The following is a 72,089-nucleotide window of genomic DNA, read 5'->3' as shown; positions in this document are numbered from 1 at the left end:
GCTTCTGAAACAGAGGTGAGCATTTATCAGAGAGTGTTTGTAGGATTGATACCTGCATGGTGAAAGGGAGGGAAGCAGACTGGTGGAGAGGAGTGGGCTGAGCTGCAGTCACAAGGCCTCTGCCAACCCTGCAGGGAACTTGAAGGCTGGGATGGCCCTTCCGGATTGGCCACAGAGCAGGCCTTTATAGTCCTGCATCAACCTATCATTGTGTTTGGGCTGCCCCAGGAAACGAGCAAGTGGCTGTCTTCAGAAGAGACAGTTCTGAGTGCTGGCAACGAAACCTTCCCAGCAGTGGGGCTTAAATTCTTCACACGTGTCTAGGCAGATCTGGACAGAACAGCACAAAGTCCACAGCAGAAGTACTACCACTTCTCACCACCTCCACCACAATCACCTCTGCCTGGCCAACATCTGGTCTTTCCTGGACGATTGCAATAGCAGCCCCCTGGACAGTCTCCTGCCTTCAGGCTTTGCCACGGACAGTTTGCCTCAAAACACAAATGAGACTGTATCACTCCTTCACTGAAAAACCTCCAGTGAATTTGCATCTCACACACAGCAAAACCCAAATCTTTAGCACAGTCTATAAACCCTATTTGACTTGGCCTCCTCATTCTTATTTTATTCTCATTTAAAAATACAAGGTACATATTTTAAGTGTACGGTTTGATGGGTTTTGACAAATGCGCATACCCATGTAACCACCCCGATTAAGATATCAAAAAATTCCCTTCACTACAAAAAGCTCTCTTGTATATTTTTGCAGTTGCCTGTCCTTCCATCCACCTTCAATTTTGCAGAGGTAACCACTGCATTCTTATTTTAAAGGTCTTGCCTCGGCTTAAAACAGCAATAAATAGAGTTGGGTAAGGATGTCTCATTTTTCTAGGAACAAAATACATAATTTGCCTCTCTCATCGAATCAGCTAGAAGGAGGCAGAGAGGACAAGGCACTAATATTCAGAATCACTTCCTTCCAAAAAGAATGCATGTTAAACTTCTGTCACCCCTAACGCCAGTATTTTACCTAAGGTGGTGTTACAGTCATAATTAGCATTTTGCAATGGTTACCAAAAACTCCGCTCTCTTTTCCTGTGGTGAGCATATATGCTCACACTTGTGCACAATAAGCATCTCCTGCTTTGAGTTTGCTTTGCTCTTAGGAATGAAAATGTAAAACAATCAAATGTATTCTTTTAATGGCAATCACACTGCTACAAGTAAACAAAATGGATACCACCGCCCTTAATTTAAACAGTAAGAATCACTTTAGAATGCATGACACTCATCCAGTGCAAAAACTTGTGGCTTTAAGTAGGTGCAGATGTTTAATGGGGTTTACTGTAGTTCTTACTGGTAATCTCTCAGCATATACGAAAATGCATTATTTCCTGAGATTGATTTTGGCAAAGAAATGTCCCTTTAGCTTTTGGTGTTTCTATGAGGTGAGTTACAACCTAAAACTCAGTGAGAAATTTCAAATACTTCAACCTTATTCATCTGGATGTTTCTCCACTATAGCCAATTGTGCTAAAATAGCTTTGATTGCAACCAACAGTATGCATTTGTCAACCTTGATGGCATTCACCAAAGATCTCCAAAGTAGTTTGGATAATTTGGGGAGAAGAACAACAAAGTGGAGGACGATAGAACTGTTGGTGGTGGTTCTGGGTGCTGGAGCACCATGTTAGATGAGTCACTGAGGTTGGACTGAGATAAAATAGGGGAGGGGTTTGAGTCCTGGACTGTTTGTTTATGAATTGGAAAGCAGTAGTTGATTCTTCCTGGCAGGCAGCATCTGAAGTCACTCCTTTCAGAACTGCTGACATGACTGTTCCATTTTGATGCCCCCTTTCATGGAGAATTCTGGAAAGTTAAGTAATGTCCTATTATTTATAGGCAAAGTTGTGACAGTTCCTCAGAGGAGATAAACCATGTATAACTATGTAAAGGCAAACTGATATAAACAATGAAATTCATTATGTTTGAATATTCAAACAGTTCCCCACCAATACACAGTTCAAATTAGCCCCTGATAACAACATGATTGGGAAAGGTGGCATGTTTGCAACTCTCAGGCTTACTAATGCACTCCTTAAACCATCACTCAGGAAAGAAGTATATACTCAATTTCTCCCTAGGAGCATACTAGGACTCAGAGTATTTTTCAGTATTGTCCAAGGGCATGGTCCTGAGAACAAAGACTAAACTAATCAAGATGCTTATATTTAAATATGGTTATTATGCAAGTTGACTCCATGACCATTACTGTAGTTCCTCAGAAGTGAGACTGTCAAATTTATATTTAACTATAGAATATTCACTTAGAGTTTGGGTATGAGTGTCAGGAGAGCAAACTGAAATACAAACTCTGCAGATTTAAAAAGGTTTTGTTAAATCTTTGTCTGGTTTTATTTCATAAAGATCAGATCATAAAATAGTACTTACATTTTCAGCATTAGGAAGTTTCACAATTTCCACGTTAAAAAGTACAGAAGGAAAATATAGGATATTATGTAGCTATATACTTCCTGCAATATAGTGTATCATTTAGCTTTTGCTGCAGAGCCACCCCAAAATGTAGTCACTTAGCCACTTTGTTAGTTGACAATACTGCTGGGTGGGTCTTTCTCTGGTTCAGGCCAGGCTTCTGATCTCATCTGGGTTCACTCGCGTGTCTGCAGTCATTTGGTGGGTCATCTGGTGCTGGCTGGTGTCAGATGACCTCATTCACAGGTCTGGAGGCTGCATGCAATATTCAGCTGGGGCAAAGGGAGTATCTTGGTTATCTGATTCTGATCTTCCAATAACTAGCCCAGGCCTATTCATATGGTGGCACTGGCAAATGTTCCAAGAACCAGCATGCAAATAGACTTTAAGTCTCATTTTCAAGTTCCATTGGCCAAAAAAATATGGTTAAACCCAGAGTGAGTGTTAAGTGGAGACCCCAAAAGGTCATGGATACAGAAAGAAGTAAAAAATTGAGAACTATTATTTTACTAATCTATCACATGTAAAAAGGTGAATTCAATTTTAATAAAATATGGAGAAACATGGAATTGAAAGATTGAACCATTAGTTTGAAGAGTTTATGATTTAAATGATAGACTTGTCTCCTAAGGGTACAGCTTCTTTGAACAATGCCATGATTTTTTCTCGTATTTTCTGTTTTGTTAGGGGTTCCATCCTTCCCTGTTCTGTTTCCTTCCATGTAAGAAGAGCTTGACGAGGATGATCCAGTGAGCAGTCCCCTACTCACTGCTCCTCAGGAGAAAAGGAATGAAAAGTTCAAAAAAGAATATATAGGCTAGTACTTCTCTTACCCATGGAGGTGAATCTGACTGAAGACAACACATGTTCTTGGTCATAAATAAAAGTGAAAACCGGCCTGCATGACTGAGTAGGTAAGTTTGTTTAATTCTGCAATTTAATGTTATGAAGGTCTGTCAATAGACAGAATCATCCTCCAATATCAGCTTTATAGGTAATTAAGATGATATTTTTATCTTCCATCTGCCTTAATCTTTTGTCTTGTTTCTCATTTGAGTCACAGCTTGGGCCCTTTCAAATTTTAAGACTGGTTGTGGGACATATAAAATTAATCCTGCCTGGCTCAGAAAAGTCAGTAACATATGGAACACAACTTGAAAACATACTTACTACCTTCCAGATTCTTGAATGCAGTGTCTCATACGTCCACTGCCTTAGAATCATCCAAAGCATTTGTTTAAAATTCAGATTTCTGGGCCCCACCAACAACCTACTGAATTTCTAATTTCTAGAAAACTGAACATCTTTAACAAGTCCCAAGGAGGTTATTTATTTTGACTTGCTTCTTAATGACATAACAAATAAAAATACATTATTTTCAAAGTATCACTGCCTTCTTCTTCGGATATCCATATATTGCATTTTCTACCTAGTCTGCCATCCAAGGTAAAGGCCATTTTTACTTCAACATGTATCCTTGCAGATCTTTTTCTTAGATTTGCATACAGTATGTGTACTTCAGAGATTATTTTACATGTGTTTCTATGAGTTACCTCGATGACGATGTGGCTTTCTGTAAATGAATTATTATCACTCAACAATATATTTCATGGATCTTTCCATTACATATTACATTATATCTATCATTGTATACTACACATTACATAAACATCATATGTATATATACATTATGCAATATACATACTATACATTATGCATAAGTCTAGCTTCTTAATGAAACATAGTATTCCAGATTATGCATGAACATTTTTAATAATCCCCTACTGATTGACAGATTATTTTCAATTGTTTGTTATTTTAAACAACATTGCAATGAATACTCACATGTAGGACTGATTATGCACATATGTATTACCCTGTTCTCACACTGCTATGAAGAAATCCCCAAGACTGGGTAATTTATAAAAGAAAGAGGTTTAACTGACTCACAGTTCCGCATTGCTGGAGGGGGGCCTCAGGAAACTTACAATCATGGTGGAAGGCAAAGGAGAAGCAGGTACCTTCTTCACCGGGCAGCAGGATGAAGTGAGTACGAGCAGGTAAACACCAGATGCCTATAAAACCATCAGGTCTCATGAGAACTCACTCACTATCAGAAGAACAGCATGGGGGAAACCACCCCCATGATCCAATTACCTCCACCTGGTCCCACCCTTGACACATGGGCAAATGAGGATTTCAATTCGTGGTGAGATTTGGGTGGGGACACAGAGCCAAACCATATTAACACATAAAGCATTTCTCTAGGCTAATAAGTAGTGGAATTGCTGGGCTGCTGGGGTGTTGTATGTTTTAAATGTTTGCTGTTGGTGGTTGTGGTGGTGGGTTTTTGTTTTGTTTTGTTTTGTTGTTTTATTTTTGTTTGGTTTGTTTTGTTTTTTTGAGATAGGGTCTCACTCTGTCACCCAGGCTTGAGTGCAGTGGCACCATCTTGGCTCACTACAACCTCTACCTCCAAGGCTTAAGGGATCCTCCCACTTCAGCCTCCCAAGTAGCTGGGACTGCAGGCACTTGCTACCATGCCTGGCTAATTTTTGTATTTTCTGTAGAGATGGTGTTTCACTATGTTGCCCAGGCTGGTCTAGAACTCCTGGGCTCAAGTGATCCATCCACCTTGGCCTCCCAAAGTACTGGGACTATAGGTGTGAGCCACTGCCTTAAATGTTAATGCATACTGCCAAATTGCTTTGTGAAGTAAGTGTGCTAGTGTATACTTCCCAGTAATTTATTAAAATACTCGCTTCCCCAATTTACATTATCAAACTTGAAAAATATTTCATTTTCATTTTAGTTTGCATTTCTTTTATTTGTTATAAAGTTATCTTTTTATAAATTCATTGCAATTTATGTTTCCTCCTTTGTGAATTTTCCATTTATGACCTTCACCCATTTTTATTTTAGGCTACTTGTCTTTTGTTTCTAGCCCTTTCCACCTTTTAAATACACATTTTTTAATGGAATAATTTTGGATTTACAAAAAAGTTGCAGTGGTAGTGCAGACAATTTCTATGTCCCCCTTAGTCAGTTTCCCCCACTGTCAGCATCTCACGTCACTATGGTACATGTATCAAAACTAAGGAATCAACACTGGCACATTACTTTAAACTCCAGGTGTTAAGTGGAATTCACCAGTTTTTCACTAGCATAGTTTATTTATTCCAGGACCCCATCAGAATACCACATTGGATTTGGTCACCAGGTCTCCTTAGTCTTCTCTGGTCCATGACAGCTTCTCAGTCTTTTCCCACTTTTTATGCCCTTGGCAGTTTGGGAAGTATTGGTTAGGAATTTTGTGAATGTTCCTATTTTTTCTCAGGATTGGATTGGTGTTAAGTGTTTCACAGAGCTAACATGTCCCCCTTTTCACATCATATCGAGGGGGTCATGATATCAACATGACTTATGACTGTTCATGTTAAACTCAGTCACCTACCACTGTAAAGTTACTTTCTCCTTTTTCCGTATTATTTTCTTTGGAAGCAAGTCACTCAAGGCGAGGGGAGGAAGGTGGGAGTGGGACTGGTAGTGGCCAAGCTCCACCTTCTAGGTGGGTACTATCTACTAAAGTATTTGAAATTCTTCTGCAAAAAGACTTGTTTCTTCTCTTCTATTTATTTGTTAAATCATTTCTCTATATCAGTGTGGGCTTGTGTATATTTATTTTATAATTTAAGCTATAACCCTGTACCATGTTATTTATTTTATTACTCAAATTATTCCAGCTTTGGCCACTGTAAGCTCTTTCGAGTTGGTTTCTCTGTCCTTTAGACATACCATCATTGTTTTTGTTTGTTTGTTTGTTTGTTTGTTTTTTGAACATTTCCTTACTTTGAGATACTACCAGATGCCCTTGGCTGAATTTGTATTTTCCTTTTTTGCTTTTATGTTTGATGAAATTTTATGTATTTAGCTAATTTTTTTAATATTGTATAGATATTTGCAAGTGTTTTCTCAGTTTCTTGGCTTGTCATGTAGTTTTGATATTATCACAATTATGCAAATTTTTCTTAAATTTTTTTGTTTCTTTTTACATTTTTATTCATTTGATCATAGAAACATGTTCATGTTTCCTTCTAATAAACATAATCTTGCTTTTACTTTTACATGTTCTAATCTATCTAGAATTTATTTTTGCAAATGCTATGATGTAAAGATACAGCTTTATCTTTTTCCCACACAGATAGACAATTATCTTTACACCATTCCCCATTGTTTTAAAATGTCAGTGTTAAGACTTTCTTTTCTTCTCCATTAATCTATTTGTCTTGTCTAATCCCTCATCAATACCACACAGTTTCAATTACTAGAGCTTTAAATGATGCTTTTATTTCTGTGTGAGCATGAGTTTTCTTATTTACACTAGCTTCAAGAAACCCAGTAGTCTAATTATTGTTGACATTTTGGACCAGATAATTTATAGTGGGGGCTGTCCTGTACATTCTAGGATGTTTAGCAGCATCCCTGTCCCCTAGTCACTAGATGCCAGTATCTCCCACCTCCCAACAAACAAAAAGATCTCCAGTCATTGCCAAATGTTTTCTAGGGGGCAAACTTGCTCCTGGTTGAGAACCACTGGCCCAATACAATGAACAAATTCTAGTGTATATGGAATGATAGACTCTTACAAATCTTACTGTATTTGATTTTCCGTTCCAGCATTATTTTGCTTAGGATAATGGCCTCCAGCTACACCTATGTTGTGCCAAACAACATGATTTTGTTATTTTTTATGACTGCATAGTATTCCACAGTGTGTATATACCACATTTTCTTTATCCAGTCCACCATTGTTGGGCATCTGGGTTGATTTCATGTCTTTGCTCTTGTGAACAGTGCTGCAATGAACATATGAGTGCATGAGTCTTTTTGGCAGAATGATTTATTTTCTTTTGGATATATACCCATTAACAGAATTGCTAGGTAAAATGGTAGTCACTCATAAGTGGGAGCTAGACATTGGATACTTATGGACATAAAGATGGCAACAATAGATACTGGACACTCCTAAACGGGGTTAGGGAGAGAGGGGAGCAAGGGTTGAAAAACTCTTAGGTGCTATGCTCACTACCTGGGTGACAGGAGCAATCATACCATGAACCTCAGCATCAAGCAATATACCCATGTAACAAACCTGCATGTGTAACCCCTGAATATAAAATAAAAGTTGAAATTACTTTAAAAAAATTCTTGGTGAAGGAAGGGAGAATTTAATTTGTATTTTAGTTTGAACCTGACTTTTATGCTGTCATAGCTTTTCTATATTCACCTAGGCTACCACTCCATACACAAAATGATAAAATTACCAAAAAAATCCTACTGTAATTTATGATGAGTGTAGACATTCTGGTACATGAAAGAATTGACCTCTCTGCCTCCCTGACTTGGGCTTAGATACATGTCTTACTTGGCCACAGAAATGGGAGCAAACATGATATGTGTTTGCATTTAGCATTAAAAGCCAGTGTTCACGTATCCTTGTTCTTCTTCCTCCCTTGCTGTGGAAACATTGGAAACTTGTGTTAAAATGCCCAAGTATCCCACAGTGATCTAGTTGAGCAGAGTCCCTACTAAGCCAAGTTGACAGTGTAGTAGAAACTACAAAACAAACTTAATATTTTAAGCCAATGAAATTTTTGAATTTTTGTTATCATGCATCATTTGGTCTATCTTGACTTATATATTTCAGTTTACACAATAAGAGAAATATAGTGCTGCCTCTGCACACTAGCTTAATTAGAAAATTATTTATTTCCTCTCTGTGTCTTCTGTTCCCTGATGCCTCGGTGCTGGGAGAAAATGTGAGCACAAAAGCTATCTAGGCAAATGAGGTTGGCAGAGCTTTTGTTTTTTTGTTAGTGCTTCCAGGTGCCAATTAAGGAATTGGGAACCAAAAACTCTGGTGATGTTGAGACAGGGTTCCATCCGGATCTCGATGAGAGGCAAAAAACACACAGTTGCTTGTTTCACTTCTGTAAAGACACTCTCTATAACAGAATATCCTTATAGAGATACTTTATACCCACAAAATTCCTGAAAACAACAAAGCAGTGGAAAAGGAAAACAGACTAAGGCCTTCACAGTGTTAAAGGAAAAAAACCCCAGAAAGCTGCATTTCAATAAAATTCAGTGTAAACTTGGGCTTGCTTTTACCAGTATTTGTTTTAATCAGCACTTCTAAAATCATTTGGTAATTTAGTCACAAGATTGATCAAATCCGAGGTCTTGCTTCATTGCCATTATTCTCAAAGTCTAGGTAATAAATAATGTTCAACAAAACTGTCCCATGACCTTTTCGGGATATTTTTCGGTAGAGGTGTACAGCATTTCATCATGTTCTTGGCACAGCCCTTCCTCCTCTAGTCACCAAAGGCATGTGTAATGTTCTGTACTTTCGGCAAATCGTTCCCAATGCCAGTGAGACAAATTCTAAGGAATACTCTGTGGAGAGTTTGGATTCTTCAAAGAGTCTCCAGCTCTCCACACACCCTTTGGAGTCAACTCCCTGGGACGGAAACTATCTCTCTAATTTTCTAAATTGGTAGGTGTGCACCATTACTCACCAAGGAAATTTATTGCCTAAGAAAGAGAGAACAAATGGAATTGGCTCATGCCAGGTGTAACTCCAGCAGGTGTACAGCTTTCCTGCCTGGCTACATCAACCTAGCTCCCTTTAGTTCTTTGCCACCCATTTCCCAGAGATTCCTTATTTATGCCACAACCATTAGCAACACAGTTCCAGGGAGCCCTACTAGGCAATGTCATTCCCACTTTAAGTGCTTTCAGTAAACAAGTGAACTCAGTTCTACAGTGGGAGGGTTAATGGGTGAAGGAAAAGGCCAGCTGCTTGAACGTCAGCATTGGCACTTATCACCAACGTTGAATAGGTCCTTCATGTATCAAAATATTGACAGTGTTTATACCCAGGAGCAAGACAATGTCTTTGAATTTGTTCCATGAACCTGGGCAGCAAAAATGATTTTAATAATTGGAAAAAGTCCCTCCAGACTCACCCCACATAAGAGTGTCTAGCACATTAGTTGGTTCTCAATAACCTTGAAGTGAAAATGCTCAGAGTACACCAGCGCACCATTATCTTTAACTGCCAAAACAGAGACCTGATGGTTTTACAAAAGTATCTGCACTGAGTACACGACCAGTCAAAGTTCTACTAACCTATGCTTTTCTGGAGGGTGTCAATACCATTGTTTAAAATAACCCTTCTGTTGCTCTTCCAGATGACAGCATGGAATGTCTTCAAAAGGAAGTATAGAAATGTGACTCTGCATACTTTTATTACAGTAATTATGATAATAGCAAATTTATAGTGTGTTTAGTATGTGCCAAACACTGTATCCTAAATGCTTTCCTGGATTAACAACTGTAGGTTTCATGAAAGCAGAACATAGCATTGTATGCCCAACGCTGGAGGCACATACAGTGCTTCATATTTGGAAGTGTTTTCTAAGCACTTGTTGAATGAATGAATGAATAATTACAGCATTTCATTTAATTCTCATAGTGTCACTGATGAGATGATGAGGAAACTAATTTCAAAGGTCACACATTTCTAATAGATGGAGAAGGAGGATTTGAACTCAGATTGTCCATTCATAAAGCCTGTACCCTTGACCCCTATGGTGTTCATTTACTCTTTCAATTTTAACCTGTAAAATTACAGGAAAATTCGGAGATGGCAGTTTCACAAAGACTCACTGTATCCTAGCTCCCCCAGCACTGCCCCATATTCCACTAATTACAGAGGGGCCAGTACAAGTCTAGTTCTCCTGCCTATTCAGGAAAGAAACGTAAGTGCAGGGTAAATAAAGAGTGTCATGTCTGGGGAACTAGGATGTGGGAGATGAGAAAATTATAGACACCTTATGCAACATCGAGATTTTCTTGCTGTATCACACCAATTATACAGGTCCTTCAGTTCACATAAAGAGCTCATGTAATCACTGACACTTACAACTGACCTCTTCTCGGAAGATGATAAAGATTTCATTTTACAGGGTTTTTTAGATAATTACAACAGGTGAAAACTTCTGCATTCCTTTTTCATTATGTCTTTGGCACTTCTGGGAATAGGAAAGGCACTGAGTTGCTTACATACCTGACCGGTGCTATGCAATTCTGAGCCAGCCAGGGTAGCTGCTCTTGGATTAAGCAGTAGAAAAGAATGCCTTCATTGTCAAGTGAGAAGGAAAGCCTGCAGCTGCCCTGCTGAAAGGTAAATAGGAAGGGAGATTCTCTTCACATAAAAACCAATTCTAATGCACCCTACGTTCCTTGGACCATCACATCAAACCACACGTGGCATGAAAAAGTGCAGATTTCAATTTAGGTAATGTACACGCCGCTGAAGGTCAGCGGAGGACCATGACCCGGCCAATCCATCTTCAGTAGATTAATGTCCGGGTTAGGCAGGTATGTCATAAAACATGGCCAATGCAGAGAGATGCTCAGGGCTGGCCTCCTTCTTCCCTAATGCATTGTGATGCTTGCCTGTAAGAAAGCTTTGGTACTTGTAGGGCTATTGCTTTTAAATGTTCCCTCTGACCCAGATAATGTCAAAATGTCTGAATGCATGTGATCCTCTTTTTCCAAAAGAGCTTCTCTAATGTAATGCAAATGCACGTTGTAGGGGAAATTCCAGCTGAGAAAATGAGGCCTTATATTTCTAAAACCATATACATGTCAATAGCCCATTATTCTCCTCTTTTAAATGTAATTGCAACCCAGCCTTGAATGAATTCCTGAAATAATAAAATACATTGAGTAGTAGCATTGGCTCTTGCAGTTATTTTATGCCTGCTCTTCCTCCCTTCTGTCCCTCCCTAGCCCCAAAAAGCAAGTAGAGGTTGCAGAGAAGGGAGAGGAGGAGAGATAAAAGTGAAAATCAGATCCTTTGTCTTGAATGTATTATCAGAACACTATGTGCAAAGAAAATATGCAGCATTACAACATCAGTACCTCTAAACCATTTTTATAAATGTATCGTGCATGGTCCAATTTTGCATGACAAATTATTTCCAGGCAATTAAGAATACTTACAATTGTTTTCTTTAGTAAGAACTTTCTTCTATTCCAAATTTTGTTTAAAGTTAATGTTTCCTGTAAAGCAATCATTTTGAAAGAACCCTTCAAAATCACTTTCTCTCTTAGTCATGTGGGCTGTCCTGCCTCCTCTTGATATATTTAACATGTGTATAGTACAACCTTTATTGCCAGACTAGTGAATTTAAAGGGCTCATTATTTCATTCATTTCTACTTCTGACACTCCACTTCTCCGCCCTTTATTTCTACCTCTTATCCTCTCCTTTTCTCAGGAATTCTCTAAAAAATACTTCTTATGGTTAAAGGTAACATTAATATATTTTATAGCTGGGAGATGCATAGTGATCTTCTTAAGATTTTTCTCCCTTTGGAAGGTAATTGAGACCATGTCTCTTTTAATAAGTAAAATTAAGATGTCCCAACTTCCTGGAACACAGGTGTGAAACTTACCAAAGAGGTTTCAAACACAGCAAATGAAAACACGTTAGAGAACTAAATCAAATGTTATTCAGCACATTCTACACTTTTGCCAGAATTTTGATCCCTCAAAATATCAGACTGACGTGAAGTTCTTGAACTCACTTGTTCCTGTATTTGTGAGTTGGGTTAATTTTTACAAAAGGAAGATTGCTCTGTTTCAAATTCTTCCTATGATTTCCTGCAAGAAAAAAAAATCTTTAGGTAATCATTGTGGTTCTTTGGTCCAAAGGACCTCAAATCTTCCTAATAATGTTCTTTAAGTCTCTGAGTTCCATGATAAAGCACTGTGTCATTCCCTGGAAGGATGCATACTCAACCAAATTGCATAAAATCTAAAACATTTATTATTTTCAGAACAAGAAGACCAGAGGAGGTGATTGCCGGGTTGCTCTTGGGACTCAATGATATCAATAAGGGCCGGTCTCTTTCCAAGCTTCTCCTCTGCATGTCTCCAGTGGGGTGTTGAAATCTCCCCTGATGGTCTCAAAATGACTGCCAAAGTACTAATCATCAAAGCTTCATGAAACCACATCCCCAGTTGGAGGGGAGGTGGGTGGGAAGTAATCGCAGAAAAAAAGGCTTACTTCTTCATACTTCTGCTCATACCCCACTGACCAGAACTGGCTCTTCTATCCACGCCCATACCGATAACTAGTGGAGGAAAACAGGTTACCTGTGATTTACTTGTGACAATCAGGAATCACCTCCTGGGACTGAGCAAGTTGCCACTTAACAAAACTGGAGTTTCCTCAAATAAAGAAGAAAGGTGGGTGCAATGATGACAGACAGACACACGCTAGTGTTTTTCCTACTAATGTAAAAAAGAAATGAAGTGCTTCCTTATTAGTCCTTTTGTTTCCTTCCAGTAAGTCATTCTGATTCTTACCAGGAAGCTTATTACCCTTCCAGGTATATATTTATAATTTTAATCAGATATAAAACACCACAGAAGGTAGTCTGGCTATCAGGTATTTCAATCTGCAGTCAGAATCAACTTTCTGCTGCACTGGAAAATGTATGTGTATATATATATAATTTTTGCAATGAGGAAGGCACTAGTTTGTTTTCTCTGGACAAGCCTGACATTACAAAATACAAATTGCTTTGAAAAGCTAGTTTTTATGTTGGTTGTACAGAACTTTATATGTTTCAACAGAAATTATCAAAGATTATAGTTGGTTTTCTAGCCAGCCCCCCAAACTCTGTACCTCCCAGGAGGTCCCTGGAGTGTACTGCTGACTGCACGTCTGCACTCACTTCTTAATTGTTTCCTGAACAATAGTCACAAGTTAAGCAGCTGTAAGTCGTGGGTCACCTGTATAAGTACTTGGAATTTACCCCCAATCTCTGGTGTTATGCCAAACAATTTGTGTCCTAAAGCAATCAAATCAGTCCTTTGCTATAATTGAAACTTGTTTCTTTGATGTCTCAATGAGCTCATCCTTAAATATTTGAAAGCGATGCAGTGCCCTTCCTCAATTGTCACTTGGCATACAGCCATGTGGATTTGCTGCTTCTGATCGTGTAATCCACATAATCAAAAGTTTTTCCACCTCGAGAGGCAGCCCATTCCATGTTCATATTCCATGCTGATTGCATCAGTTGAGGAACAATTGATGCCATGTGGCATCCCTTGCTTCCATAGCAGCCATTAGGTGATCAAAAATATGAATTTTATTTCTTTTGGGTCTGTCTTATTTAAATAGTTTCAAAAATAACAACTGGAAGGCTGAAGGATATTTACAAGTTTCTTTTTTTAAAAAAGGGGATCATTTTAAATATGAGAATCATTTAGAAGCATTTGGTTACCAGTAATAGGCACCTGAAAACCAGTGGTCCCGACATATTAGGGGTTATTTTTCTCTATCATAAGAGAGGTCTGAAGGTAGCCCAGGATTAGTATCACAGGCATTCAATAAATGTAATAGTTTCGTTTTCCCTGCTTCTGCTTCAATAACACCAATTCTGAACCCTGACACACGGTTAGAGGTGGGATGTGATAAGAGTGGAGACTGAGGATGTGCTAACAAAAAGAAAAGGAGTCAAAGAAGAGGGAAATCCCTATGGGGACAGCAGGAAGAAACAGGCATTCCCTGGTAGTTGGAGTACGTAAAAATACATGGTTAACAAATATGGTAAAGTTTGCTTACAGTGGAATTCTTAAGCATTATTTACTAAGGTGTCATGAAAAACCTTGGAGCTTTCAGCTTTCTTTAATTTATATTACAGATTGTATTCATATAAATTCTACCTCTTATCTGTTTCTTATCAAGCTGAATTTCTATCAATGTTTGTAACCCTGAGGATAGACAAAACTAAAATTAGCTCCACATCAGTCTGAAGGGGGAAATTGTTTGTAGATAAAAACAGTCTCTTTAAGTCTATGGTAGTTGATTAGTTCCTGCAGTAGAGAAAATTAAATTTTGTGGTTGAGACCCAGCGTGCTTGGATGGTTTAATAATACTATGGCCATGGTCCAATGGCTGACAACCAAGAACTTAGGTACGCTCTGTACTTTAGTCCCTCGTGCAACACCTGAAATTCCTGGGGCGAATCAAACAGCAAATTAAAGCTCAGACAACCTTCACCTGCAAACCATGCACAGTATAAGGAATTCATTTTAATGTTTTCTGGCTGAAGTCATAGGGGATAAGATAACAAAAGAATGGCCACGAAGGAATCCTGGTAAGTTCTTAAGGCATCTTAGTTTGTGAAACATTTCCCCCCTTTCCAGGTTCTTGTAACTTTAACTGTGCTTAGAAGTTAGTGAGTTTCTCCTCCTCCAAATTTCAGGCCGTACAAGGGCAAAACTGAACGTTGAAAAGGCAAAAAAAAAAAAAAAAAAAAAAAAAAGGTCTTACGAATGGGCATACATCTTGAAGGGTACTGCTGTTTGGAGAAGCAGCACGAGGAATTTAACTTTGTGTCTGTGGAGGCCTTCCAGTTCCAGTCCTATGCTGAGAGTATATTGCAATGGACAATTCCGTGACTCCCTGACTCCAAATAGTGTCAAGTTGATGAAACAGAACCAAGTAGGCAAAAGCACCACTTGCAAACATATCTTGGATTTTTTTAAAGATTAAATCTGACCTTTTTTATGGGTTCTAAAATATGTAGTTCAATGATGTGAATTTGTATTCCCAAAAACATTCTAGAAGAAAAGTTTTGATATTTTAATTTATTTATGATCCATGTGGTTTGTGGGTTGGAGACAGAGATTGAAAATAATAAGCTAAAAAAACAGAGATAGAGTATGTGACTATGTACTAGTTTTCAATTATTGATACATATTTCACAAAGTGGGTGGCTTACAACTCAAATGTATCATTTTCTCATTGTGAAGGTCAGAAGTCCTCAAATCAAGGTGTTGGCGGGGTTGCATTTCTTCTAGAGACTCTAGAGTGGATCTTCATCCTTGCCTTTCCCAGCTTCTACAGGCTGTCTGCATTCCTTGATTTATGGTCCCTTCCTCCATCTTCAAAGCACATTACTCCAACTTCTGGTGCACATCTCTCTTCTCTCTGATCTTCACGTTCCTGCCTGCCTCTTATCTCTACGCTTGTGATTACCTGGATAATCCAAAAATAATATTTCCATCACAAGATCCTTAATCATACCAGCAAAATCTCCCCTTCCTCCTTTATTTATTTATTTATTTTTCTCGTGAGATAACATATTGACATTTTCTGGGCCTCAGAATATAAAAATCTTTGGAGACCATAATTCAGGCCACAGGATGTTTAAAACTAACCTCTTTAATTCAATTGCTGATTCCTTGTTGTGTGATATAAATGGCTTTTCAACAAAGGATGGGGAGTGTGCTGTCTCTTTACTACTGTGAGAATTATTTTCTAAAATTTGAGATGAGAGTGGTTTTACTTCTCGTTTAAAAAATGTCAGGAGCTTCCCCTGATGTCAAATAACATGCAAATGCATGCTCAGGTAACCATCCATACAAAGTATATCCTATGTGGATTCAAGTCACTTTACAATATTTTTCCATTTAAATCATTCACTCATCCGATGGTGTGTTTTCTTACCCAAGATCTTTTACTTAAGCTGCTCCCTCAGCTGATTCTTCTAATATGTGGTCAACACCCAACCCATTTTATACCATCTATTTCATATTCCACCACCTTCATAAAGCATTCCCAGATACTTTATTTTATTTTATTTTATTTTTTGAGACAGAGTCTCACTCTGTTGCCCAGGCTGGAGTGCAGTGACACAATCTCAGCTCACTGAAACGTCTGCCTCCTGAGTTCAAGAGATTCTCATGCCTCAGCCTCCCGAGTAGCTGGGCTTACAGGCGTGGGCCACTACACCAAGCTAATTTTTGTATTTTTAGTAGAGTTTGGGTTTCACTATGTTGGCCTGGCTGGTCTCGAACTCCCAACCTCAGATGATCTGCCCACCTTGGCTTCCCAAAGTGTGAGCCACTGCACCCAGCCATCCAGATACTTAAATTTGGAGTTATCATTATTCAAATAACTAACAAAATACAAATAATGTTATAGTTACAAAAGAGAATCATGTTTCTCCATCTCTGTAAAGTGGGAATCTAAGTTCTTTCATTGCCAGATGAAGAAACTTAGTCTCAAAGAAGTTAGGTTACTCCGTGAAATCCATGACCGCTGTCCAGATACATGCTTATTTTCGGTTTGGTATCTAAAACATATCTAGTACTGACTCTAGACCACTCTGTAGATATCTCTCTCTCTTTGTTCTTTCCCTCCAAACTTTGTTTTAGTTTGATGGTATTTGTCACAGGCTGTTTGGTATCATAGCTACGTTTGTACTAATCTGTAGGCTTTGAGAACAGAAACTGTGTCTCTCATTTCAGTATTCCATTTAGGACCCAGGAAAAAGAATTCACATGCGTTGATTGCTTATTGTATACTGAGCACTTTTCTCATTTATATTATTTGTATCTCACAATTATTTTGTGAAGGCAGCATTGTTCATTTCATTTAATAGATGAGGCCATTGGAATTTAGGAAAATTTCATAAATGTCTTTGGATACACAGCAAGTATGTATGATACTCAAGCCTGTATTCTTCCTATATGCCTTGCTGCATACACACTCAATAAATTTTTGTTGACGTGAAACAAATATCACCTTAGTGTAACTATTGTGAAATATGTTTCCCTTAGGGAGATGGTAAGACAACTGTGGAATTTGCCTTTAGGTAGAGCTCCAGGAATACATTCTGAATGCCAAAAACCATGGGAAGAGGAAGAAGAAAGAGTTTTGTGAGTTCACCTTACATTCTGAGGCCATAAAAATACCCTCCCCTGTCAGAAAACTGACACTTAAAGCCAAAGTTTGTTTAAAAGGCATGATTTTACCCTTTGGTAAATAAAACGTACCTTACATTCAGTCAGCCAGGAGAGATGATTTAAGTTTTATTTCTGGATAATAATTGAGTAACACTTCGGAATGTGATTCCCTGCCAAGTGGATGCTGTTGGTTTCACACAGCTGTAGTCAGAGATGGCAAGAGCTATTTACTGGGAAAATGATAATGCAATTGGATGTTGTACTGAACCCAAGGGTGAGATAATTTCTGTTGTGCTGTATCACAGGCCTGCAGTTAGTCTGTTTGGACAGCCTGTTGGTAGGGCCTATGTGGTTGATGCTATTTCACAGGACTTAGTTATAGAAAAGGAAGGTTTACCTTCATTTTAAATTAATGCAAATGGTGCAGATTCAGCCCCAGTCAACTGGTATTTTCCAGATTCATAGTTTACTTTTCAAGTATATAGAATATGTTCTTCCCCTTGGATTTATTTAACTGAAATGTTTGCACTTGACTCAGTAATCTCACTCTTGGGAATGCACACTAAGGAAATGATTTAAAATAAGAAAAGAAGCAGTAGGCATATCTTTGCAACATTATTTATAATCATGAAACATTGGAAAAAACCGAAATGTCCAGCAATCAATGAATGACTAACAAATTTTTGCACATCCTCTTAAGGGAATCATTATGCTGTAATCAAATTATAATTATAAAGATCATTCAATAAACAAATACAGAAAACCAAGTAGCAACATGGGAAATGTCCATAATGCACAAGTAAGTGAAGAAGTAGAATGCAAACCTAGCTAAGGTCGCCATTTTATAGTTTAGGATTCAACTTACGTACCCTTGTCAAGTCCCTCTAGCCAGGTATGTCATAAAGTTTAGGCAAGTCCACCAAGTCCTCAACCGTCTCCCAAACATTACCAGAAATTTCCATATGCTCTCTGGGGGCTGAGAGATGGGAAAAATCTGGTCTACTTGAGTCATTTCTCCATGTGCTGCCTGTTGCTGGAAGTTTCTAGCTGCAGAATATAATATGGTCTTTTCCTGCTATGCCCAAAGAAAAGTAGCTGAGGGCAAGTCAGCTCCAGTAACTTGTAGAGGGACCAAAATGATGTTTGCTCACCAGTGACACCTGGCAATGGGAACTCTCTAGCAAAACAGAGAGGACCTTGGTCTCCAAATTCTTTTCATTACCTTACCAGCTATCCCACAGCATATGAAGATGCTCCGGAGTAGAGGAGCTGTGAACATTTCCAGTGTTGGTTGCTTTATGAGCCAACATTGGTGGAGAAAGGGGTCAAAGTGGAATTGTGGCTCTCTTGGGGAAAAGCTCATTGGAAATCATATAACTAAATTTTCTCCAGGAGAAAAAGGAGGCTGTGGGAACTAGTGCTGCTTCCGGAGCAGAGCTGACTGGAAAATGCCAAACACCAAAGGGACTCTGATGGGATATCTTGGTGGCAGTGAGGTAAGTATTGTTCTCAGGATATAGCTATATTCCCCCTGTTCTGGTCTTTACCATGAAGGCCAGATTGGAGCCCTTTTGTAGTAGCAAGTTCTTCAATCGAAGACTATTCTCTGATGTCATGCTCACTTAAGAGAACCCATTCATTAGTAGCCTGAGACCCCAAATATACTAGTTCCTTGTACATCTAACTCTTTATTTAACCATATTCACAATCCCATTGTAGGGTACAAGACAAGATCAGAACTAGTTCTTTCCTGATATATAACCAATGTCCCCCCTTTTCTCCTCACCTTTACTCAGGCCAGGCATAGTCATTTGGTTTCTATTCTATTATACTTCCTTCTGTCCTTACCCACGTAGAAATAAGATTTTAGGCATTTACAGTCATTAGGCCTTGGTTGTATCTAACCTAACCCACAACCTCCATCCAAATCTCAGAAAAAAGGAGTTAATTTATCTGTTTCTCCTGTCTCCTCAAATCTCTGAATATCATATGCAGGTTTGTCTAACCATTTCCCAGAATTGTCATCCAACAGAAGGGGCTTGTTTTGATTAAACAAAAAGATCCTCTTACTCCTTTTGTTCAATAAAAAGAGGAACCTGGAAGGTTTGCTACAAGATATCCCTGAGGAGGAGGAGGAAAAGTACATGGAAAACAGGAAGAGGAAAGAAAGGGAAAAGATGGTAAAGGGAGTAGGGGGAGTAAAAGGAGAAAAGGGAGAAAGAAAAGGAGGATGAAGAGAAAAAGAAGAAAATGGAAGAACGAGGAGGAAAAAAAGGTCCTGGATGTAATAATTATGATAATAACTGGAAAACTACTATTTGTATGAAAGAGAATATGGAAAAAGGATGGTAGATGTGTTAGAACTTTGGGATAGATCTTGTTTTTCTTAATTTCTTTTTTTAATTTTTTAAAATTCGTGTAATGCAGTTGAGAAGCACTGCTTGGTGAAATAAATTTGAATTCATCTGCTGGTGGGCTCAAAATGTTACATAGGAAACTTTTGACTGAGAGAATAAAAATCTATATTCCAACCCAGCGCTGCTGTTTAATTATGTGATAGACAAGTCGTTTAATCTCTCTGTGCCCAAGCTCATCATTTATAAAAAATGAGATGATCTCTAACAGAAATTGATGTCACATTTTCACCAGTGACTGCTCTAGATATGGGTGATATCAGTTTATGCTTCAGAGTAAACAGAGGAATAGGTTGCAAATTTGGTTAGTAGACCATTCGATTCGTTGAAATGGAGATGTAATCAAAAACAAAAGTTTAGTTATTCCAAGATGCTGAAAAAGAAAGTGATTGCCAAAGAGATGCTAAATAAGGATGTGGTGTATAGAGAATAAAAGACCAAGCAGATATAATGAATATTACAGAATTAAAGGCTAGAGAAACTAAGAAACCAACTTCCACACCCCATTCAGTGTTTAAGTCACCACAGTAGCATCCTTATCATGCAGTTATTTTGAGCAGTGATTTACAAATATTATTCTGAGGAGATTTAGGGGCTCCTCCAACATGCTCCAGAAGTCCATTAAAAGAAGCAAAAGAGGATAAAGAGAAGAAAAAAACACAAAGAAAAGGAGAAGAAGGACTCCTGCTACACAAATTATGAACTACTTCAAAGAAGGAAAAAGGGAAATTCTTCAACTAGAGCAACTCCATTCTCAGCCTTGTTACTTGTGGGTAATCTGCAATATATATATATATATATATTTTTGATCGGGACAAAAAAAGAGTTCCATTACTTTAAAATAGTTTTAAGAAAACCTATGGTCTGGATTATGTGTGTTTGTTTATTAGGCATTATTTGTTTATGCCTTTATTAAGTTTTGGCATCCGAAACAGAACAGAATAGTATGATGTAGCCCATTAAAAGAATAGTGGCCCTTATGGTTAATACCCTTCAATACTGAACTCATGGGTGAGTTTTTTGTTTTTTGTTTTTATTTTCTTGTTTGTTTGCTTGTGTGGCAGCCACATAACTTGTCTTTCTACACCTGCAATTGATTGGTTATTGAATTAAACTGCCTCCTGGGATGAGGTAAATTTGCATGAAGCAATTCCTGTTAATTTAGGGCAATGCTTGAGAAAGGCCTCAGTTGTGAACCATCAGCAGAAACACTCCCAGTGGCTGGAGAAAGAATGTCTTAATCCTTAAAGAGGCCATGTAGCAACACGGCTTTCGTTGCACCTCTTGCATCACTGCAGTCATTCATTTAATGTAATAAATTTGTTCCATTTGGTATTAGTTCTTCCAGGGTTGTGGTTGGCCTCTTTTCCTGGGGAACCATATAAGAAAAAAAACAGTGAAGTAACTAGCCTGATCTTCAGCTTTTCTGTCCTCCAGCTGCAGAAGATGAGTCTCTTTACATGCTGCCAAAGAAGCACTCTGGTTTTCATATTTAGCTTTAAATTGGTGATTACTCACCCACAGGCATTTACCATATATTTTTCCAATGCATTGATTGCCAGAGTAACAGCTATCCAATTCTTAGCTCTTATAACAGCTATTTCTCCTTGTCCCCATACACATCTAATTTGTCAAATACCAGTGATGTCGCAGCAGCTAGTGCATTTTCTTTCATAGTATCTCTTCCTAGTTCACCACTGGTGAAAGTATTAAAAGTTCTACTGCTACCATATTCCAGGAGCTATCAATATTGTGCCTATCACCAGTAATGGGAGCCTCATTGTCAGCCAGACAGACACAGATCCAGCTCCAAAATTTCATTTTCATTCACTTCTAAGGATCACTCCTGGCACCAACAGTTGGCCATTGAGAGTCCTGGGAAACAGACTCTAAGACAGGCATTTGCATGCAAGATGTTTACTAAGGTTTGCTCTTGGTAACAACACATGTAAGAAAGTAAGGAAAGCAGGCCTGGGCACAGGGACAAGTTGAATCATGATGCAGGTCCAACAGAGACTGGAGGTGATCCCACAGGAATGCTGAAGTGGTGATGGTCTTCCAAAGATGTCGCAAAATGAGGCAATTATAGCCCCGCACAACAAGTCATTGGATGTGTGCTACACTGAGAGAGGGAGCGTAACTTTTAAATGCCCCTTGCAGTAGACAGCCATGCTTAGGGGACTGCTCAGTTGGGAGCCATTAGCAGTCATTATTCCCAGCAGCTGAGGAAATGAGTGGCTCCATGCTCACTGGGGAAATCTGGGTACTACACAACAACATCTACTATAGCATGCATCTCTTACTTGCATTTTTCTACAGAAATGTCATGAGTGACCTAAATTACTGGTGTTCTCTTCCAGTCAGAAGACAGAGAGATGACAGTATAGTAAGGAACATTGAAAAAAAATCCTCCTACTACACTGAGTAATAGGTAAATCTTGACATCACTGTGACATTTCAGTCTAAGAGGAGTCTGAGGCATATAAAGAAAGTGAGAGACATGCGTGAAAACAATATTCAAAAATATGCATAAAGAATGTTTATTCCCAAACACTTAAAAGATGATCAGTTATGGTCAACATAGGTATGAAGTTTCCACCATTAAAATTCATAACCAGTTGTTCATATTACCCTAAGGAAACAATAGAAACTAAAGAATTAGGAATTTCAACCAGTGGAAAAGTTACTAATAGTGAAAATTGAACAACCTAGTAGTTAATTACTTAATAAATTATGGGCTATTCCTTTTTGGAGGTATTTAAAAACTAAGGTATATTCTTATTTTAAGGTTTTTAATATGACAATTGTAGTAGCTGCCATCCATTGAGTACCTTCTCAATAAACTGAGTCAGGTATTACCCTAGGCATTTAAATATATCACTTTATACACCCTTCTGCATTTAGTACATGTAAATCAATTTAATTCCCACACATTCTAGGATATGTGTTATAATTCTTCCTCCAGGGGATATAAGGGCATGTAACACAATTAAATAAAAATGAAAAGTTTTGAATGCACAACAAATAACTATTCTCAACTAATTGTGTGATCACTTGGTTATATGCTGTAGTATTTGAGAGTTATACACTTGCGTGTGCATGACTTGAGGAATGGCATGAAGGACTCAGGTCCCAAGATCTCTGCCTGAAATATCATTCCCAAAATCTGCTGGCCCTTTTGGAAAATAAGGGATAATAATTTGATTATTAGAGGGTCTCAAAATTAGTATTACAGATGATCACTTATCACTAATTAACCTGTAATTTTAGAAAAATATATCTTCATGAAAAATGTCATCGCATGAAATCTTATTTCTGCCTTCAATAACTGTTTGGTTAATGCCTATTGGTGTTATGTAAAATACTTAATAATCTTAAAGTTTTCTTTGTCCTTTTCTTTTTTTAGTAAATGCTTCAAACTATTTTCTATTTCCATTTTGCTGCTACAAATATCTTCCCTATTATCTCTACTAATGAAAATTATTAAAATAACATCCATAAAGTACAAAATTCAAGAATTTACTGTAGTTGACATTAGGTAGAGAGAAAGTTTAAATTTCTCCTCCAATATTTAATGAAACACATGTGCACACAAACACACACAAACACAGAGACTTTTCCCTAGTGTCCTGAATGATATACTGTAATTATCGAAATAAATCAAACTTCTTGAAAGAGAGATCTAATCCTTAACTTCAATGTTCAGAAAAGAATTGCGCAATTGTAATTTCAACAACTGTCACTGCCTAACTAAGACTAATTTACTAAAATTATGTGTGTGAAACAATTGGCAAGCTGAAAAATGAAATACTAAACTCTTCAGGAAACAACTAATAACTACATTGAGAACCTTTTTTCTAGTTTTCCGCATAAGGGAGACAGACACTAAAGACAAAACAGCAGTAAGATCCTTGGTAGGAAAGAAGTGGTAGACAGTAAAAGTTGAAAAACCACAAAACCTAAGCCTAGTGAACATCTATTTTATCTGACTGCCTGAAGCACCTCAGCTTGGAAACCACCCTCTTTCTATCTCAGTCCAAATAGTTGTGGAGGACCTGAAGCTATCCCATGGCTCTAGAAGTGGCCACAAATCCCAAGCCTGGTCAATCATAGTATTCACTTATTCTAGCCAGACCACTGAAAAATTCATTTTGGAACAAATTCCTAACTTTATTTGGACATCTGATTCTAACTATCCCTGAATTTAGGCCAATAAGTCAGTGAACTAGAGGCCTCCTGAAGAATGAACTACAATTGCTCTATGAACAATCATGTAATAGAATATGTCTGTTTTGCCTTCTAGCACTAGAATTGACAAATTTCTGTCAAAAAGAATACTTTCTATGCTTTCTACTACATGCATTTCTCAAACTCTCAGCTACATCTAGAAGCTCCTTTCACAAAGATGATTTGCATATGGGTTGGAATGATGTCTACTATATGACTCTGACTTAAAATGTGTTTGTTCTGAATAAAAAATCTTCTCAGCTTCTTAAGAATTTAATTAGATACACCCTGATTCATCTAAATGCTATCCAAAGGCTAAATATCTGTGGCTTTAATTGAAAAAGCTCATTAACTTTAAATACAGCTAAAGTTATTGAGGGGAAAACTCTCAGTAGAGATACGCTAATAGATTGTCTAGTAAGACTAAAAAGGAAAGGTTTGTGTATTCTAAACAAATTAATCTTGACGTTGTCTACATAATTCCACTTATTTTGGATCTGAGTCTAAGTGCTTTGAAAGGAAAACATGCAGGCATGCTGGCTGAAACCTATTCATTTGTCAGATATTCAATAGACTTTAATGCTTTAAACTAAGTCATCTTTCTGGGTAACCAAAAAGCAGATGAGAGGAAATTTCTCTTTACAGATGTTTTCCAGCTAACAAATGTAAAAAGGAATGATACAATTAGTATATTACCTTTTGGAATTTTAGTCAAGATGGCTGACCAGATGGAGCCAAGAGGAAAATCTGCCACGTAGAGACCAGGATGTCGTAAAGACTGGTGCACTCTGAGCAGATCTTCAGAGGGAATGCATTGAGAGTAGACAGAAGGATGACACAGATGCTGGGCTGAAGTAGGAGGAAGGTGAGAACCCTGCATGGAGCTAAGCACCAGGACTCGTTCCTGGGCCCCACCAACTCTTGGGGAAGGGGTGAGTTGAACAGCCAAGGAGTGACCCACTCTCACCATGGACCTCTGGAATCCTGGCAGCAGGAGACACCAAAAACCCCACAATACCTGAGCTGGCAGGAAAGCTGCCTAGAGAGGTGTAGGGGCAGGACTCCAACCTGTGTGGAGCCCAGAGGGTTTGGTGCAAGAATGTCTGCAGTGGAGCATGGTCAGGAACTCCCATCTCATAAGGCTTGCCATGCTCCTCTAGGAGACTTTAGATTTGGGGTGACTCTCAGACCTAGGCAGCACAGGGCAGGCTTGTCCATGAGATGGGGCCAGGCTAATCTGAACACCTCACTATCTGCTGACCTCTCCCAGGGTCCCAGCCTGGCTCCACTCACTTGTGGCACATCCTTGGATGCCCAGCAGGGTGCTCCTTGGAACCTTCATCACAGCTGCTTTGCCAGCAGACCACGCCTGACCATCAGAGATCTCCAGCAGAGTGGCCCTCACCAATGTATACAAGCCCACTTGCATGCTCCACTCACCACAACCTCCCCCAGGTTGCTTTGCTGGCACGCACTCACCCATGGCTATCCCATCACTACTTTGCCAGAATGCACATATGGGCAAGTGTGTGCAGGAACACTGCAGCCCCACTACCACTAATATGCCACACCAGCCAGCATGCATGCACCCTGCCACACTGACATGGCTGCTAGTACATGCGAAAGAGCATAGGTCCTGCTGCCACCGCCCTGATGACGGGTTTTGGCTGGCACCATCCATTAGAGTATTGTATTTAGCAGACTGGGAACATCTCAATTCCTCCAATGAAGCAGGTTCCTAACCTCAAGGGACCAGAGAGCAAAGCCAGAGGATGGTACCAGCCCCCCACCAGATAGAGCATGTAGTCCAGGAGTGCTGAGCTGAGCCTTGGCCCTCTAAAATTTTTCAGAAACAAAGCCATTCAACTGAATTCACTTTATGCCATAATAAAACACCCAAGGGCATTAACGAAGATAAAAGCAAAACAACAGGCCAGGCACAGTGGTTCATGCCTGTAATCCCAGCACTTTGGGAGGCCGAGGTGGGTGGATCACGAGGTCAGGAGATCGAGACCATCCTGGCTAACATGGTGAAACCTCATCTCTATTAAAAATACAAAAAATTAGCTGGGTGTGGTGGTGGGTGCCTGTAGTCCCAGCTACTAGGGAGGCTGAGGCAGGAGAATGGCATGAACCTGGGAGGCGGAGCTTGCAGTGAGCCAAGATTGCACCACTGCACTCCAGCCTGGGCAACAGAGCGAGACTACATCTTAAAAAAAAAAAAAAAAAAAGCAAAACAACAACAAAAAACCATCCAAAAGAAAGCAAGAAAGCAACTTCAAAGATTGAAGGAACATCAGCCCACATACTTGAGAAAGAACCAGTGCAAGAATTCTGGCAACTCAAAAATCTAGAGTGTTTTCTTACCTCCAAAGGACCACACTAGTTTCCCAGCAATGATTCTTAGCCATTTTAACATGGATGAAATGACAGCAAAAGAATTCAGAATATGGACAGGAATGAAGATCATTGAGATTCAGAAAAAAAGTCAAAACTCAATCCAAGGAATCTAAGGAATACAATAAAAGGATACAGGAGATGAAAGATGACATGGCCATTTTAAGAACGAACTAAACTGATCTGATAGAGCTGAAAAACTTATTTCAAGAATTGCAGAATACAATTGCAAGTATTAACAGCAGAATCAACAAATCTGAGGGAAATCTCATAACTCAAAGACTCGTTTTCCAAAATAACTCAGTCAGACAAAAATGAAGAAAAACAAATAAAGAAGAATGAACAGACTCCAATAAATATGGGATTATATAAAGAAACCAAATCTATGACTCACTGGCATCTCTGAAAGAGAGGGAGAAAAAGCAAGCAAATTGGAAAACATATTTGAGTGTATCATCTATGAAAAGTTCCCCAACCTCACTAGAGAGGCCAACATTCAAATTCAAGAAATGCAGAGAACCCCTGTGAGAAACTATACAAGATGACCATCCCCCAGACACAGTGTCATCAGATTCTCCAAGGTTAAGATGAAAGAAAAAATATTAAAGGCAGCTAGAGAGAATGGGCAGATCACTTACAAAGTGAACCCAAAGAGGCTAAAAACAGAACTTTCAGCAGAAACCCTACAAATCAGAAGAAATTGGGAACCCATATTCAGTATTCTGAAAGAAAAGAAATTCCAACCAAGAGTTTTATATCCAGCCAAACTAAACTTCAATAGCAAAGGAGAAATAAGATTCTTTTCAAACAAGCAAACGCTAAGGGAATCCATTACCACCAGACCTGCCTTAAAAGAGGTCCTTAAGGAAGTGTTAAACATGGCAAGTAAAATCCATTAACAGCCACCACAAAAACACACTTAAGCACATAGACCGTTGACACTGTAAAGCAATCACACAATCAAATTTGCATAATAGCCAGCTAGCAACATGATGATAGAATCAAATTAACATATATCAGTATTAACCTTCAATGTAAATGGGCTAAATACCCCAATTAAAAGGCACAGAAGGGCAAGTTTGTATACAGGATCAAGACTCAACTGTATGCGGTCTTCAAGAGACCCATATCACATGCAGTGACACAAATAGACTCAAAGTAAAGGGATGGAGAAAGATCTACCAAGTAAACAGCAGAAAAAAGTAAGAGTTGCTATTCCAATTTCAAACAAAACAGACTTCAAACTAACAATGATCAAAAAAGAAAATAAGTGCATAATGTAATGGTAAAGAGTTTGATTCAACAGGAAGACTTAACTATCCTAAATAGATATGCATCTAACACTGGAGTACCCAAATTTAAAAGGCAAGTTCTTAGAGATCTACAAAAAGACTCAGATAACCACACAATAATAATAGTGGGAGACTTCAACAATCTACTGACAGTATTAGACAGATTATCAAGCAGAAAACTAACAACAATGTTCAGGACCTGAGCTCAACACTTGACCAAATGAATCTAAGAGACAGATGAATTCTCCACCCCAAAAGAACTCTCTACCCCAAAACAACAGAATTTACATTGTTATTATTTATACATGGCACATACTCTAAAATAGGCTACCTATTTGGCCATAAAACAATATTCAGCAAATTCAAGGAAACCAAAATCATACCAACCACACTCTTAGACCAGAGCACAATAAAAACAAATTAATACTACAAAAATTGCTCAAAACCATACAATTACATGGAAATTAAATAATGTGATCCTGAATAATTCTTGTGTAAACAATGAAATTAAGGCAGAAATTGAGAAATTATTTGAAACTAATGTAAACAAAGATGCAATATACCAGAATTTCTGGGAAACAGCTAAAGTAGTGTTAAGAGGGAAGTTTATAGCACTAAACACCCACATCAAAAACTTAGAAAGATCTCAAATTAGCAACCTAGCCTCACACCTAGAGGAATTAGAGATAAAAGAGCAAACCCACCCCAAAGCTAGTAGAAGACAAGAAATAACCCAAATCAAAGCAGAATTGAATGAAAGTGAGATGTGGAAAATCATAGAAAATATGAGCGAATCCAGAAGTTTGTTATTTCAAACAATAAAAAAGACTGACAGACAACTTGCTAGACTAATAAGGAAAGAAAGAAGATTCAAATAAATACAATCAGAAATGACAAAGGAGACATTACCACCTGCCCTAGAGAAATACAAAAAATCATCAGAAACTACAACTAACACCTCTACATACAAACTGGAAAACCTAGAAGAAATTGATAAATTTTGGGAAACATACAACCTCCCAAAATTGAACCAAGAAGAAACTGAATCCCAGAACAGATCAAAAACAAGTTCCAAAATTGAACCAGTAATAGAGTCTTTCAACCAGAAAAAGCCCAGGACCAGATGGATTCACAGCCAAATTCTACCAGATGTATAAAGAAGAGCTGCGACCATTCCTACAGAAGCTATTCCAAAAAATTGAGGAGAAGGGGCTCCCCCTGACTCATTCTCTGAGGCCAGCATAATTCTGATACCAAAGCCTGACAGAGGCATAATAAAAAGAGAAAACTTCAGGTCAATATCCTTGATGAGTATAGATGCAAAGATCCTCAACAAAATACTAGCAAACTGAATCCAGCAGCATGTCAAAAAGTTAATCTACTGCAACCAAGTAGGCTTTATCTCTTATGCAAGTTTGATTCAACATATACAAATCAAATAATAAAAAAAAGAAAAAGAAAAAGAAAGTAGCTGCCCAAATAATACAAACTTCCTAAATACACAGAAAAATAAATTTTTGAGTAAAAAAATAATAATTTATTTCATCACATAAACAGAACTAAAGACAAAAGCCACATGATTATCTCAATAGATGTAGAAAGGTGTTTTGATAAAACTCAACATCCCTTCAGGGTAAAACCCTTCCACAAACTAGAAACATACATCAAAATAATAAGAGCCATCTATGACAAACCCAGAGCCAACATCGTATTGATCAGGCAATAACTGGAAACATTCTCTCTGAGAACCAGAACAGGGCAAGGAAGCGCTCCCTACTTCTGTTCAACATAATACTGGAAGTCCTAGCCAGACCAATCAGACAAGAGAAAAAAAGGCATCCAAAAGGAAGAGATAAAGTCAAACTATCTCTCTTCACAAATCATGTAATTATATATCTAGAAACCCCTATGGTCTCTGCCCAAAAGCTCCTAGATCTGATGAACAACTTCAGCAAAATGTCAGGATACAAAAATTAATGAATAAAAATCAGTCACATTTCTGTACACCAACAATGTCCACACTCAGAGCCAAATAAAGAATGCAATCCCATTTACAACAGCCACTAAAAGAATACAATACCTGCAAAAACAGCTAACCAGGGACGTGAAAGACCTCTACAAGAATTATAGAACACTGTTCAAAGAAATCAGAGATGACACAAATAATGGAAAAACATTTTTTGCCCATGGGTAAAAAAGAATCAATATTGTTAAAATGGCCATACTCCCCAAAGCAATGCTATTCCAATCAAACTACCAATTGCACTCTTCACAGAATTAGAAAAACTGTTTTAAAATTCGTATTGAACCAAAAAAGAGCCTGAATATCCAAGGTATTCCTAAGCAAAAAGAACAAAGCTGGACGCATTGCACTACCTGACTTCAAACTATACTACAAAATGACAGTAACTAAAACAGCCTGGTTGTGGTACAAAACCAGATACCTAGAACAATAGAACAGAATAGAGAGCACAGAAATAATACCACATACTTACAACCATCTGATATTGAACAAAGTCAGCAAAAACAATTCATGGGGACAGGACTCCCTACTCAATAAATAATACTGGGATAACTGGCTAGCCTTATGCAGAAAATTGAAACTGGACCCTTTCCTTCCACCATATACAAAATTCTACTCAACATAGATTAAAGACTTAAATAAAAGACCTAAAACTATAAAAAACCCTGGAAGATAACCCAGGAAATATCATTCTGGAATACACCCTGTCAAAGATTTCATGATGAAGGCACAAAAAGCAATTGCAACAAAAACAAATATTGACAAAATGGACCTAATTAAACTAAAGAGCTTCTGCAGAGCAAAAGAAACTATCCATAGAGTAAACAGACAGCCTAAAGAATGGGAGAAAATATTTGCAAACTATGGGTCTGATAAAAGTCTAATATCTAGAATCTGTAAGTTACTTAAATTAACAAGCAAGAAACAACCCCATTACGAAGTGGTAAAAGGAAATGAACAGTTTTCAAAAGAAGACAGACACACAGCCAATAAACATATGAACACATGCTCAACATCATTAATTATTAGAGAAATGCAAATCAAAATCACCATGAGATACTATCTCACACATAGTCAGGTTGGTTATTATTAAAAGTCACAAAATAACAGATGTTGTTTGGCAAGGTTGCAGAGAAAAGGGAGCACTTATACACTGCTGATGGAAATGTAAATTAGTTCAGCCATTGTGGAAAGCAGTTTGGCAATTTCTCAAAGAACTTAAAACAGAACTACCATTCAACCCAGCAATCCCGTTATTGGTATATACCCAAAGGAAGATAAATTAGTCTACCATAAACATACATGGACATGTATGTTCATTGTAGCACTATTCACGATAGCAAAGACATGGAATCAACCTAAATGCCCTTCAATGGTAGACTGGATAAAGAAAATGTGGTACACATATAACATGGATTACTATGCAGCCATAAAAAGAAATGAGATTGTGTGATTGGCAGGAACATGGATGGATCTGGAGGCTATTATCCTATGTGAACTAATGTAGGAACATTAAACCAAATACTGCATGTTCTTGTTTACAAGTCGGAGGTAAACAGCAAGTACACATGAACACAAAGAAGGGAACAACTGACACCAGGGCCTACTTAAGAGTGGAGGGTGGGAGGACAGTGAGGTGACTATTAAAAAACTACCTATCAGGTACTATATTCATTACCTTGGTGACAAAATAATCTGTACACCAAATCCGCATGACACACAATTTACCTGTGTAACAAAACTGCACATGTACATCTGAATCTAAAATGAAGATTTTTTTAAGTTAAAAAAAGAGTGTAACTTTTTACAACTCCTAATCAATAGCCCCTTGTATCACTAATAATTTGAAGTAACCACTCAACACCACTATAGTAGTCTTACCCAAAATATGAACCTGAATTTGATCAAGCCTCTAGATTAACCCCAACACTATTCACATTTGGGGCCAAATAATTCTTTGTTGTGCAAGGTATTCCCACAACATTCTCATGTATTCTCAAATGTCTAGCATCATCTCTAGCTTCTACCTACCAGATGCTAGTATCATCCCTGTGTTGTGAAAACATCTGCAGTCATTGCCAAATTTCACATGGGAGGATAGGTAGGGGAGGGAGAAGTAAAATCACCCCATGTTAAAGCTCACTGCTCTGGATTCAAATCCAAGTTACAAGAAACACCTAAGTCTCATGCTAACTGACAGCATGGGGTTGCAATCAACAATTTCCACACAGTGACGAAATTCTAATGGATAAACAGTTCTTCTGGTTGCTTGCAAGGAAGAAAGAAAACAGATATGAAATGGAAACCCATAAATTAAAAGTGATTTGAGAGATATATGTGTTTGGACAAATGGAGGCAAGATGGCGCAGTTCCGGGTTCTTCACCGTCAACTTTCCCGTGCCCGGGAAAGACACCGGTCGACTGCGCAGGCGCAACCCAACCTCCGAGGGAGAGAAACCGGAACCCACCTAGCCACGCCTACCGACCCGCCCCTGACCCGCCTATGTCCCGCCCACTGCCCGCCCACTCCTGGGCCCAGGACATAAAAGCCGCTCCCAGCGGGTGCGTGCAAACTTCCTTGGCCCCTCCTCATACGCGGGACCCAGGAACCTCCCCCGAGAGCCCCCGAGCGAACTTCCTCGGCCCCTCCTCCTGCGCGGGACCCGGGAACCTCGTCCGAGAACGCCGGAGCGAACTTCCTCGGCTCCTGCTAGTAGGCGGGACCCGGGAACCTCGTCTGAGAATGCCAGAGTGAACTTCCTCGGCCCCTCCTCCTGCGGGGGACCCAGGAACCTCCCCCGAGAGCGCCGGAGCGAACTTCCTCGGCCCCTCCTCGTATGCGGAACCCAGGAACCTCGTCCGAGAACGCCTGAGCGAACTTCCTTGGCCCTTCCTCATGCGCGGGACCCAGGAACCTCGTCCGAGAACGCGGGAGTGACTTCGTCGGCCTCCACCGCCGGAGACTGGTGAACCTCGCCCCTCCCTCACATTGGTTTGTAAATAAAGTTTTTTTTTGCCTTGCCTACTTGCCTTTTCTCTGGCATTTGCTCTGGGGGTCGCATTAAAGCAAATCAGCTGGTGCCGAAACCGGGGAGGAGACCCCTCCTCAGGGACCCCCAAGGTCCGAGGAGCCTCCTCCTTCCATGCCCCAGGCGGACCAGGACCTGGACATCGCTTTCCCCACCTCCAAGTCTCCTAGGGGTGAGTACCTTTTGCCTCTCTCTCATATTCCTTGGCCAGAAGTCCTGCGCAGGCCCAAGGTTTTTTTTCCGGTCACCAGGTGACCCAGGGAAGTTCCCAAAGGCAGAGACATCTGCCCAAAGGAACTTCATTCCGTTCCGTGGGAGACCCATCCAGGACGGAGACGTCCGCCTGGAGGTAATCTCCATTCCGTTCCGTGGGAGACCCGTCCAGGACGGAGACGTCCACCTGGAGGTAACCTCCTTTCCGGCTCCAGGAGCCTCTCACCGCTCTCTAGTGGCTCCAAAGGATGCTTTGTGGCCAGGTAGAGTTTGGTTTCCGTTTCCGCCTATTGGCGAGAGGAAGGCAATGGGAAACCCCCAATCCAAAATACCTAGAGACCCCCTTTAGGATGTCTTCTAAAAAACCTCAAAACTTTGCAATTAGAACAAGATCTCAGGTGAAAGCGACTGGTGTTCCTCTCCACTGTGGCATGGCCACAATATAAATTAGACAATCAGTCTCAATGGCTGCCTGAGGGCACTCTAGACCGTAACATTTTAAACGACCTCAGTAGTTTTTGTCAATGCTTAGGCAAGTGGTCCGAAATTAATTATATACAAGGATTTTGGGCCTTGCGTTCTCGTCCGGACCTTTGTGGCCGGTGTTCCTTGGCTCAAGTCATGTTGGCTAGGGACGCAGGCCTAACAAAGTCCGAAAAAGAGGAGTCATCTTTCCTGTCTGAGCTGCCCGAGGACCTTACTTCCCCTCCCTCCCTTCCACTCCCGCTGTATACCCCACCTCCCGCTTCGGCCCCACCTCCTCTTTCGGCTCCCCCTCCCCCTCCCGCTCTCACAGTTGTACCGCCTCCCTCCTCAGCCCCTCCCACCATTGTTGAGGCTACACTTCCCTCCGACCCCTCGGCACTTCCGCCTGGTCATCTTAGCTCGCCTATCTCTGCCCATACCCGCTCTAAAGATTGCCTAACTGCCCCCGCTCCTACTCCCACCCTATCCAACCCCCCCCCCCGCGGTCTTAGCACCCTTGCATGAGGTGGCCAGAGCAGAGGGCGTAGTTAGAGTTTATGTTCCCTTTTCGTTAGCAGATCTTTCAAAGATTGAAGGACGCCTAGGAGATTTTTCTGCCAACCCTACAATTTATACCAAAGAATTTAGATACCTTTGCCAGGCCTACGATTTAACCTGGTATGATCTCCAGGTTATTCTTACCTCTACTCTAAACCCTGAGGAGCAAGAGCGCATCCTAGTGGCCGCCAGGCAGCATGCCAATCTATTGCACTTAACAGACCCTGCGTTCCCACTAGGGGAACAAGCAGTCCCCTCTATAGACCCAGACTGGAATTATCAAGTAGGCCAGCCAGGCTGCCGAAGACGAGATATGATGACTCAATGTCTTCTGGCTGGTATGCAGGCGGCCTCAAATAAGGTAGTAAATTTCAATAAACTAAAAGAAATTATTCAAGGTCCAGATGAGAACCTGGCCACATTTTTAAACAGGCTAACTGAGGCTTTAATTCAATACACTCGGTTAGACCCAGCTTCCCCAGCCGGGGCCACTATTCTAGCATCATATTTTATTTCACAATCGGCCTCGGATATTCGGAAAAAACTCCAAAAGGCAGAGGATGGACCTCAAACTCCTATTCAAGACCTAGTCAAGTCGGCCTTCAAGGTCTATAATTCAAGGGAGGAAACGGCTGAGGCCCAATGACAGGCCCACCTAAAGCAGAAGGTACAGCTCCAGACTCAAGCCTTAGTTGCTGCTTTGCAGCCTAGCCATAACCCAAAACTGGAGAGCAAAACCCCTGGAGGCTCAAAGACAATAAAAGGGGCTTGCTATAAATGTGGTAACCCAGGGCATTGGGCTAATAGATGTCCCCAGAGTCCCCAACCATCTGAGCCAGTGCGGCCATGCTACAAGTGCGGAGTAGCTGGACACTGGGCTAAAAAGTGTCCTAACCCTCGTCTGCCAACAACTCCTTGTCCAGCATGCCATGAAAAAGGGCACTGGAAGTCTGACTGCCCCACCCTGGGAACGGGCATGGCACCTCAACGTGATGTCCCTTCTCAGGACCCTGGGAGCTCCTTCCAGCTCTTACATCTGGATGACAACTGAAGGTGCCGGGACTCGGGGACCCCCATCACCCTCGCCGAGCCGCGGGTAACTCTCCTGGTAGCGGGTAAGACAATTAATTTTTTAATCGACAGCGGGGCTACCTACTCTGTTTTGCCGTCTTTTGAAGGGCCTAGCCTTCCCTCCAATATTTCTGTTGTAGGAGTCAATGGCTCCCCATCCAGCCCTCGAAAAACCCCACCCCTTAATTGCTGCCTGGCCAACAACTATTTTGCACACTCGTTCCTCATTATCCCCTCATGCCCCACTCCCCTACTGGCCCAAGATGTTTTAAGTCAACTGAAAGCCTGTATCTCCATCCCTATTAGCGCCCCCACCCTACCCGCCATCTGCTTCTAGTATTGACTAACTCAAATGACTCCAACAATCCTACTAACCCTTTCCCCGATTTCCCCATTCCTACCGACCCCCAAGTGTGGGACACCTCCACTCCTGTCGTGGCGGACCATCATCCACCAATACTTATAAAACTTAAGAAACCATCTCAGTTTCCAACCCGCCCACAGTTCTCTCTCTCTCCACAGCACTTACGAGGACTAAAACCAATCATTACTAGGTTACTCAGCCAACACATCCTCATCCCCATTCATTCTCCCTGTAACACCCCAATCCTACCTGTAAAGAAGGCAGATGGAACTTTTCAGTTAGTGCAGGATCTTCGTCTTATCAACGAAGCTGTTTGTCCCACCCATCCAGTAGTTCCCAACCCCTATACCCTTCTTTCTCTCATTCCACCTAATACAACACACTTTACTGTACTGGAGCTAAAAGATGCATTTTTCACTATTCCCCTGCACCCAGATTGTCAGTTTCTTTTTGCTTTTACATGGGAAGACCCAGACACCCATACCTCCACCCAACTGACATGGACAGTGCTTCCCCAAGGGTTCCGAGACAGCCCCCATTTCTTTGGGCAGGCCCTAGCAAAAGACTTAGCCTCCTGTCCTCTTACCAATAGTAAAATTCTCCAATATGTAGATGACCTTTTACTCTGTAGTCCCACGGGACAGGACTCTCTTTTAGACACTGCGATCCTCCTTAATCATCTAGGATCCAAAGGTTACCGAATATCCAAACACAAAGCTCAACTTGCACAACAATGTGTCATATATTTAGGTATTGAGATCACTCCTACGACGCGCTCACTTACTAAAGACCACTTAACTCTAATACAAAATCTTTCTCCTCCTCAAGACGCTAAGGAAATTCAATCCTTCCTAGGCCTAGTAGGATTTTTCAGACACTGGATTCCTAATTTCGGAATCTTGGCTAAGCCTCTATATGCAGCTGTCAAGGAGACTCCCCAAGGACCTTTGTCTAACCCAAAGTTAATCTATAAACATTTCACTCACCTGAAAAACTGCCTTCTCTCACATCCTACTCTGTCACTCCCAGACTTCCAACGCCCCTTCCAGCTTTTCACAGATGAAAGACAAAAAGTTGCAGTGGGTCTTTTAGCCCAATCTATAGGCACCACCTACCACCCCGTGGCATATCTATCTAAACAATTAGACCCCACCGTACAAGGGTGGCAGCCCTGTCTTCGGGCCCTAGCAGCAGCAGCCTGTCTAACCCAAGAAGCAAAGAAACTCATTAGGGGTGGTAACCTAACAGTCTTCTCTACTCACCGCCTTCAAGATCTTATTGCCCACAGAAGTATTAGCCATGTAACCCCATCCAGACTCCAACTCTTTCACCTCTTGTTCATAGAAGACTCCACCATTGCCCTAGGAGTCTGTTCCTCTCTGAATCCAGCAACCCTACTTCCTGACCCTCTCAAGCAACCTAGTACTGAACACTCCTGTCCAGAACTTTTAGAGGCCCAACCACCTAGTCACTTACATTTACATGACCAGCCATTGGAAGGCTCACAGTTAACCCTATTTGTAGATGGCAGTTCTTTTATAAATTCTCTAAGAAACAGACAGGCAGGATACGTGGTAGTTATATCTTCTGCTGTCCTAGAAGCTAAGCCTTTACCACAAGGAACAACATCACAGCAGGCAGAACTTATCGCACTAACTAGGGCTCTCCTCCTATCCAGAGGAAAAACGGTAAACATATACACAGACTCCAAGTATGCCTTCTTGATTGCACACACCCACTCTGTCATCTGGAAAGAGAGAGGGTTCCTAACCACCAGTGGTACCCCTATAGTCAACAAAAAACAGATACTCAAACTGCTAGACGCTTTATCAGCACCTTCCAGAGCAGCCATCATACACTGTAAAGGTCATCAGACTCCATCTAACTCGGTGGCGGCTGGCAATAACTTTGCCGACACCACTGCCAAGTCGGTAGCCGGATTCTCCACTCTCACACTTCCCTCTATTTGTTTTCTCTCTCCTCAATATACCCCTACTTATACCCAAGAGGAAAAGACCAAACTATTACAAGATCCAACAGCCAAACTAGCTGCAGACAATTGGATTTACCTCAATAATAAATTAGTTATTCCTGAAACTCAACTCCACACCATTCTAAAAGACATACACAATTCCCTACACATAGGACCCAAAGCTTTATATAACCTCCTAAGCCCCCTCATTCACTGCCCCACACTCATGAAACACCTAATTATAATCAACCGACAGTGTTCCACATGTCTCAAGTCAAACCCTCAAGGCGCATTGTGCAACCCCCATCCGAGCCATCAACTCAGAGGGCACCAACCAGGCGAAGATTGGCAAATTGACTTTACCCACATGCCAAGGCATAAAAAATTCAAATATCTCTTAACCCTCGTTCATACTTTTTCAGGATGGATAGAAGCCTATCCTACTACAGGAGAAACCGCCAATATAGTTGCCTCCATACTCACTGAACACATTATTCCTAGATTTGGCCTCCCACTCACTCTTCAGTCTGACAACGGCCCAGCATTCATCTCCAAGGTAGTCCAACAGGTGGCAGCCCTCCTACACATCACCTGGAAACTCCACATCCCTTATAGACCTCAGTCTTCTGGTAAAGTAGAGAAGGCCAACGGGCTCATTAAGCAGCAACTCACCAAACTCTCCCTCGAGACTCGACAATCGTGGGTAACTCCCCTTCCCCTGGCCCTAACCCGGCTGCGAGCAGCCCCACGGAGTCCAACAGGCCTCAATCCATTTGAATTAGTTTACGGCCGGCCCCTCACCCTCCAGCAGTTACCCACCCTTTCTTCCCCGCTGGCAACTTATCTCCCATACCTCACCCTCTTGAGACAACTCCTGAGACAACATGCAAAACTAGCACACCCCTCTCCAACAGACACCTATAGCCCACATCTCTCTCTCAGCCCAGGAGACCAAGTATACTTAAAAGATATTCAAGCCAAAGATCTTCAGCCTAGGTGGAAAGGCCCCTATACTGTCCTCCTATCCACATACACAGCAGCCTTCTCCTAGTCATCGGAGTCTCCCTGGCCGCCTCCTTAGTGGCGTCAGGGCTTGGAACTGGGGCACTTGCCCACTCGGTACAGTCTACCCAATCTCTAGCAGCTCAAATCCGAGAGGCCATAGAGGCTTCAGCTGAAAGCCTGGCCTCTCTGCAGCGTCAAATTACCTCAGTGGCCCAGGTAGCAGCACAAAATAGGCAAGCATTAGATTTACTTACTGCCGAAAAAGGAGGAACATGTCTCTTCTTAGGAGAAGAATGCTGCTATTACATAAACGAGTCAGGCCTAGTAGTCACTAACATCCAAACCCTAAACAGGATTAAAGCAGAAATAAAAACCTACAATACCCCCTTCACCCCCAGACCACGGGTATGGCTGCTGCCCATAATACAGCAGATGCTCCCATTCCTAATTCCCACACTAATCCTCTGTTTTGTCTTATGTCTCACTCCTGTTTTAATCAAATTTCTCTGAGCCAAAGTTCAAGAGATCGCACGCGTCACCTTCAACCAGATGCTTCTTCATCCGTACGTCCAAATACCAACCATAGACCCCAACCTTAACGACGTCGCTTAACAGCAGGAAGTAGCCAGACAGACCACGCCGCCCCTTATCACTATTATCAATAAAAGGTTGGACTGTTTGGACAAATGGAGGCAAGATGGCACAGTTCCGGGTTCTTCACCGTCAACTTTCCCGCGCCCGGGAAAGACACGGGTCGACTGCGCAGGCGCAACCTGACCTCCGACGGAGAGAAACTGGAACCCGCCTAGCCACGTCTACCGACCCGCCCCCGACCCGCCTATGTCCCGCCCACTGCCCTCCCACTCCCGGGCCCAGGACATAAAAGCCGCTCCCGGCGGGTGCGCGGTGTGAACTTCCTCGGCCCGTCCGCCTGCGCGGGACCCGGGAACCTCTCCCGAGAGCGCTGGAGCGAACTTCCTCGGCCCCTCCTCATATGCGGGACCCAGGAACCTCATCCGAGAACGCTGGAGCGAACTTCCTTGGCCCCTCCTCGTGCACGGGACCCAGGAACCTCGTCCGAGAATGCCGGAGTGAACTTCCTCGGCCCCTCCTCCTGCGCGGGACCCAGGAACCTCGTCCGAGAACGCCGGAGCGAACTTCCTCGGCCCCTCCTCCTGCGCAGGACCCAGGAACCTCGCCTGAGAGCGCCGGAGCGAACTTCCTCGGCCCCTCCTCGTATGCGGGACCCAGGAACCTCGTCCGAGAACGCTGGAGTGAACTTCCTTGGCCCCTCCTCGTCTGCGGGACCCAGGAACCTCGTCCGAGAACGCCGGAGCGACTTTGTCGGCCTCCACCGCTGGAGACCGGTGAACCTCACCCCTCCGTCACATTGGTTTGTAAATAAAGTTTTTTTTTGCCTTGCCTACTTGCCTTTTCTCTGGCATTTGCTCTGGGGGTTGCATTAAAGCAAATCAATATGAACTAATCACAATATGTGAACCTTGTTTGGATCTTCATTGAAACAGACTAGAAAATCAGTAACAAATAAATAATTGGAACACTCACGGAATATTTGATCATTTGAAAGAACCATTGCTAATTTTTAGGTGTTAAGATGCTACCATTATGTTTTTGTTTAAAGTTCTTCTCTTTTGGAGCTACATAGAGAAATTTTTCACAGATCGAATGAGATGTCTAGGATTTTCTTCAAAATAATGCAGAAGTAGGGGTAAATGGGTGGAAGAACACAAGTCACAGATTGGCTATGAGTAGGTAATATTAAAAGCTGGATAATCGCCTGAGGGATTATGATACAATTCTGCTTATGTTTTTGCAAGTTTTAAAAAATTTCATGATAAAAATTAAAAATAAGGCAAATTATTTATAGAAAAGGAGGTTTCTTTGTAGACAGGACTGTAAAGAACATTTGTAAAAAGGAAAGTCTTCAAGAAAACAACATAAAGTATTCATAGCCATGAGGGGGAAAAAATAGCTCAAAATCTTTTTCAAAGATCCTTAAGACCAGCATTTGGAGGCATTCTCTCACTATAGCATAATGGCCAATTTTGATAAGAAGGACACATGCAAAAATATCAAATATTATAAACTAGTTTAATCAAATATCCATTAGCACCAACTGCATTTTAACTTCCTCACAATGAGGTTGTGTTAATACCACTATCTAAATAATTCAGCTAAACATTTTTTGCTAACCAAGGTTCCATCTCTCCTGCCCAAATTCACAAAATAGATTTTTAAATTTTCTTATTTTCTCCTTTGTGTAAATTTACACTTTGGCACTTCCACTGCTACTGCAGTAAATCAGCAACATCTGAAATGCTGTGTTAGGATCTTCATTGTTCTCACCTGCAAACTGTTCCCTCACCAATTCTTAACGTATGCAAAGTCATCTTTATAAAGCACAGACATTATTATATCACGTTTTTATTTAAGCATCTCAATATCTTCCAAATTCATCTACATTAATTCTAAAATCCCCAGCCTGGCAGTCTGTGGAGGCTAAAGCAACTCCATGTTGGATGCGAATCTGCCATGTTGTCTTCTGATGAACCCCAGTTCAGAAAATGCCTCTAAGATTTCTATTCTGTCTACTGTTCTTTGATTCCTTGTGTAAGGGCATGTATTTACTGTAAATTCTGCCCTTAGGTCAAAATATGCTTGACTACAAATCCTGCCTTTAGGCAGATTCACACAGCATTCTTGCCTTTCCCTATGATTGTCCTACACATTCCTTGGCCTGTATGGTAATGCCATGGGGATCTTCTATCTTGTCTTGCCACTGCCAGAGACATAGACATGACTTCTGTTGCTAAGTTGATATTCAATGTTTCTTTCTGGGAAATTGAATTTGTCAGCCTCTTTCTTTGGCCTCTCAGCTTCCTTGGACTTTTGGGGTTAGGTTTGCATAGAACCACTCAACACATTCACAACTCTCTATGATCTAGATGTTGGCTATTTCTAATCGTCACTCACTGTATCTAATCTAAACCCCTCACAACCCACTCACCCATAAACTCTATGTTCCTTTCCTTAAATTCACTCTGCAGTTTCTTGTCTGCTTACCTCTATTTATTCCATGCCTATATTGCCCATCTCTACCACTCTTACCTTTTGCATTTGTACATACACTGCAAAGCCTGATCAATTACCAACTACTCTACAAATCATTGCTTTTTTTTTCTGCCAATTGGGATTAATCTCTCTTCCAGATTCCCTTTCCTTTGTACTTGTTCATCTAGTAGGAAATGCTTCAGTCAATTTGGATTTAAGTATATCTGTCCATTTTCACCTCTTTACTGAGATTTCCAAGAAGACAGAAACCATATTTTATCTAATCATAAGGGCTGGTTGCACTATAGGTTGCATAAAATGTTTGCTGAATTAACTACAGTGATTTTCTTAACTCCGTAAAATAACTAACACTATTCCTCCCAGTAAAAATACATGCAAAAGATCACAGAATTCAGAATTGTCATTTTGAATAAACAGTGGAGCAGAAATCCCTGTGAGATGTTTCAATCACCAGAAGAAGGAGGAAGCATACATGATAAGTGAGAGGGTCTGGATGAGGTTTGGTTTCTAAACCCTACCACCCCCATCTCTCAAAAAACCTCACCTACAAACAACAAGAAAATTGTAACTAAAACACTTTCTTATTAACTGCTGGATAAGCACGGATACTCCTTGTCTTAGCTCAGTTTTTCTAGGAAATAGAAACTAAAGCAAAGCTTAAGCACTAATATTTTATGGAGAATTAAAACATTTGAATCAGGGCACCCAAAGTGAGAAAAAAGAGAGTGAGGCAGAGAAGCATGAAAAGTACATACAAGATGGCCCTGTTCCACATAGGGACACAGCTGGTATCCCAGCTACATGGGACATCTCTGGATAGGTTACTGACCATTGGAACCATATGTTAGAGTAGGACTGGACAAGGAATTTTTCTGTGAGGGTTTATTCATGGACTTCCAATTCTATCCTATTGATTTGTATGATTTTCCTTATGTCAGTACCAAACAGTCAAGATTAATGTAGATTTGTAGTAAGTTTTGAAATTGACAAATGTGAGACTTTTGACTTTATTCTCTTTCAAGATTGTTTTGACTATTCTGGATTTCTTCCATATCTACATGAAGTTTAGAATCAGTTGACGAATTTCTGTAAAGAAGACACCAAGCATTTTGATAGAGATTGCATTGAATCTATAGCCCAATTTAGGGAGTATTGTCATCTTAACAATTTAAGTATTCCAATTAATGAACATAGGATGTCTTTTCATTTATTTAGGTCTTCTTAAATGTTTTCAGGAAGATTTTATGGTTTTCTAAGTATAACTTTTGTACTTCTCCTGTTTAATTTATACCTAAATCCAAACCATTTTTATTAAAAACAAACTTACTAACATTTAGTTTTTAGGTTTTTGTTTCCCCTCACAGTCTAATCTCTTCATGTTAGCATAGGAATTTGCAAAGAAATTGAACTAGTCGTAACATACATTTTTCTTGCCAAAACCCAAGAAGGCTGCTCTTCAGATCTGGTGTGGAGAGAAAAGCCTGAGCTTTTATGTTTACTTTCCGATTTTGCCCCCAGTCTTAAGTCTATGACATGGGTTATTTGTTTAATTTCAGAGCCTTGGTTTTCTTAACAGCAAAATAATAGTAGCTAACATAATGTAGTCCTTACTTTCCAGGCATTGTTTTAAGTGCTTTGTATATAGTACATAGTAACTAATTTAATCCTTACAGCAACTCAATGATGTAGGTTCTCTATTTTATTTCCATTTCATAGATGAGGAAACCAACACTCCAACTGGCTAAGTGATTTGTGTAATCACGTGATAAATGCTAGAACCATAAATCAGCTGATTGAGGCTGTTTAGCCTCTGAGGTCATGCTGTTCACAAAAGTATATTAATTCCTTCCTTATAGATGGTAAGGAAAATTAAATGAGAAAAAAATGCATAATGGCCCTGACAAAAGGTAGGCATTGTGTAAAAGTTGTTTTTTACTAGATAAAAATTTCCCCTATTTTAATGAAAGGCTATTGATCTTTGCACTTAATAAAAATGCTTTACCTTAGTAAGTAATGTTTTAATAAACACAGAGGAAGGAGGATTAACCATGAAACTAATAAACCTTAGGCTTTAAGTTCATTCATCTGCTTGACCCCCTTCTAAGTCCCCATACCTAATTTACAAACTTGTAATCTTTTTAAAGAAGCTCTGTCAAATTGTATAAGTTTTAGATTCCACAAAAGCTGAATCTGCCCCTGAAAGTATATTATCAGGAGGATTAAAAGATAACCCAAAGATTTCTAGTTTGGAAGAATTAAGTGGGAGTGTCACCTATAACTGAGGCAAAAGAAAAAAAGGAAGAGGAAGAGATTTGAGGAAAGAAGAAATTTTATTTTATATGTCTTCAATTATGAATATGAGAGGAACAATGAGTTAGAGATGTCCTATTGGACAGGCACTAGAACAAAGATCCCAGTGCAAAATGTCAGCAGTGTTGTGATTGGAAAACCTCTATTAGATTGGATCAAGGAAGAGACTGAAGAAAACATCATTGAGAAAAGGATGAGAATCAGCATTTCTGCAAGGAGAGAGAGTTGAACTGCATTCTAAAAGTATTATGCAGAAATACAAGAAGTACAAATTGGCTAGCATTATTTCCATTGTTTCAGGGCATACTAAAAAGGCCATCATACTGTCTTGTGAGTGGTGTCCACCATCTTTACTCTGCAACTGCATTGTCAGGGTGATGATTCTCAGATGAAGTAACACAAGTTAATTATGTCCAGGATAATAGAGTTGTGAATAACATGCAGATGCTCAACATCTGCTAATCCCAAATTGAATAACTCTTCAAGTTAATGCCTTTTTGTAGGCCATGGAAGAGTTGCTGACATATAGACACCCAAATGTCTATTCTGCAAATTTTGTTTTGCATCTAGTGTTAGGGTGTGTCCAGATTTACCGGTATGATTCCATGACACTTATGGTTTAAATTAGTTGCTTTAGAGAGAAATTGAAAATGAATTATTGCGTTGTCAATTTTCAGAGATAACAGCAGGGACTATCCATGTGGGTATTGTGAATGGGTAGGTTGTGGGGAAAGGAACCTTATACCCACACACACACAGAAAACCTACATCTAAATAGTCCTTTTTCACTATTCTTGATCAGTTCCTTTAATATTCCTCCTGCGGTGTACATTAAGCCCAAGAATGCATGTGTAGGGCAAGAGAGGTGTAGGGGTGAGATATAGGGAAGGATCCCGACACATTCTTTCTGTACGTAATCTTAAGTCATGATAAAACTCCTTACAACTCTCTTCTCTTCTCTACAATTGCTCCAATTGGTTTTTTAGCATCTTGCCCTCCATATTTGACTAACACTATTGTCTTTCTTCTAACTATGGTCTTGGATCTTCTCAATTATCTCTGATCCCCACTGTATGGAGCTATCTTGTTTTTATTTGTTTCATTTTTTTTTTTGTTTTCTACATTTGCTTTGTTTTCTGCCTAGCATGCATTACTCTTCTCCTTCTTCTGGTAACACCACCTTGATTTTCTTTTAGGAAGTTACCTATTCAATCTGTATGGGTTGGGTAGGCAGCCCATTCTTCATACTCCAGAACTAGATCTTGGACCTATGCCTGGACAGTTTGTGTATTACATTCCCCTGGCCATAGTGATTAGTCCACAGGTAGCCTTACAGCCCAGGTTAATCCAGAACGATTTAATCCCGGGACATTTTCTAAATTTCTAGGATGCTTTATTTCTGCCAGATTTGTTCACCTGTGAGGATTTCAGTCTGATATGCCAGCAATCATTTGTCTTAAAAGGGTCTGCTTGGAAATGAGACTGATAAAGCAGAGCATATCTACAGGATGGAAGGCGAGAGATAGGAGGAAGAGAAAGACGAAGTAACACAGAGAAAAAGACAAAGAATGATAGAGGGAGAGAATGACAGAATTCCGATAAATCATTTGTGCTTTATGATTCAGGTGGACCTGAAGATCCATTCTCAGACTTTTATTAGTTAAACAAATGGTTGAATTTTTACTAACTACATGCAAAATCAACTTGACTAATGCCTTTCCTTGTTTAATAGATAATTCTTAGAGGCACTGGGAATAAACAGTGAAAAGGATGGAAGCAGTTCTCATAGTCTAGTCAGGAAGGTAAATTTCAAACAAGAGAACACAAGAGTACTAACTATTAAGGAAAACTTACAGGGTGCTATGGACACACAAAGCACGGGGACTAATCTGGTCAAAAGAGTTAGGGAACTAGTCTTCCAAGGGAAACCCCAATAATGCAGATTCATGCAATTGGCTTAGTTTGTATACTCGTTATCTAGTGCCATAAACAATAGCTTAGGATCTGAAAACAGTGGATTTTTTTTTCATGGTTATTGTGGGGCAGGAATCCAGGAGCAGCTTATGTGAGTGATTCTGGCTCAGGGTCTCTCACGAGGCTGCAATTAAGGTGTTGGCTGAAGTATGGTCATCTCAAGGCTAAGTGGAAAAGGATCCACTTCTAAGCAGCCTCAGGAGGTTGGCTTCTAAGCTCACTTATCTGAGCTTCTCCACAGAGCTACCTAACAACAGAGCAGCTGCCTTCCCTCAGGGTTAACGATTCCAAAGATCATGAGAGAGTATTCCGAGACTGAAGCCACTGTCTTTTTATAACCTAAGTTTAGAAGTGACATATCTTTACTTCTGCCATATTCTGTTCACTGGACGCAAATCACAAGGTCATGTTTATATTCAAGGGGAAGGGATTATACTAGAACATGCATACCAGGAAGTGGGGATCACTGGAGGACGTCTTAGAGGTTGCCTCCCACAGTTAGTGTTATCCTAAAAGTACATCTTAAGACAAGGATGTAAGTGAAAGCAGTTTATTGGAAAACTGATCCCAAGCAATACTATGAGGAAGTTGGGAGCAAGACAGGAAATGGAGGGCAAATGACACGTGGTCTTTAATGAGTGGATTACAGCTCTGGGCCACTGGGTTCCATCCTGCTGGGGTCTCTGTGAGAGACTGTATGAAACACTGCTCAGAATTGTCCCATCGGCCAGGTGCCGTGGCTCATGCCTGTAATTCCAGTACTTTGGGAGGCCAAGGCGGGCGGATCACAAGGTCAGGAGATTGAGAGCATCTTGGCGAACATGGTGAAACCTCGTCTCTACTAAAGTACAAAAAATTAGCCAGGTGTGGTAGTGCATGCCTGTAATCCCAGCTACCCGGGAGGTTGAGGCAGGGAAATCGCTTGAACTGGTAGGCAGAGGTTGCAGTGAGCTGAGATCGTGCCACTGCACTCCAGCCTGGTGATAAGAGCAAGACTCTGTCTCAAAAAAAATAAAAAATAAAAAATAAAAAAGAATTGTTCCACCAAGGGGTTAAGAAAACTGGAGTATTTATTCGCCATCTCCTGTCCCATGTATCTTTAGGATTACCTGGAGTTGTCTGCAAGGATATGGACAAACACAAGCAATGTCTGCTCTAGTTGCCTTAAGGAGTACTCCTGTCTATTATTATTATTATTATATATTTTTTGAGACAGAGTCTCACTCTGTCTGCCAGGCTGGAGTGCAGTGGCATGATCTCGGCTCACTGTAACCTCTGTCTCCCAGACTCAAGCAATTCTCCTGCCTCAGCCTTCCGAGCAGCTGGGATTATAGGCATGTGCCATCACGCCTGGCGAATTTTTGTATTTTTGTAGAGACGGGGTTTCGCTATGTTGGCCAGGCTGGTCTTGAACTCCTGACCTCAGGTAATCCACCCACCTCAGCCTCCCAAATTGCTGGGATTATAGGCATGAGCCACCACACCTGGCCTACTCCTGTCTATTTAACCTCGCTCCTGGGACTTTCTTCCCTTAGCTGTCATATCCCACTCACACGAGGCCAGATCTCATCCAGCCTCATGTGAGTGGGATGTGAGAATCAAGGAGGGAAAGTAGTTACCAAACTCGCTCGATCATAACAGTCACCTGGAGTTTTTATGGCCCAGACTCTCTCTATATATCTATATAAAAAGAGATATTTGGCTCATTTGAAATTACAAAACTCTCCAAATAAAATCTCACCTGTTAAAACATTCTACTCTACTGGAGGAGATAAGGTAGGCACAAAATAGCCATTGTACAAGAGAGTCCAACACTAGCGTCAAACATCATAGGAGAGAAATGGGATCCCTTTATGGATAAAGAATTATTTGACTGGATTTTGAACAGCAAGAATATGGTAATCTTTAGATAGAGGCAACTGTGTACCTTCTAGAAAGACCAGAAATATGCTTTGACAAGAGGCGTGATGTGCCAGAGAGATTTATGGGAGAAGAGGTTGGAATTTGAGTCCAGACACAGGAAAGGTCTAAATGCTGTGTTATGAATTAGATTTCACTGGCTGGTGGGGATTGATTAAAGTGTTTGAGATACTTGTCACATAGTCATACATGGTAAAGCAATAATATCTCATCTCAATGAACATTCACACCTCATACTTAGGGACAATGAACAGGGTGAAAAATGGAATTTGTAAGATTGAATAAAAAGTTATGTTTGATGTAAATAGTTTTGTAATTATTATTATACAGTATTATCTGTAAACTCTTTAGCATTCCATATACTCTGGATAAGAGGTTGAAAACTTATTCTATAAAGAGTGAGATAGTAAATATTTGAGGCTCCATAGGCCGTATTGACTCAGTTCTTCTCTTGTGGCATAAAAGCAGCCATGGACAATATATGAATAAATGGATGAGACTGTATTCCAATAAAACTTTGCTTACAAGACAGGCCAGATTTGGCCCTTTGGCCATACTTTGCTGACCCTTGCTCTAGATCAATGCTTCTCAAATTTGAATGTGCAGAAATCACTGGGGATTGGTTAAAGTTAAGATTATGATTCTGTGGGTGTGAGGTGGACCTCTGCATTTCTAACAAGCTCCTAGGTGAGGCAGATGCTGCTGGTCCTTGGACCACACACTGAGTTACAAGGGGGAACTATAGTGAATTTTCAACTACAAATGTTTCTGTATTCGAACTTTGATGTATCTTCCCCCACTTACCTCTAGGACTTTATCCCTTATATAGAGTGAAGACACAATAAGCCTGTTTCCCTCAAACTTGCCTGATGTTAAAAGTCATTGAGATACTTGCTTTTTATAGAGATTCTCGGGCTCTTTGCCATGGAGATTCTAACCTATCCAGGGGTCTGGGACGGGACCCAGAATCTGGATCATTAAAGCCCCAGGCGACTGTTATGATCGAGCAAGTTTGGTAAGCACTGGGTTAACCATCACAGAGTCATTCTCCATCTCCTGCAATTTTCCTTCACACTCAGGAGTGGCCAGCACTGTGATACAGCCAGGAATAAGGAGCAGTGCGAGGCATTGGCAACAGAAGGACGTACAGATGCTGTCTCTGCCTAAATGATCTTTCATCTCAGGCATCAGTGCTACAGGCAGTACATTCCCTTAGAGAATTCAAAGGACCATACTCTTAAGCACATATTAATTATAGGAATATAGTCACTCAACCACTCCCCAGTGAATGTTGTTTTACTTTCTTCTTCAATTAAAGCCAACCTTGAAAGAATTGGGAGTGATATTTACACTCCTCTAAGGAAAATGGAGGTAAACACACCTAACACTTTCAGTGTAAAAAAAAATACTTAACTAATACAACCAGAAATTACAGTATATCCTGGGTACTTCAGGCAGAGACTTTTTGATCCATGTCCAGAGAAAAAGCTCTTTTTAGAGAGAGAAGTAATTTTTTCTGACCAGTCAAAAATTAGCACTGAAAAAATACATGGGTTTTCTTTAAGACAGATCTTTCCAACCAAAATGCTGCAGTCTTGCAAAAAAGAAATGAATTATTTAAATTATCAGAAAATAATTTATGTAAATAAAAATATATTAATAATGGTGCTTTTGAACAATGTAGGCTCAAACAGACCCTAAGAGAAGAAATACTGTTGCTCTAGTGGTTTAGAATTGTTTGTCCTAGAATATTCTAAACTCCTGGGAGGAAGTGGGAATCCTCTGCTTTTGCTTGTATTTGTAATGCCTCTTCAAGATTCTCTTGTCCCTGCAGCCCCACCTAGTAATGGCTTTTTACGTACTAAAAAGGACAGCTCAAATTCCATGACTGGCCAGGTGCAGTGGCTCATGCCTGTAATCCTAGCACTTTGGGAGGCCAAGGTGGGTGGATAGCTTTAGGCTAGAAGTTTGAGACCAGCCTGGCCAACATGGTGAAACCCTGTCTCTACTAAAAATTCAAAAATTAGGCCTGGCCCGGTGGCTCACACCTGTAATCCCAGCACTTTGTGAGGCCAAGGCGGGTGGATCACCTGAGGTCAGGGGTTCGAGACCAGCCTGGTCAACATGGTAAAACCCCATCTCTACTAAAAATACAAAAATTAGTCGGGCGTGGTGGCAGGAGAATCACTTGAACTCGGGAGGCAGAGGCTGCAGTGAGGCGAGATCATGCCACTGCACTCCAGCCTGGGTGACAGAGTGAGACTCCATCTCAAAATAATAGTAATAGTAATAATACAAAAATTTGCCAGGCATGGTGGCACGTGCCTGTAGTCCCAGCTACTTGGGAGACTGAGACATGAGAATTGCTTGAACCCAGTAGGCAGAGAGGTTGCAGTGAGCCAAGATCATGTCACTGCACTCCAGCTTGGGCAACAGAGCAAGCCTCTGTCTCAAAAAAAAAAAAAAAAAAAAAAAAAAAAAAAAAAAAAAAAAAAGGCCATGACTGCCCCTAGAAGACTCCTCAAACATTCAATTCATGGGACAATTACCAAATGACACACTTTCATGTACCTAACAGAGTCTCAATTCCTAAGGTCAGGCCTTTTCCTAACTTATGCAGCCTCACCTTTCACTAATCCCCCACTCACCAGGGATACTTGACTGTAGAGATTTCAACTTCTTTGAAGTCTCCTGAGCATGCCATGCTTGACCATTTCTCAGTTGCAGGTGTTCTCTCTGCTTAGAAACCTGCTCCTACATCACTCCTCCTCTCCCCTCTGTCTGCTCAACAAATTTCAACTAATACCTCAAAATCAACTCAAGCACAGCCTTCTCTGTGAAACCATCTCTGATTTAGGAGCATAGTACTATCTCCGTGTTTCCACTGAGTCTTATACCTGCTCTCACCAATGAATTTATGAAATCATATTATTTCTATTCATTTGTTGCTTTAAATCTATTTCCAAAGAAAACTAAAAACTTGGGAACATGGATGATGCCGGTTCATCTTTCTAGTTCCAGTTCTGCTCCCCAATAGAGTACTTGACACAAAACAGGCTGGATGCATGTTTGAAAATGCTGATGGCAATGCAGGAATGAATGGATAGACAGGGTGAAGATATTTACACAGAATTAGCTGTCAGAGCTGATCTTAGCTAATTGGATGATGAACAATTAAGCTATTATCCTATAGTTCCTGAAATCTCCTACTTAAGAACAAGGTCTGGTTTCCAGGCTTTTAATCCATTAAATCTATGCTTGTACCAAGCAGCTGGCATCTCATAAAAACAGGTTTCCAATACCCTCTGATCAGACACAATCTTAGTCTGAACCACTTGTCCTAACCTACCCTACACACTGCACTTCATGTGTTTCTGACCACTCTGGCTCATAGCCTCATTACACATTCTCCTATTTGCAAGCTCACTACATTCTTCATGCCTGAACTTGGTCCTGCTTTCTGACTAGTTTGGGTTCTTCTTCTTGACTACAACTTGAATTTTCCCTCTAAAATCATGGCGCCCTGTAAGTGGGCACCTCTTAGTATCCAGCCTGCCCTCAGAACTTCTTTGACTAGAGGTCTTGCTGGACTCACTCCCAGCCTTCTGAATGGGATGCAAATGCAGGGGGTTACCTTGACCCACTAGTTGAGACACTATGTGACTCACCTCAATTTCCCAATGTGGGAAATTGACCCACATTGCAAATACTAGGAAAGAAAGGGAGGAAGTTGAGTCAAAAACAGTCTCTACACCATGTCAGCTGGTATATTTTGCTCCATTTTAGAGCCATTTACATTTGTCCCCAAAAATGATTTTACCATTAGTATTGAGGTCTTTGAGAGAAAGATGCATTGAAATGAAGAAAGAGAAAACAATCTTAGAAGAGTATAGAGGTAGGTGATGAAGGGATAAGTGAAAAGGTGAAAGAAAACCAATTTGGTATAATCACCTATAGTGGCATATTTAGGGTAGAATAGTTTTGCACCTGATGGTGAATTATCTACTAAGCCTGGTCAAAGTCCTATTGCAGAGAAGGTGGAAAAAAAAAGTGGTTAAAGAAAAACTACCGGCCAGGCGTGGTGGCTCACGCCTGTAATCTTAGCACTTTGTGAGGCCAAGGCAGGTGGATCGCTGGAGCTCAGGAGTTCAAGACCAGAGTGGGTAACACAGAGAAACCCCTTTCTACCAAAAATGCAAAAATTAGCCAGTAGTGGTTGCAGGCACATGTGGTCCCAGCTATTTGGGAGGCTGAGATGGGAGGATTGCTTGAGGATCACTTGAGGCTGCAGTGAGCTGGGATCACATCACTGCACTCCAGCCTGGGCAACAGACTGAGACCCTGTCTCAAAACAAAACAACAACAACAACAACAACAACAACAACAACAACAACAAAAAACTACCACAGCAACAAGACAGAAAGAATCAAGGTTTCATTACTGTGAATCTGTGGAATTCTTGCATTTCACTATTACAGGAGACAGAAATAAATTTCTATGTTAAAACCATGACAGAAAGAAACTGTCAGCCTCACCTAAGCTGGCAGGAGTTGAGCAGTTAAGGTTTGGAAGGCCGTTATGATAAAGATGGGAAGAAGACAAGGAGATCTGGTGGTTAATAGCAAATATTAGTTGAGTCAGGAAGATGTGGGCTTGAATCTCAGATCTGTTCTTTTTAAGGCAGTGGGACCTTAGAGAAGTTACTTAGCTACACTATTTGCCAATTTTATAATCTATAAAATTAGAATAAATATACCTAACTTTCAGATTGCTTTAAGGATTAACTATAATAATTCATGAAGAGTGGTTGGTGTAATGTGGTTATTATAAATATTATTGAAACTATATACTATATTATTTTAAAACTTGCTTCTATCATGCTAACGTCTGCTATGTCTTCAGAAAAGATGATGGCTTGTTTAATTTCCACTATTCTGGACAATGTCCTTGTTTAGTTTATAGAATAAGAATAATGCCTGACTCTCCAGTGGTCACAACTGTTAGACTGTTATTGATAAACCAGAATACAAATCAACACGTTTTGGTTTTCTTTTCTTAAAATCAGGTTTCCTGTATTTTGCTAAGGAATTCTCTCATCAATAATTTCATTGGCAACCCCATTCATTTCAATTATTCAGAATGAATGGAAAAATTTTTTGGATACATCCTTAATTCCTCTCTTTCACTCCATATCCAAATCAAGGGTTAGTTCTCTCAGCTCATCACCTTCACTGCTACCAGCATAGTCCAAGTTGCCAGAATTACTGCGAAAACCTCCTCAATAGTTTTGCTGATTTTACCCTTGCTCTCCTAAAGGAGCCAGAGTGATCCTTTAAAACCATCTTTCAGATTCATGCCCCTCCAGTGCCCAATATCCCCCACTGTCTTTTCATTTCACTCAGAGGAAAAGCCAGAATCTCTCTGATGGCCTTTCAAGCCTCGCATGAGCGACATCCTGCTTCCTCTTGCACCGTATCCCCTACCACGTTCATTCTTCCCCCATGCTTACTCCACACAAGCTACACCAGCCTGCACACTCATCCTTCAGCATGCCAAGCATATTCCTGTCTCACAGCATTTGTTCTTGTCTGGAACACTCTTCCTTAAGCTATGTGCATGACTTCCCCATGCCTCTGATGTCTCAACCAAAATGGGGATGGCTACTGTCTTGGCCCAGGTTCTCCCAAAAGCACAGCCAAAGAAAAGGCTTGAATTCAAGTGGTTTGGGAGGGACTTGATCTCAGGGAAATAAGTCAGGGATGAAGTAGAAAAATCTAAATCAAGGTACATTATGAAATCTGACCAATGTTGTAGGTAACCAGAGTTCAGTCTAGATGGCTCCCTTCAAGAATCATGTAGAATGCTCCCCAGAATTATCTTCCCAGATGAGAAAAAGGGGAGCATTTATCCACAGCCCCTCATCTCCAATTGGTCAAGGGTTGCCCGTGCCATGTTACCCTCCTTGAACAAGTGAGCACGTGCATGTACCAAGATGACTATGAGGGATAACCCTCAGAAGGGCAGAGAATCCCCTGTGCAGACTAGAGATGCGAAGTACAACTAAACTGAAGTGCTGTTAGACTGGAGATGCAAAGTAACTAAATTGAAGTGTCGTTAGTTGATGCCTATGTGAATCTGACTGCTGCAGGGAAGTATGAAATAAGAAAGAGCTGAGAAGATATGAGCTGGAACTCAAGAGCTATGTATACTTCCCTACCCACTTTATCCAAAATAGCACCCCATCCCTACCCTGTCACTCCCTACACTCCCTGCCCCATTATTAGCACTACATGCATTCACTTGCTTATGGGCTCAAAGTTCTCCCCTATGAGATTATAAGCAGAATGACATCAGGAGCTTAGTGTATTTTGTTCATTATAGTATTCTGAATTTCTGCAATGGTGTCTAATGTATAGTAACAACTAATTATGGAAAGAACGGTACAGTATCTACAAACTGGTGTGTGTGTGTGTGTGTGTGTGTGTGTGTGTGTGTGTGTGTGACGGGTGTGTGGTAGGGAAGAAAAAGAAAGAGGAGGAGAAATATCTAAGTATCAGGCTGTCCTTATACAGTCAAAATATAAGGGTGGTTTCCCCCATTGACGTATCTGCCCATCCAACTTTTCTTACAATTCAGGATGCTGTCTTTCCCCTAAAGTGAAGTTAAACTACAACAGGTGTCAACAGAAAGCCTGTTATGCACTAGATTAGTGGTTCTCCAATGCTAGCATGCATCAGAAACACCTGAAGCACTTGCTAAAACACAGTGTGCTGAGCGCCCAGATTTGTCAGGGGCTTCAGAATGTGCATTTGTAACAAATGACACTGAAGCTGCTGGTCTAGGCACCACATTTTGGAAATGAATACATTAGACCATTCTTGTAGCCTCTTGCAGTGGGTATCTTGCCCATTACATAGCCTGCCCCAGGACTGGTAAGACCCAAGGGAAGAAGCAGGTTTGTTTCACATAGGCTGCTACAAAGTTCAGTACAGCTCTGCTTTGTTGGAGAATTTACAAGGTCACCATTCAACATGGGATTTACTTACTACATTCAGCTAATCCCAATGAAGAGTTCAGGCCTGTTTAAGAGCTCTCTTTACAGTCAATACTAGAACCATATTTTTTAAATAAACCATATCTTTCTTTAATTGGCGTGTCTGAGTAGAAGCAGAAAAACAGGATATGCAGACCAGAGTAACAACAGTGAAAATCTCAGAAAACATGAGGAAAATGAAAAAAGGCAATCCCAATTTAGGGGCAGGGCTCTTTTATGCTTGACAACTTTGGAGGAATCAAACAGATTTCCTTTGAAGAGAGGAAGAAATCTCAAGACAAATAATTAGCTCTCCATTCTACAGGAAAAGGTAGTTTTCACTACTGGCAGCAGCTGGCTGCTACTATTGCTTTTAACACCATAGTTCTCAATCAAAACCAGTTGCCAGGCTGGGCACGGTGGCTCACACCTGTAATCCCAGCACTTTGGGAGGCCAAGGTGGGTGGATCATGAGGTCAGGAGTTCGATACCAGCCTGGCCAACATGGTGAAACCCTGTCTCCTCTAAAAATATAAAAATTAGCTGGGTGTGGTGGCGGGTGCCTATAATCCCAGCTACTCAGGAGGCTGAGGCAGGAGAATCATTTGAACCCTGAAGGCAGAGGTTGCAGTGAGCTGAGATGGTGCCATTGCACTCCAGCCTGGGTGACAGCGTGAGACTCTGAAAAAAAAAAAAAAAAAAAAAATCCTGCCAGCTGCGCTGATTTCACTGGGTGATTTGGCGACAAAATCAGATGTGAGAGACAGCAACGCAGTGTGTTAATGGTGGGTCTATGACATTGCTTTCCACAGTGGCCATTTAGGAGGTGGAAGAGATACAGGATGTTATTCCAGAAAATTAAACATCTCATACCCTGCCATGCCCTCCCACACATTCCACCACCTTAGATAAATTTGGCTTTATTTTATTTTACCGTATTTTTTACTTAGCCTTGACATGAAACTCAATTAGCCATATTTTAATAGGGTCTATTTCTGGGTTAGGTTTCACTAGTGTTAGTATTTTTCAACAACAAATGCTGTTTATGATTCCATGAATAGAAAGTCTCTGATGGCACAAGATTAACAAAGCTAATTATTAGGGAATATAAAATTAATTTACTAGCGATTTAGCCCACTAGCTAATCTACCAGAGAGTTGAATCTCTCTCTAGCTAGGGCAGTTTTTATTCCTATTGGTTATGATAAACTTGGGAATTTCCTTCAAAGGTTATTCTAATTCCAAAAACATCTTCTGAGCCTTTTTTATTCTGAAATTCTGGTGAAATTGTGCATCACTTTGTATACCAAGGGTTTGAAATTAGAGTTATTTACTAAGCCTTTTTAAGCAAAAATATACTTATAAGATGCATATTTGAAGATATCTATATATAATATAGATATATAGAAACAATATACTATATAGTTATAAATGCTATAAAGATGCAGCATGAAGATGCAATTCTCAACCAATGACCTTTCAGCCAAACTGGAACTTTTACATATAGCCCTTGCAATTATCCTCTGAAATCTCTGTCAATTCTTTAAGGCTTGTCTCACTTTCAGAATTTTATAAATAAGTATTATTACCCCCTTTAAATATAAAAAAAGCAAATAAAACTGTAAACTCGGTATATTTTTAGAATAATATCTAGAATTCTCTGTTAGGCTTTATCATGTAGCAAATTCCCAGACAATCAAACCTAAAATTTTGCAAGACTTATACTTATTTTTTACCTATCTATTTACATTTTCCAACAAAATATTCTCTGGAGAAGTCTCTTTATTTGTATTCTTTAATATAACAGTATTGCTTGATTTCATGTGATCACAGCCTTGCCTTAACAGAATTTGCCTATATGGGGACTGTCCAGTCTTCAGTTCTAGTTGCAGATGTGCCCTCACAAGCCCTTACTGCATTCTTTTATTTCCTCCTGTTCCCACACTGAAACTGAGCTGCTCACTTGTTCCAAGCAGGGAATGACAAAATACAAACTTCCTTAGTCAACTGCTGGGGAATGACTATCTTTAATTGAAAGTGCATTTATAAAATTGGAGACCTTTTGAAAACTCTGAAACCAGGCTTGGGTTGGCATGGTGGAATCCCCAGAGGTACTGCCAGAATTATGCCATGTGAAATCTCACCAGGCAGCCTCTCCCAGGTGACACAGGGTCTAAGGGGTGCCCCCCAACAAGCATTAGAATCCGTTGAGATGTGAAGAAAATAAAAATATGCACTCTGAACACTAATGCAACCCTCTAGTTAAACATACACAAGATCTTTTTCAATATTAAGCAAAATGCATGGACATTTAGTCTACTTCAGTGTAAACCCCCACATCTCAGAACCATTAACACTGAAGTGGTGTCTAAGGACCTATACAAAACAACTCTGGAAAATGCTTCTTGTGCAAAAAAGCAACTCTCAAAGCAGGATAGCAGAGCTCTACCGTTTCATTATTGTTGGTTTTGTGCTCACTTTGGCAATAAATAAGAAGCAAATTGCAAATTGAATACTTCTAAGACTCGATTTTTTTCTGTGTGCTTGAAGAACCTAACCAGTTTACAATAAATAAAAACTCGTGTATGTGTGTGTGTGTGTGTGTGATTTACTCATTAGATACGTAAGTAGCTGGTGGCTTCTCATTGCACATTTAGAAGCCATAGGGTAATATTGCATCACCAACCACTGTAACACATCATGAATCCTGTTGTTGCACTGCATTGCGAGCCCTCATTGCTTATATCCAATTCCACAGCACTGTGCATCTGGTTCACAGGGCCTCATAGCCTTCTTCTCTACCTCAATGTGGCCAGGACTCTTTGGTGTGGGTGAGTCTCCTCTAACATAATGGATTCTGGAGAAGCAGTCAAGTGAATAAAAGGGGATACAATTCAGAAGTGGCTTTTGTCTGCACACTACAGAATCTTCATGGAGCCAATCAAAATTTTAAGAATAACTTTAGAAATGCCCCTTTCTTTGGGGTTCCTATATATTCTTAGGTAATTTCCAGAAAAAGTAAGACTGCTATAATGTTTGCAGAAGGAAGAATTTTCAGCCATGGACAAAAATTAAAATTTCTGGTAACCAGAGAGAATTGGGTGGCACTGGGGAGTTTGGAAGTAAACGGAAGTTAAGTTTGAAGGTTTAATAAATTATCTAGATAGCAAAAACACATATAAACTTTGTTTTTACTTAATAACATATATTTGGCCTTAATGAGTCAATGGGGCTGATAAAGGAGACAAAAGCCATAGGAATTGTGGCTTTGATTTCAGACTCTAGTTTCCGGAGATAACAAAGGGTAAATTTTCCAGGTCCTGAGTTTCTCATCTTAGGATCTCAACTTAAGGAAAGTCGACCAGAAACCTCCAAGTTTCCTTCCAGCTTTCAGATTCCATAATTACAACTTAAATAAATTTATGATTCTGCTGCCACGATTTCAGGGCACCAACACTGATTTATCTGAGAATCAAAAGTAAGAGAATAGAAAACATGTGTTCTACCTCATTTTTCTTTACTCCTTAATATTATGGTAGGTCCATGGCTCTAAGAATACTTATAGGATCTTCAGTTTACATGTCCATTCAACAAGACAAGATACGTCTTGCAGAATAACTATTCTTTTTCTGTTACTGCATCATGTCACTGTATCTATAAAATATTGTGGTAGAATCATGTCATACAGTGAAATGCAGTGACACATGAAAAGGTTCTTTGCTTAGTTTGGGTCACTCTAGCTATCCAGGTTGTTGCTATATAATCCCCCAACCCAACCGCATCATTGCACCATCCTAGGCTTTAACCACTCATTAGGAACCTGGTCTTTGAATTTGAATACAAACTGTATAAACAGCAATAACGAGCAAAATGAGGCAGATTCATGGGCCTCATTAGTTGCTAATCCTGATCAATGACAGGCTCTACTATGTGACTTAAATATTTCTTCTTCTAGATAGATGTTAATAGGAAAATAAACAATATTATTCTTGAGCAGTGCAATAATTGTGTATTTAAATGTGCATATATGGTCTGTATATACTAAGTGAATAAATATTAAATGCCTACTACATTCAAAGCATACCTGAATCTATTAAAATGTTACAACGTTTTTCTTCACCTACAAAATATCATTCAATATCATTTAATCAACCAGCTACATGTCTATCTTAATTGCAGACAAAGACTTTCTGGACAAACTGTCACTTTCTTATTCTCTTGACACACATCAAGTGGGCGTTTCCCATGAAGTGTGCCTAAACCTGCTGGGCCCATGGTGGAACTTGTGCTTAGAGGAGCACACGCTGTTGTTCAGAAGCATGAACACCTAATATTGCAAACTATTCTGCCATATACACACATAATACACACACCACACGAAACTCAACATCTCACTCTGAACATTTTTACGTCATTGCCATGTTGCAGAACACATTCTGTTTCTCCACATTTTAATTCTGAACTACAGCTAATGAAGCGCCTGCTTTCTTCCTGGCAGCAGCACAATCCAGATGTGCAGCCCCATGGAGGGAATTGCTCCAACAGTGTCATCTGGGTATCACCTTCCACTGTCTGGTTTCCTCAGTAGATCCCAATGTGGCGATGCTCTGTATCATCCCAATTTCAATGACTTTCACACCATTCTCCCAGAAATGTGAGAAATTTGTTCCTTATATGTCTCAAAACTGAGACGGAGCAAATCACAGGTACAATTAATTGTCACTTTTAAATAATTGAGAAAAGGAAAATCATTTTCCCTACTTTTGTGTGTGGTAGTATGTTCTATTCTTATATCAAGGTTTGGGCTGAGTGCCTGTAGGCAGATGCATAAGCTGCTCTGGACTGAAGCTGAATTCTTAATTATTTTGCTCTAGGTTGAAATCACACATGTTTGTGTGTAATAGCCCCACCACGGGTTCCTCTTAGACAAAAGAGCCATTGTTTGTGGCTTAGGCCCTGCAGTCTTTTGAGCTTCTGTGGTTCTAGGCAGAAATAGTAATTCAATCAGTTCAACTATACACAAAATAGGAAGTGATTCTGTCAAATTTCTCTGTTTCAGACATATTCAACCCTTATTTGAAACCATTTTGCCCAGTTTTCATGGAGGCTGTATTTTAATGGCTTGCATTACTTGGATATTATATAAAGGCAAAGCCCTGATTTTCTCTAATAGCTTTGATATTAAAGAAGCAATTCCCATATGATTTTACCAAATCAATTGTCCTACATCTTCATGGCTGCTATAGCTAATGGGCCATAGTTACTCCAAATATCTTTGAAAATTCTTTGAAAAAGGAAATAAAAGAAGGGCAAAAGAAGGATGTTTCAGAACAAATTGGTGCAGTAACTGAATGACACTTCCTTAAAAGTACACTGGTGTTATTCTTATGATCCCAGGAACAGCATCTCCTATACTTTCTCTTGTTGTCTTGGTGCCAAGTTGTTTCAAAACAGTGTGATGTTGCTACAGATGGAGTCTATCACTACTTTCTAATATTCTTCACCATTAAAGTAGATGGTAAGATTTACTGAACACTAAAGGTATGCATAGTCTGGTGGGTAGATTCAATGGTGTGGTATTTCTCGGCTCTTCGATGTTCACTGTTACATGCGATTTGGAGAAGATACTGACTATCCTAACAGTGAATAGTCAGTCAATCAATGGGACAGATGTGATCAGAAGCTTTAAATTTTCCTTTTTCCCTGTCAATAGCTAATTCTAGGGTCTCAAGCAAGGTACTTAACTTCTCTTTGTCTCATAATTCTTGTCTGTTAAAGAGGTTAGTATTCACCATATTTTTTAACATCCAAATTCATTTACTAAATAGAAATGCTTACATATAAAGCAGATGAAAGTAATTCAGATATTAGTGTTCATTTTCTAAGTTCAAATTCATATGGTTGACTGGCCCTCCAGCAACTCCTAGGACCATATAGACAAGAGAACCTCACTCTAGGTGTGATGAAATCTTCAAATGATGCTGGATCTCTGAAGATTTTATACTGCTGCCTTATCTGCACTGCATCTCCAACTTCTGAGATTTTTACAAGAGAATGAAACCTTTAGTTTTTAAGCCACAGTTATTTAGATTTTATTTCCATGCAGCTGAATCTAATCCTAATTAAACAAGTTGTGTTCCCCTGCAAAAAAGCTGAATTACCTTTCCTATTTTTATAAGAAGTGTCAGGAAGGGAGTCCTGCATTGAAAGTAACTGAGACTAGAGGGATTAGATGATTTTCTGTGCAAACTTATCTTCCTTACGCTTCTTTTTGTCAACTGTACCACTGAAGGTCTTACATATTTGCAATGGTAAAAAAATCAAACTAATACTCACTTGTCCAGGGCTTAGAGAAGAAAGGGAAGATGTAGAATTGAGAAAAGAGAAGGAAGATAGTGAATGCTTACAAAGGAAACAAATTATATATCATTGATTGGGGACTTTCAAGGTCATACAATATATCCAATGCCTAATTCCCTGTAGACTTTACACTCCACCCTAGTGTAGCAGGTAGGAAGGGTTAGATGTGCAGAAATATGTATTACTCATCCCATTTTACCCATGCTCAAAATAAATGTATAAGCTAGTGGGGTAGATAAGCTCAGAAAGAAATACATGCCAATACTTTATCCCTCCCAAATTGGTTAACCAGTCTCTACTGGAACATTTTCTGTGATCTGCTCTCATTAGCCTCTGCCTCAAATGTACAGGTAGTGTTGATTGGTTTCTCTATCCAAAATAGCACTCCACCACTTTATCCTTTTCTCTTTATAGCACTTAGCTCCTCCTGACATATTGCGTATTTTTGTTCCTCTATTTATTGACTCCATACTCCTCAGCTACAAATGAAAGCTCTATAAGAGCAAAAACTTTATTTTGTCCACTGCTTTATTTACTGTGCCTAGAAAAATACCTGGTACATAATAGGTATACAATAAATATTTACTGAATAGATCAATTTTTAAGAAATTTATTTTTACTATTGTGCCCAAACACGCCATGATTATTTAAGTTTATTTCACTTCGATTTATAGCTGGATTCATTTTGTGTTGTATTTCACTTTATGATAGTGAAAGAAAGCTATTTACATCTCATGCTAATATCTTGACAGTGAAATCAGATGCCAAATGGCAACTTCTTTGTATTAATCCTTGATAAGTATGCTAAAATCACATCAAATATCTTTAATGCCTTTTCCATATGACAGCTTGTCAATTACTGGGAGACAGTTATCATATCCAACTGTACTATACCTCACCAATATTCTCTTATTCAAACTAAAAGTCTGCAGTTCCTTAAACCATTTTTCATATGGCTTATCATGTCTCTTCATTATTCTTGTTACTTCCATTCAGTTGTGCCCTAATTTGTCAAAACCCATTTTGAAACGTGGTGCTCAGTCTTGAATGTAATGCTCCAGTTGAATTTTGTGTAGTATAGTGTAGAACAAGATCTCAACTCCTTTCCCCACATTTCTATTAATGTCTCCTAAGAGACACTTACTTCTACTCTTAAGTCATGTTTTCCTCTTTTTTATATCTTAAATATTATAAAATATTTTTTGAATATAAAAATGATAACAGTTGGTTCAGTCCAATCTCTACCAGCTAAGCCAGGAGGAGGCAGCTGAATCCTGAAGGGCAGAGAAAAGCAAGCCTGGGGGAAGCAGGAAATAACTAGCCAGCCCAGAAAGGTCTCCTGGTGGGAAGGAGGAAACTGTCTGCTGCACACGGTGTAATCGTTTGCAAATTATGATGTCTTCTACAAACACATCTTCCAATAAGAAATGAGGCTGTTCATTCAATACTGACAAGTGTTTAAGGCTATCTCCACAAGATACCAAAACATCTGGAAGAAGAGAGGTGGAAATCACCCAGATGTTTGAGGAATGATAGGGTTGATATTGCAGCTAGTTGCAGCTGCCGTAGTCCTTTTTGGCATTTTTACAAGATCTCATTGAACTTCTTATGTTTCTTCAACATACCAGTTTTATAATATGTGTGCACATGCATGCATGCGCGCGCACACACACACACACACAGAAAGACAGAGAGAAGTTGTGATAGATTTCCGTAGCTTTTCTAACAGAAGGGAAGGATTTAGATGTATACCTTCAGGGCATATACATTAAGGAAACACATTAGCGTGAAAATACTATTTATACTTGAAAGATGCAATACAATTTGGATTTTCATTTGTCAGTGTCTTTGAACGTTCAGAACTTCTCTTATACCAGAAACATGTTGGTTCCCATGATGACAAATATCAAGTGCCTGTTTCTAGCACTTTCAGCTTTCGTTTTGTCAATTGTCTCATCTGCAGCTGCCTGATCTCTAAGGTTCTCTAAGCTGTGTTCCATGATTCTGGGAGTCCATAACACAGAATCGTGATCTGTCGCTACTGTGGTTATGGCTTTTTATATAAATCTAACACCTAGGGAGAGTTCATACAATGAAATATTAAATTAAATATTTAAATTATGTTCTTCCACAGCATTCCCATTAGTTGAAGAACGACAGGAAAAAAGAGAGACCACAAAGAATGATATATGGGTCTGTTTCCATAAATAAATTTTTCTGTCAAAACTTATATAGATTCCCTTTATCTTACACTCTAAGTTATAGTGAGTTTTCTGTTGGGAAAGAGACAGATCACAGTGGCTAACTGCAGGATTTTTTTTTTTTTTTTTTTGGGCCATAAAAAATCATACTATGATAATAAGGAATATTTCTAATGCCACTGAGGAATGGAAAGTAAAATGAACATATTGCTTTGAATTAAAATGTGGAAATTTATAGCACCACCTATTGGTTTCAAAATAAATATTATTTTTTTCTAGTTTTAGTAACTATAAAGAATAGTATAAAGATGCATTATTATTATTTTGAGACATATGAAGATTAATTATTTTTAGTTCCTTTTGAAGCTATGAAAACTTTTAAAGCAAAACTCATATTCAGGAGATATGCCAACATGACTTTTTAAACTAATATAAATTAAAGCTGTTATATGCCAGGGAAGTAAAATAGAATTGGGATTTTTATGAACACATTACTTGTGCCATGTTATATAAAAATTTTCAAAACTCCTTTTGATTGCTGTTCCTAAACTGGTGATGTGGTTGGGCTCCGCTTTTTCTAGGGTCCAAGTGCAACAGAGGAGTTAGAATACATCTGGTCTTTAATTCCTCCATTCATGTCTTCTTCCCCTAAAATCTGGAGAAGATGCTGAAAATCTCTCACTAAAATAAACTCTCATAGCATTGGCTATTTTAGATTCTCATTCAGATAGTCCTTACCCTTTTATTTAGTCCAACTTCTATTACAACGAAGGAGCTAGTGCAGGAATCTTGAAACAGTGTCCTCTCCGCTGCGCTTTCAGCCTGTACCCGTCTGCATCTTTTTCCAGAATGCATGACCCCTCCCAGAGAACAGGGGAGGAAAGAGCCATTCTTTCCCTTTCCCACACGTTAGGAAGCATATGGACAATACTTTATGGAAACTCCCTTCCCCACCCTCGGGAGAATTGAGTTTATGAAAGGATCACTTTCTGTAATAGAGCTTATAAACACATTTGTCTCTCTGACTCTAATTCTTTTACATGAATTATTTTTAAAATCAAGTTGCCCTTTTTTCAAAACTTGAAGAGAAGTAGAGGCCTTGAGGCCATCAAACATGACATCCTGGCCCTAATATGTGCAGTAGCCAAATGATCTGGAAAACTGAGCACTATACAGAGTCCCCCTAAATAGAAATTGAAGGGAAAATGATCTCCTTTAGAGCCCACATTAAACACAGGTTTCAAATGGTTTCTTTTCATTTAACCAAATACTCACTTCTCCAGAATGTTAACAGGCATTAAAATACGAAGGATGACTAAATGTGAAAGCAGAGGAAAAGAAACAAAACAACATAAAAATAAGACTGGACTCTAACAATCACAATCACAAGAAATTAGATTATCAGAATTGTTAGGCTGAACTATATAAATGACATTTTTGTAAGTCAAAAATGTCAAACTGTAAATGTCACACATAGTTCAATCTAATATTAAGTGAAGATAAAAAGAATTCAATTATGTTCAGAAACAAAAATGAAAGATACAGAGAAAAGAGTCAACAATGCCAAACGTGATCATAGAGTGATAGTTAGCATTTTAGGCTTTCTTAACCAAAACTGTCAATGTGGCTCACCTTAGTTCCCTTATGACCTGCCTGGTGCTAATTTCTAATCATGGGCACTTGACTGGACTTTCACTCCAGTGCACTGCTTCTCACCCAGTTTCTGATGGGTAGTTCAAAAATTTCTGTGTTTAAGAACTACCTGTATTTAATGTAACAGAATTTCAAGATGGGATCTATGATCTTCTTTGGGGATTAAAAATAATTGCTTTTTTTTTTTTTTTTTTTTTTTTTTAGATTCTAAGAAGGTTAGGAACATCCACAGCCTGATTAGACTCGGAATCCTTCAAGACCCATCTCATTTTATACTTCCCCATATTCTAAACAGGCTTCCCACTAAGCAGCCTTCACATCCTCCCTGCGGGTCTTACTCGCAGAGCAAGCCATAATAACAAGCTTCCATGCCCTGGCTGGCTTTTTGGCTCAATGGGACAGTTCTGCTGCCAAATCCTGCTTCTAGGGCTGCATGGGTTTATCCTTACATGCACCTTAGTGGCATGCTCTATTTTGTCTCATCTGAGCTCAGGTTCATTTTCTAAGTCCTCTGGTTGCTCTTCGGGTAACAAAATGTCTACCTCTGGAAGGAAAGAAACCCCTAATATATTTTTGCTTTTTGCCCTGAAAAAATCTTATTGTTGTGCACGTGGAAAGAAGCATGTTCAGTAATAAAAGAAGGAAAGGATGGGTCAGTTGGGACTTTTAGAGACAGTCCAGATGAAATTCAAAGAGAGAACTGCCGCGACGGTTTTTGAGAAAACTGGAAGATGTTAGTTTCGAAACCTACAGCCCGTAATCTGGACTCAGCTAAAACATACCAAAAAGCTTAGCTCAGACCTGCAAGGTTCACTTACTCTAAACATCAAACAAGGAAATATACAAGATTTGCTCTTTCTCTCTCTTCAATAAAGTACATTTTATGAAGTAGAAACTGGGGAACACAAATCGTTTTATGGAGTAAGAACTAGTACTTTAAAATGAGAAATATGTGTGGGGATAGTATTTATTTTTGTATGCATAAATACAAACACATGCACTGATTATTAATATTTACATACACATACACGTATGGTAATAATTGCCTCTCAGAAAGTGGTTTCAATCTAGAAACAATTGGCAGACAAAGAAAGGAAAACTGAGAACGGTCCAGTCTACAAAACTATCCCAGAGGACAACCTTCCCAACAATAGGGAGACTGATAGCATAATAATCGCCATAAAAATAATGTGGGGGAGGGGAATTAGAAGATTCTTTAGCATGTTTATGGATTCACAGGAAAGATTTTAGAAACTTAATTCTTTGCAAATCAAAGTTTATTTATGTGTGCAAAAATAGATTGACAGTTTCAAGTGAAGGTTACGTGGGTGTCAGAGTCTTGGCAACTAGTGATAACTGCAACTTTTGGGTGTGTGTTTGCTAGATGGGGAGAGAAAAAGACAGACAGAAAGCCCTCCCTCCTGAAAAGATATTCCCACCACAAACATGCCACTGTCCACTACAGAGTATGTTTTGTTATGTCTGTGAAGGATTCGGGTTGATTTCCATCCCCGTACAATACGCGCCATGGAATATTTACATGTTTGGGTACATCAACAAAGAAAAAAAACAAAACAAAACAAAACAAAACAAAAAGACGCACACACAACACACACACAAAATGGGATTGTGCCCCTTTGTTTTGCATTTTCTGTAACCCAGATTGCGGTAATTATCTCCCTGGCTTTAGAAGCCTTTTCTTTCATTCTAAAGGCAGTTTTTGGAATCACGTTACACTTAACTCAGTTTAACAAATAAAAGTAGTCTGGCAAAATGGCACCATGTGCTTTCCACAAATATTTGTGGTATAGGCAAGCTCTCAATGTTTTTATTATGTCCAAGGTTCTTTGGTTTTAAAGCAAGTGGAATAATGTAAAGAAGGAAGAGAAGCACGAATTTGGGAACTGGGTGTGTGTTGGATGCACTTTGCAAAGCTTTCTGTGCCAGAGAGCGAACGAGGGAAAAGACACATTTTAAAAATAACTGGGGGAATAAAAAGAGCAAAAAAGGTTTGGAGGCATTTAGCAGAGCACAGTTTACCCTGGCGTGAGCTACAGGCTAATGATAGAATAATAACATTTGGCGCTGAAGCCCCGAGAGGCTGACAATGCGCTCACTGTAGCCTGTGCGCTTCACACATTTGCCGGGTTCTGTAGTCAGGACAAAGAATTGTAGAACAGAGGCAAAGTAAAGAAGGGGGTGAAAGAGAGAGTCTGCACTCAAGTTTACTGTAATATAAATATACATACACTGTGCTACAGATGTTCCTCATTGGCAAAGGCTGGCACGTAATTACGCTATGCGCTTCATAATATTTTAATGAGCCTTTTCTCCAAATAGCAACGAAAATGAACAATAAGAAGCTCTTAGGGAGGGAAAGTTGGTGTTGTTTTTGTCCCTGGGAAAAAAAAAATTCTCATAATAGGTTCCATTAGAACGGCAGAAAAAAACACTGGTCTGGGTTTAAAAATATTTAATTGAATCTAAAATATGGTTTCTGAAGCTAGTTTTTTTTTTTTTTCCTTCAACTTTAGCAGTTCATTAAGGCTAAAGGAATAACAAAACAGGGGTAACAGTGTAATACTGGTTGACTGCTTTTCTCCCTGCTCTTCTTTCTCTTTTTAGGAAAAAGAAAAAAATAAAACCTTAAGTGGAACCCCTGCAACCATGCTGTTAATATATTGTGCCAATTAAAGTCTTGAAATAAATAACAAACCACTTAATATGTGTTGTAAATGTCGTGCTGATATAAGTATTGTTACGCATAGATTACATCTCTTCAGGGGATGGATGACTGGATCCTCAATGCAAGTTGTCTCTTTGTGTATGTGTGCCCGTGTGTGTTTCCTATTGTTATTTTTTAGTTTGCTATAGGGTAAATTCCAAATACAGAATAGAGTCGAAGTTTGAGATCTGCAAGAATACAGCAAGTTTTTAGCATTACTACTCCTGCAAAGAAAATAATTATTTTTGACCATGCTCAGTATTTCACTTTTTAAAAAACCATTTCTATAGCAAAATTATTGTAGACATCTTATTCTGATTTCTAAAGAACTCTTTCAATGGGATTTTTGCACAGACATTTTTTATATTAGGATGAGCTGAATGAGAGTTTTGTATTTGGACATGTGAGTAAAAATATTACAATTACAACAATAACAAAGAAATAATAACCTCTGGATACTGTCTGAGGAAGGAAAACCAAATTTCCACATAGAAAATATTTTGTATTGGGGTATGGAGCATAAATATTATCTCACTAATTTGTGGATGATAAATATTGGTTGTTATTCAAAAGTTTTAGCTCTCATGTGCAAATCCTATCATTTATGAAGTTTGATGTTTTTATTACTGAGACAGTATCTCCTACTCTTCTCCCCTTTTTGTGAATCCCACTGTGGCATGTGAATAAAGTAAATGTGCAGGTAAATTCTCATTTCAGGGTCTCCAACAGGTCACTAGGCTTAAATAACTCAAATTTGTTTCACCTTTTGCATTTTTAATGTGAGGAAGTGACAAATAGAAAAAGTGGACCCCCAGGATATAGTCATGTGAAATAACTCATAGAAAAGTTCCTGAAATATCATTTAAAGACAGTTTAATTGCCAACCTCTTCTGTATCCATCCTTCTTCAGAATGTAAAATTACATTAATAGGGAAGACTGGAGGCCATTACAAAACTCACCATGCCCTCAAAATCAGAATTAAAATTAAGATGAATTATGATGAGTACAGTTGAGTGTCAAGTTTATTTCAACTTCAATATTTTTCAAAAATGCATACTCTATGCATGACTGTTTTGTTAACTTAATTGGTCAGAATATGTTAACAAACTGAGTATTGCTCACTCCTTCCCCTAGAAATGCCCTCTATGTGGTAGTTTTAACGTATACACAGAAATGGATTAATTTTTTAAAAAAGATTTGTACATAGCTAACTACATGAAAGGTATAAAATGGGCATGTGTGGTTTTTGATGAATTTTTGGTTTCTAATCAATAATCTAAAGATGTAGACTTTTTTAAAAAGTAAAGCAGATTAACAGGAATAAGTTACGCTATGTGTGGGCAGAATTAAACAACATGTAACATATCCGTGTACTTAAAAGGATGGACTCAGTAGTTGGATTACATGAAATCAAATCCTAGTTATGCCCAATAGCTCTGTGAGCTTGGGCAAGTCACTCAATCTCACCCTATGTCTGTTTATCCAACTGTAAAATAGGAATAATGATAATACCTCCCTCATACTCTTATGAAAAGAACTATATGAATTCATAAATAAAAAGCACTTAAAACAATGGCTGGTGTATCATAAGTACTCAAAAAAGATTTACTACCATAATAATCAACATCATATTATTATCTAATACATCTAGTATGTTACTAGTAGATCTTTCTGCTTACCAGTTGACCCAGGATCTAGAAGTCCTGGATTTCAGATGCAGCTTCCCCACTGATCAACTGGCTCTGTGATCTTCATTTAGCCATAGTTTCCTGCTTTCTCTACCTATAAAATTAGGGAAAGTTGAAAGATTATTTCTAAGTCTGGTTGTTTATTATAACATAAATATTTAAAAGTAATTCAAAAGTTCCCTGAAGACGTCTATTGGTACTACAAAGAAAAAAGTGACATGGAGGAACTGAAGACCAGGGCAGAAGAACTGAGAAGCGTGAAAGTTGTTTCAACATCTCATGTTGGAGAGAATTTTGCCTCCTACATGTAAGGCCACTATGTCTGGTCAAGGTGCCACAGCATGAAATACTGGGGCCACCATACAGCTGAGTGTCACTATGTTCTAAGGCTGAGTTTACAATCCCTAGTCGCAACTCCTCGCTCTCTCAGAACAGCTGTGACTAAGAGTTCTGCAGTTCCAACCCTGGTTTGTGACAGACCACAGATGTGTGTTCAGGGATATATGGCTTCCTCTCTCTAGACAATCAACCTTCTTGGCTCTCCAGAGTATTTTAATCCCTTCCATAGAATTAAATTAATCTTTTTTTTTTTTTTTAAACCAAGGCACAGTAGTGCATGGTGTTTTCTCTTGGGAGCTGAAGTTATGCCTTTCCCCTGCCTACTGTCCTCAATATCAACACCATTCAGAACGAAGTGCTTCTCAGCTGAAGTCTTTGCAGAAGTAAAATACCCAGGCACTACAAAGGTTCTCTAGCACCAAAGGCTTTTATGGATGAGTGTTGAAAATATTTAATATTCTATCTGCTTAATGGTAAATAACACAGAACAAGTTCTGAGCACTTAGCCTGAGCCAGGCTACTTTCTAAGTGCTTTCCGTATATTAATTCATGTGCTCCTTACCAAACCCTATATGGGCATTTTTATCACATCTCAGATAGCAAACATGATAAAGCATTTAAGGTCATATTGTGAGGAAGCTTGTGAAGAATGCAAGCTTCCTCTAACTCGAGAACCCAGAGTCCTAGCAGCCACACCATGACCTAACTCCAGCAATAAACACAAACAACACATTTTACAAGCAAAGCCAAAAAAGCTTCCCAACCAGATATTAGGATTTATGACTATTAAATCAGACTATAATATGCATCTATTTGTCACCAGTTAGTTTAATCCTTTACTATTTGAATTGTGATTTCACATCTTGTTCTGATTTGAATTTCCCAATGACCTTGAGAAATAGGAAAAACCCGGGTTTGTAAAAAGTACATGTTAGCCTTGTTAGCCTTTCCTTCTCTTGCCTGTAATTCCTACTTTAGATCATTTCTAAGGAAACTAACCTTCTAATACTTACATACTAGCCAGCTATAATACTAGCAAGAAAATCCACTAGATCCTCTAAGAATAGTAAGCCCGGATCCTCCAAATTTGGTAATAATCTTCCCCTGGGATGGATCTCTGAGCCTCTATTTGCATTGCATTAGGTAAGTCTGTATTAGTCTAGCGCTGTCACCTCCTAGTTCAATTAATAAAAGCAAATCTAGCCCCCTCAAATGTGGCCAAGGAATGAGTAATTCCTTCACAGAGGAGACAGACCTGCTGGATCCACGTTGTAGTTGCCCAATCTGGCCATTCTGCCTATATTTTAAATCTCTCTGCATTGCCAGCCTTAGAGGACTGACATTCTATTTTATTAAAGCAGGCAAAAAGAACAGGCAAACACAGTATGCTTAGGCCAAAGAAAGAAAAGTGAAGCACATTGTGATTTGACACTGTGAATAACTTTTGAAATAGTGAATGGAGTTGAAGCTAAAGATTACCTCTGAATACAGCTCTATATTGTCTTCAACAAAAATAAACAGATATAAATGTATATGTCCAAAATATATTTTAATATATATTTTAATGTTTTTTAAATATTTACTACAAGAAAACAAATGATGATGCCAACAGCATTAAGCAGAATTAACAAAAATTAGGGTTCTCTGTTGCAAAATCAACTATAGCTCTACATATAAATGTCCTTGTCATCCAATCTGGAATGGTTTAAAGCAAGACATTTGTTACCAAAATCTTGATCACCATTATAAAATCTTAGAAGTTCAATATTTAGCCAACAGAATTCCAGATTACACCAGAAATAATGTGATATATGCATGCACACTGCGTCTTGTAGCATCATAAGATAGTATAAATCACATGCAGCCAAGTCCAAGTATTTCAAGACCAGAATTTTTTATTCATTTCTTCACTTGAAACATTAACTTTAGAAGTTAGGTCAAATGCCTTTGAATCCTACATAGACCATTTAAAAGCAAGCTCAATTGAGGATAATTATGTAAATGTTTGGGGCCTCAGTTTACTTTTTACTTATCTTTAAAATGTATGATTTCTGCCTCCAAGTTGCAAGGCAGGATTAAAGAAAATGTATGCTTCATTCCCATCAGAGAGCGTGGCTCAGGGTAGGTGTTCTATAAATAGTCTAGCTTCTATTTTTATAATTAGTTCTACCTTACATTCTCTGAAATTCTGTATCTGTTGCTGATATCATCTCAATTCCAGTTAAGTCCTTCCTGATTAAACAGTTCTTCCTTGGCTAAGGATCAAATACTCAAGTGCAAAAAAAAAATTGTACAAAGAAAATTAGAGCATAAGAAGTGAGAAAGAGATGATCAAGGGAAGAAAATTGGGCGATCTCTTACTGTATTCCTGAAACTGATAGTCAAGGGCTAGGGGAGCACAATGCCATGGTTTTGGTTTCAGCATTAAGA

The 72,089-nt window shown here is 39.6% G+C and overlaps 1 long non-coding RNA gene across 1 annotated transcript; it reads right to left on the bottom strand.

Annotated features, from left to right (window-relative positions):
• Positions 1 to 15,323: 15,323 nt before the first annotated feature.
• LOC115894029 lies at positions 15,324 to 69,402 on the bottom strand. The gene is made up of 3 exons (XR_004054085.1): positions 69,312 to 69,402; positions 17,424 to 17,534; positions 15,324 to 15,621 (listed from the first exon to the last, which is right to left on the bottom strand). It is a non-coding gene; the product is annotated as an uncharacterized LOC115894029 (long non-coding RNA).
• Between the last annotated feature and the right edge of the window lie 2,687 nt (positions 69,403 to 72,089).

Source organism: Rhinopithecus roxellana, chromosome 16 (assembly GCF_007565055.1).
Source record: "Rhinopithecus roxellana isolate Shanxi Qingling chromosome 16, ASM756505v1, whole genome shotgun sequence".
In the NCBI taxonomy this organism is placed as follows: Eukaryota; Metazoa; Chordata; class Mammalia; order Primates; family Cercopithecidae; genus Rhinopithecus; species Rhinopithecus roxellana.
This window is presented reverse-complemented; position numbering and strand designations above follow the sequence as displayed.